The sequence below is a fragment of the Bolinopsis microptera genome, chromosome 8 (assembly GCF_026151205.1).
Source record: "Bolinopsis microptera isolate Bmic1 chromosome 8, MBARI_Bmic_1.0, whole genome shotgun sequence".
Taxonomy (NCBI): domain Eukaryota; kingdom Metazoa; phylum Ctenophora; class Tentaculata; order Lobata; family Bolinopsidae; genus Bolinopsis; species Bolinopsis microptera.
Window position 1 is genome coordinate 13119073 of NC_087079.1, and position 60948 is coordinate 13180020.

Consider the following 60948-nt stretch of genomic DNA (forward strand, 5'->3'; position numbering starts at 1 on the left):
AAAAACCCCCCTTTTTTTTTTCCCCCCCCCCCCCCCTTTTTTTTTAAAAATTTTCCCCCAAAAACCCAAAAAAAAAAAAAAATTTTTTTAAAAATTAAAATTTTTTTTTAAAAATTTTTTTTTAAAAATTTTAAAAAATTTTTTCCCCCAAAGGGCCCCTTTTTAAAATTTTCAAAAATTTTTTTTCCCCCAAATTTTTTTTAAAAAAAGGGGCCCCAAAAAAATTTTTTCCCCCTTTTTGGGGTAAAAGGGAAAAAAGGGGGGCCCCTTTTTGGCCGGAAAATTAAAAAAACCCCCCTTAAAGGGGGGTTTTTAAAACCAAATTTTGGGGAAAAAAAAAAAAAAGGGAAAAAAAAATTTTTTTCCCCCAAAAAAAAGGGGGGGGTTTTTTTCCCCCCCCCAAAAAAAAAAAACCCCCTTTAAAAAAAAAAAAAAAAAAATTTTTTTTTTTTAAAAAAGTAAAAAAAAAATTCCCCCTTAAATTTTTTAAAAACCCCCCAAAATTTCCCAAAAGGGGGGCCCAAAAAAAAAACCCAAAAATTTAAAAAAAAAAAAACAAAAAAAAAAAACCCCCCTTTTTTCCGGGGGAAATTTTCCCCTTTTTAAAAAATTAAAGTCAAAAAAAAATTAAAAAATTTTTTTTCCCCAAAAAAACAATTTCCCCCTTTTTCCCCCCCCCCCCCTTTTTTTAAAAAAAAAAATTTTTTTTAAAGGGCAAAAAAAAAATTTTTTTTTCCCCCCCTTTTTAAAGGGGGTTAAATTTTTTTTTTAAAAAAAAAAAAGGAAAAAAGGGGTTTTGGGGTTTTTTTTAAAAATTTCCCCCCGGGGAAAAAGGGGGGGTTTTTAAAAAAATTTTTTTTAAAAAAAAAATTTTTGGGGAAACGGCCAAAATTCTTTTAAAAGGGCCCCCGGGGGGGGGCCCCCCCTTTTTAAAAAAAAAACCCCCCCCCGGAAAAAAAAAAAAACCCGGGAAAATAAAAAAAATTTTTTTAAAAACAAAAAAAAAATTCTTTTTGGGGGGAAAAAGCCCCCTTTTTAAAAACCCCCGGCCTTGGGTTTCAAAATTTTTTTAAAAAAAAAAATTTGGGTTTTTGGGGGGCCCCCCCCGGGGTTTCCCCAAAAGGTGTTTCTTTAAAAATTTAAAAAACCCCCCTCGCCCCGGGCCCCCGGGGGTTTTGGGGCCCCAAAAAAATTTTTTAAAAATTTTTTTTTGGGGTTTTTTTTTTTTGGGGAAAAAAAAAATTTTAAAACCCCAAAAAAAAAAAATTTTTTCCCCCTTTTTTTTTTTTTAAAAAAAATTTTTCCAAAAAAAAAAAAAAATTTTTTTCTTTTTTTTTAAAAAAACCCCTTAAAAAAAAACCCCAAAAAAAAACCCCAAAAAAAAAATTTTTTAAAAAAAAAAAAAAAAAAATTTTAAAATTTAAAGGTTTTTTCCCCCTTTAAAACCCGGTTTTTTTTGGGGGGGAAAAAAAAAAAAAAAAAAAATTTTTTTTTTTAAAAACCCCTTCCTTTTTGGGGGTTCCTTTTTTAAAAAAAAAGGGTTTTTTTTTTAAAAACCCCCCCCAAACCGGGTTTTTAAACCCCCTTCCCGGGGGGGGGCCCCCAAAAAAAAAACCCCAAAAAAAGGGGGGGTTTTTTTCCCCCGGTTTTTTTTTTTAAAAAATTTTTTTTAAAAAAAAAAAAGGGGGAAAATTAAAAAAAAAAAAAAAACCCCCCTTTTTTTTCCCGGGGGGTTTTTAAAAGGGGTTTTCCCCCAAATTTTTAAAAAAAAAAAAAATTTTTTTTTAAAGGAAATTTAAAAAAAAGCCCCCCCCCGGGGTTTTTTTGGGGGGCCCCCTCCCTTAAAAAAAGGGGCCCAAATTTAAAACCCCCCCTCCAAAACCTCCCCCTTTTAAAAACCCCCTTCCCCCAAAAGGCCCCAAAAAAAACCCCCGGTTTTTAAAAAAAAATTTTTTTTTTTTGGGTTGGGGGAAAAAAATTTTTTTTTTTTTAAAATTTGTTTTTTTCCCCCCCAAACCCCTTTTCCCTTTTTTTTGGGGGGGGCCCCGGGCCCCGGGCCCTTCCGGGGGGAAAAAAAAAAAACCCCCCCCGGGGGGGGGGAAAAAGCCCTTTTTTTTTGGGGGTTTGGGGCCCCCAAAATTTAAAAAAAAGGGAAAAAACCCCCCCCGGGGGGGGGGGAAAAAACCCCCGGTTTTTTCCCCCCCCAAAATTTTTTTAAAAAATTTTTTTTCCCTTTAAGGGGGGGCCCCCAAAATTTTTTTTAAATTTTTTTTTTTTTTTTTTTTAAAAAATTTAAATTTTAATTTTTTTTAAAAAATTTTTTCCCCGGGAAAAAAAAAAATTTTAAAAGGGAAAAAAAAAAAGGGTTTTTTTTTGGGGAAAAATTTTTGGGGTTTTTTAACTTGGGGAAAAAAGAAGGGGAAAATTTTTTTTTAAAAAACCCAAAGTTTATTTAAACCCCCCCCGGGAAAAAAAATTTTCTTAAAAAAAAATTTTTGGGAAAAACCCCAAAAAAAAAAAAAACCCCGGGAAAATTTAAAAAAAGGGGGAAAAAAAAATTTTTTAAAAAATTTTTTTGGGGGGTTTTTTTTTTTTCCCCCTTTTTTTTTGGGGGTTTTTTTTAAGGGGGTCCCTTTTTTAAAAAAAACCCCTTTTTTAAAAAAAACCCTTTTTTAAAAAAAGGGGATTTTTTTTTTCCCCCAAAGGGGGGGGCCCAAAACCCCAAAACCCCCCCCCGGGGGGGGGAAAAAAATTTTGGGGGTTTTTTTTTCCCCCTTCCCCCCCCCCCTTTTTTTGGGGTTTTTTTTTCCCCCCCCCCCTTTTTTTTTCCCCCAGAACCCCCCAAATTTTGTTTTTTAAACCTTGGGTTTCCAAAAAAAAATTACCCCCCCCCCCCCCCCCTTTTTTTTTAAAGGGGCCCCCAAAAAAAAATTTTTTTTAAAAATTTTTTCTTTTTTAAATTTTAAAAAACCTTTTTTTTGGGAAATTTTTAAAAAAAAAAAAAGGGGGAAAAAAAAATTTTTTTTTTCCCCCCAAAAAATTTTAATTTTAAAAATTAAATTTTTTTTAAAAAAAAAAAAACCCCCCAATTAAAAAACCCAAAAAGGGGGGGTTTTTGGGAAAAAAAAAAAAAAAAAAATTTTTTTTTTTTTAAAAAAATTTTCCCCTTTTTTTTTTTTTTTTTTAAAAAAAAAATAAAAAAAAAAAAATTTTTAAAAATTTTTCAAAATTCCCCCCCTTTTTTTGGGGAAAAACCCCCTTTTTTTTTCCCGTTTTTTTCCCCCCCCCCCCGGGGCCCCCCCAAAAACCCCCCTTTACCCCCCCCCCCCAAAAAAACCCCCCCCCCCAAAACCCCGGGGCCCCCAAAAAATTTTCCCTTTTTTTTTTTTGGCCCTTTAAACTTTGGGAAAAGGGTTAAAAGGGGGTTTTTTTTTTTTTGGGGGGGCCCCCAAACCCTTTTTTTTAAAAAAGGGCCCCCGGTTTTCCCCCCAAATTTTTCCCGGCTTTTAAATTTTTTTTATTTTCCCCTTTTTTTTTTTTCCCCCCCCCCTTTTCCCCCCCTTAAATTTTTTTCCCCGGGGGGGGGGGTTTTTTCCCCCCCCCCCCAAAATTAAAAGGGGAAAAAATTTTTTTGGTTAAAAAATTTAAAAATTTTTTTTTTTTTTGGGAAAAAAAAAAATTTTTTTTTTTTTTTAAAAAATTTTTTTTTTTTTTTGGGTATTTTAAAATTTAAAATTTTTAAAAGGGAATTAGGGGGGTTTCCAATTTTTTTTTTGGGGGAAAAAATTTTTTTAAAATTTTTGGGGAAAAAAGGGTTTTCCCCCCCAAAAACCCCCCCCTTTTTTTTAAAAAACCCCTTTTTTTTAAAAACCCCCCAAAAAAAAAAGGTTTTTTTAAACCCCCTTTTTTGGGGGGGGAAGGGGTTTTTTGGGGGGGGAAATTTTTTTTTTTTAAAAAAACCCCCCCCCCAAAAAAAAAAAAGGGGGTTTTTTTAAAAATTTTTCCCCCTTTTTTAAAATTTGTTTAATACAAAATTCCAATTTTTTTGGGGGGGGCCCCCTTTAATTTTTTTTTTTTTATAATTCCAAAATTAAAAGGGGGGGAAAAAAATTTTTAAAGGTTTTTTTTCCCCCTTAAAGGGGAAAAAATTTTTTTTTTAAAAAATTGTTTTTTTTTAAATTTTTTTTCCCCCTTTTTAAAAATTTTTTTGGGGGGTTTTTTTTTTGGGTTAAAAAAAAAAAAATTTTTTTTTTTTAAAAAATTTTTTGTTGGGGAAAAAAAAAAAATTTTTTTAAAAAAAATTTTAAAAAAAAAAAAACCCAAAAAAGGTTTTTTTTTCCCAAAAATTTTTTTAAAAAAAAAAACCCCCCCAAAAGGGAAAAAAAAACCCCCTTTTTTTAAAAAAAAAAAAGGGAAAAAAAAAAAGAAAAAAAAAGGGAGGGAAATTTTCCCCCCCCAAAAAAAAATTGGGAAAAAAAATTTGGCCCCCTTTTAGGAAAAGGCTAAAAAAAAGGAAAAATTTTTTTTTTGGTTTTTTGGGGGAAAAATTTTGGAAAAAAAATTTTTAAAACCCCAAAAAAAAAAAACCCCCTGGGGTTTTTTTTTTTCCCGGTTTTAATTTTTTTTTTTTAAAAAAAAACCAAAGGGGAAAAAAAATTTTTTCCGGGAAAAAAAAAAAAAAAAATTTTTTTTAAAAAAAAAAAAAAATTTTTTTAAATTTAAAAAGGCCCCCCCGGGGGGAAAAAAAACCCCAAAAAAAATTTTCCCCCCATTTTGGGAAAGGGGGGAAAAAAAAAATTTAAAAAAAAACCAAAAAAAAAAACCAAAACCCCCCGGGGGGAAAAAAGGAATTTTCTTTTTTTGGGGGCCCCCCCCAAAAACCAAACCCAAAACCAGGGGGGGGAAAAAACCCAAAAAAAAAATTTTAAAATTTTTCCCCCCTTTTTTTAATTTTTTAAAAAAAACCCCCCCCAAAAAAATTTAAATTAATTAAAAAAATTTTTCCCGGGGGGGGAAAAAAAAAAATTTTTTAAATTTTGGGGGTTTAAGGGGCCCCATTTTTCCCCTTAATTTTTTCCCCTTTTTTAAAAAAAAATTTTTTTTTGGGGGAAAAAATTTTTTAAAAAAACCCCCCCTTTTAAAAACCAAAAAAGGGAAAAAAACCCCAAACCCCGGGGGGGGAAAAAAAATTTAAATTTTTAAAAAAAATTTTTCCCCCCTTTTTAAAATTTAGGGGCCCCTTTTTTTTAAAAAAAGGGGGCCCCAAAAAAAAAAAAAAAAAAATTTTTTTAAAAGGGGGTTTGAAAAAAAAAAATTTTTTTTAAAAAAAACCCCCCCAAAAAAATTTTTGGGGGGTTTTAAAAGGGCCCCAAAAAAAATTTTTGGGCCCAAAAAGGGGGAAAGGGGCCCCCTTTTAAAAAAAAAAAAAAATTTTTCCCCCTTTTTAAAAATTAAAAAAAAAAAAAAAAAAAAACCCAAAAAAAAAAAAAAAAAACCCCTTTGTTTTTTTGGGGGGGTTTTTTTTTTTAAAATTTTTTCCCCTTTTAATTTTTTTTTCCCCTTTTTTTTTTTTTTTAAAAAAAAAACCTTTTTTTTGGGGGTTTTTTTTTTCCCCCTTTTTTTTTTGGGGGAAAAACGGGGGAAAAAAAACCCCTTTTTTTTAAAAAAAGTTTTTTAAAATTTAAAGGGGGTTTTTTGGCCCTTTTAAAAAAAAATTTGTTTTTTTTTTAAAATTTGGGCCCTTTTTTAAAATTTTTTTAAAAAAAAAAAGGGTTTTTAAAATTCCCTAAAATTTAAAAAAGGGGGTTTTTTTTTTTTTTAAAAAAAAAGGGGGCCGGGGAAAAGGGAAAAAAACCCCGGGTTTAATAAAAAATTTCCGGGTTTTTAAAAAATTTTTTTAAAATTTTAAAATTAAAATTAAAAAAACCCAAAATTTTTTTTTTTTTAAAAATTTGGGGTTTGGGGTTTTTTCCCGGGGGTTTTTTTTTTTTTTGGGGGGGTTCCTTTGGTTTAAAACCCCCCTTTTTTTTTTAAAAAAAAAACCCCCCAAAATTTTTCCCCTTTTTTTTTCCCCTTTTTTAAAAGGGGGGGGGAAAAAAAATTTTTTTCCCCCCCCTTTTTTTTTAAAAAAAAAAAGGGAAAAATTTTTAAAAAAAAAAATAAAAAAAAAAACCCCGGAAAAAACCCCCCAATTTTCCCAAAAAAAAAAGGGGTTTTTTTGGGGGGGGCCCCCCCCGGGGCCCTTCCCCCAAATTTTTTTTTTTAAATTAAAAAATTTTAAAAATATAAAAAGGGGAAAAAAAAAAAAAAAGGGGCCCCAAATTTTACCCCCTTTTTTTTCCTTTTACCGGGGCCCCTTTTAAAAAAAAATTTTTTTAAAAAAAAACCCAAAGCTTTTTTGGGGGCCCGGGGGCCCCCCAAAAAAAAGGAAAAAAAAATTTTTCCCCCCCCCCCAAAAAAAAATTTTATTTTTTTTGAAAAAAACGGTTTTTTTTTTTAAAAAAAAAAAAATTTTTTTTTTTTTCCCCCCTTGCCAAAAATTTTTAAAAAAAACCCCCCCAAAAGGAAAGGAAAAAACCCAAATTTTTTTTTTAAAAAAAATCCCAATTTTTTTTAAAAAAAGGGTTTTAAAAAAAGGGGGGGAAAAAAAATTTTTTTAAAAAAATTTTTTTTTTGGGGGAAAAAAACAAAAAAAACCCAAAATTTCCCCCAAAAAAAATTTTTTTAAAAAAAACCCCCCCCCCGGGGGGGGAAAAAAAAGGTTTTTTTTTTTAAAAAATTTTTTTAAAAAAAAAAAAAAAAAAAAAAACCCCCCCCAAAAAAAAAATTTTTTTTGGGGAAAATTTTTAAATTTTTGGGGGGGGGTTTTTTTTTTTTAAAATTTTTGGGGGGTTTTTTAAAAAAATTTTTTTTTTGGGTTTTAAAAAGGAAAAAAAAAACCCCGGGTAAAAAAAAAAAAAAAAAAAGGGAACCAAAATTTTTAAAAAATTTTAAAAAAAAAATTTTTTTGGGGGTTTGGGGAAAAGGGGGGGCCCCCCCCCCCCCGGGGGGAATTTTTTTGGAAAAAAAAAGGGGGGTTTTTGGGGGGGGGGGTTTTTAAAAAGGGGGGGGGGGGAAAAAATTTTTTTTTTTTGGGGGGGGGGGGGGGGGTGGGGGGGAAAAAAAAATTAAAAATTTAAAAAAAAAAATTTTTTTTTTTAAAAATTTTTTTTTAAATTTTTTTTGGGGTTTTTTTGGGGGGGGGGGGGGAAAAAGTTTTTTTTTAAAAATTAAGGGGGGGGGGGTTTTTTTTTTAAAATTTGAAAGGGGGGGTTTTTGAAAAAATTTTTTTTTTTGGGAAAAAAAAGGGGTTTTTAAAAAAAGGGGGGGGGTTTTTTTGGGGTTTGGAAAAAAATTTTTTTTTTGGGGGGGGGGGTTTTTTTGGGGGGGTTTTTTTTGGGGAAAATTTTTAAAAAAAAATTTTTTTTTTTAAAAAAAAAGGGGAAAAAAAGGGGGATTTTTAGGGTTTAAAAGGGGGGGAAAAAAAATTTTTTTAAAAAAAAAAAGGGGAAAAATTTTTGGGGGAAAAAAGGGTTTTTTAAAAAAAAATTTTTTTTTTAAAAAAAAAAATTTTAAAAAAGGGGGGGTTTTTGGGGGGGAAAATTTTTTTTTTTTTGGGGGGGGGGGTTTTTGGGTTTGTGAAAAACCCCCCAAAGGAAAAAATTTAAATTAAAAAAAATTTTTTGAAAAAAAATTTTTAAAGGGTTTTTTAAAAAAATTTTTTAAAAGGGGGGGCCGATTTAGTAGGAGCGGTTTTAAGTAAATGCCGTGAATAAAGGGGGCTTTTGGGGATTTTGAATTTTCATTGGGGTAAGGAGACAAAATTCCTATAAGAGGGGATTTGGAAATTTTTTTTCATTGAAAAATGATTTTTCAAATTCCAAAAAAATTTCTGGAGCGGGATTCAATTTCTCATTTCATTGGTTTACGATGTCAAACCTTCGATCTCCCCCCACTGCCTACGTCGCATACCCGATTTGTGGGTTTCGAGAAAAAATTATTTTTAAGGGCGGGGGGCGACCCAGTAGGAGTGGGGAAACGCGCTAAAAACCCTTTTCAATAAGTGCAAATTTTAGAAAGATTTTTAAAAAATTTCGACCCCTGTTTAAAGTTTTGAGTACAACTTCGCAAGTCACTACATAAAAAAAAACCCGAAAAATGGTTAAAATCGGGCTCTGTTCCGAAGGGGATAAATCCCCGAGGCCCGACTTTTTTATGGCCAAAAAATACCCAAGCCCATTAATTTTTGCTCACGAGGGTTTTTTGGGTTTTGGGGGTAAACTTCAATCTTTCATACGTTTTTATGACCCCCCCGCCCCGCACGAATGTATGACCCGCCGCGCACGAGTGCGCGGCTCCCCCTGTATCGTTTCACCATAGTGAAACGACCGTGGGGGTCACAACGTGATACAAGGAGTATCTGCCCTTTTCAATTCGGAGATCATGTGCGCTGATTGTAAGTTTAGTGGTGCTATAACGAATAGAGAAGCCCTTTTCCATAGTATAGGTATAACTTATAAGTAGGGCTCTCGGTTGAAGGTGTGTGTTTGATCGAGTAATAGAATGAGAGTTTAGAAGTAGTAGACTATTGTAATTGATACACACTACGGTCTGCCACTCAATTATCGATATATTAGAATGCGCATGAGGGGCAGAGAAGTTTTGGTTGTTAATTTATCAGATAATTCGAATGGATTTTGTAAAAGAAGTAAAAGACATTTATAGAAATTACACAATAATTACAAATAAAAATAAGAAAATCAGAAAGCAAAGTTATCATGAACTTTAAAACTTCAGTCTTAAAATAAGAACAACAAATCAAACAAAACATAAAATTGTATAACTATAATCGTATCTCAATAATAATTGTCCATAACTCCATAACGTTAATACTGCTGAATCGTCTTGGCTACATCAAAGGGGTTGATGTAAGGTTTAACAACTAGTGAACAGAGATTACAGATGCGTCTTTGATTCTCACTCGTCTTGTCGCTGTTCGCTAAATTTCCTGAAATAAGTGGGGTCATGAGAACTTTTGAACCTGCTCATCCATTGTAATTGTAGGATGTTTAGTAATTGCTGATAAAATGCATCTTTTAAATTAGTTATTTTCGACACCAAAAGAATCATCTTGAGAAATGGCATGCCATTATCAGTGTATTCAAGATTATTCTTTGGGTGCTACAAGTGACAGCCAACGATAAAGATTAAATATACCTACGGTTTTTACTAAAAAAGCTAAAAAGCAATTATAAAATTCATCTTAATATCTCGCTCCTCTACAAAATGAACACTAACCCAACACAAGTAACATTTGTACAACACTACGTGGTATTTCATAACTTGACTCCTTCTGCCCCACAATGCCCTCAATGACAGTCTCGATCTCAGTACACAACACTACATCATCTCTGAACTGCTCCAGGGTTATCCGCTCCACGCTATCGCCCTTTGCATTCAGGTGCTTTATATTCGCGAATATCAGCTGAAAAAGAGATACGGTCAGGTCATTGAGAATCTAGTCTGTACAGCGAAACTTCAAATTTTAAATTCGCATTTGTAATTGTATCGGATCAATTTATTATCGGACCAATAAATTTCTTATCGCGTGATGTAATATTATTCAATATAGTGTAAAATACGATTGTAGCGACCAGACCAGTCCTTTCGGGGCGTACCAATGGTAAACTAAATATGAACAAGCATTGCGCCCGTTTTTTTCGCTGTGGCGGACGCTAAATTTCCGTTCACTACAACATACAAGCTCTGATCAGTTAGCTTCATAATAATTATGCTTTAAATACGGGGTCGGAAATACTTGTGATCCAATTGCCCGTAGAACGTAACTTTTATCTGTAATTTGAGAAATTGGAAGCAAAAAGTGGATTTTACTCATGTCTTCTACACTGCACGTGTCACGTACAGGGCCAGCGTGTAAAATGTCTTTTACTACATCACACGTATCGGGTTTAAAATAAGTCAAAAACAAAATAGCAGTTTTTTGGTTGGCGGATACTACTTATTAGCCCTTGGCGCCATTAGTCCTATCTGAGTGCGCACGTGCGGTTTGACACTGCACGCGCGTCGCGCACGTATACCTTTAGTTTTACACTCATTTATAATTTACCGTTTTTAGTTCGCTGTGGCTTGTGTGTAAAGCGCAACAAATGTGGATGTGTTCGTCTGATATGCTTGGTATAATATTTTGTGCTGTAATAGTTGCAAATCTGGCTTACGTTAGAATAGTGTCTCATAACGAGTTAGAACTCAAAAGCTTGCTGCTTGGTGCTTGTCCAACTGGAATAAAGACATGCATTTCATACCTACCCGATCCATTTTTATTAGGACCGTGTTGTGTTGATATGACATGTTGATATATCAACTGTGGTACAATATAGGGAGTTGCTAGGTGTTACGTTGGTAGCTATAAATATACATAATTTACATGCCTTTCTGTGTGACTTCAATCTTATTTCAGGTGTAACTCCCCTGAGTAATATGAACTATAACAACGTCGGACAATTTCCATGTCAATTGTCAACACGATTTACCGTAATATCTAGAGGCTGGAACAAGTTTGTCATGTTGGCGGGGACTAGCTCATGAACTATGTTGTTGAGTGCCATTAAATAATAATTTCGTTGACTTTTTCCGCCAAGTGACCCTTGAAAACATCATATAGTACTAGTGAATTTTTCTGTGCCTCCGGCAGACCAAGGAGAACCCTTCCTCATAGTCATATTCTGGACAAAAAGTTGGAAGTGCAAAAATGTTTGAAAAAAATCAACGGACTTTAACTTGGACGGACCTTAAATGAACGGACTTTATTTGAAACGGACATTAAGATGAACGTTAGTGGCTCCAGCGTTCATTTAATGTCCGTCCAAATAAAGTTCGATAAGGTAGACTTTAAAGTGTAGACGGTTAGTTATAACAGCGGAAACAATTCAAACGACAATTTGGCACCAACCACCCCCACCCACCCCCATTAAGTTGCCTGAAAGATGTTTATGAATTTAGTTGTTTTTCTAGAATGACGGTAATCTCCTTCAGATCCCAAGGACGATGGAAGTGGCAAAGAAATTGACGAAGATGATACAAATAGCGAGGATGACGATACGATGACCAATAATGAAGATAATCACAACTTTTCAGATGCTGGATATAGCATGACGATCAGTACAATTCTATTTGGTACTTTGCTATTTGCAATAAACATGATTTACTAAAAGTCACGTTGAAAATGTTTGAACACCGTAATTATAAAACAAATAAAGATGAATATGGATGAATATGGACGGATATGGATTATGGCCAAAATGCATGCATGCTGCATGATCCAATCTATCATTATATAATTATAGCCATACTAGAGCTCTAGATTTAAACATTAAATGTGTAGCTTTCAGTTTCCTAATAAAACTGTATTGGAAAATTTATGGAATTTAAAATATCAATAATTTTAAACGAAAAACATTTTATTTTAAATGTTTTTAAGATCCATACCACATCTTATTGTGGCTTAATATTTGGTACATTTGTATTCTACAGTATATATGGGTATTGGGCATATACTACTACAGTATATATGAATTAATTATACTTATAGCGTTTCTGTTCATGTTTACTGCCCAGCTATTTTTTTTACAATTAAATAAGACATTAGTGCGACACCAGAAGCTACAATTACAGGTATTTCACTGAAAGCTTTGTTTTCAGCATGATTTGTGCTTGGGCCTGGGTAGATCGTGTTATTTTAGTTATTTTTTATATCATATCATCTTTTGTAGCCATTTTCCTTACGTGTTCACATGTCATAATCATGTATTTTAGTGACTATAATATTTTCTAACACGCATTAACAATCTACTTTCAGCATCTTTTCACCTCACAAGCATAATCATTGTCACGTAGATTGCATTGCACTTTTAATTAGTCCTTTCACGTGCCACATCACAACTGCAAAACATCCAATCATTTAATAAGCTTCATACCTCATATTTGTAATTTATTTGTCACGTGCCTTTACATTTATATAGCTATATAGGAAAGTTTAGAATCACCTGGCAGTTCATTTTTAATCCTTCTCTTTTAAGTTATCGAGTATACAATTCCTTTCTCGTAAATACTCTATTTCTCTTATTCCAAAGAGTTTCAATTCTAAGAAGTTCCCTAAAACATGAACAGTTCGAAAATTTCTGGCGCGACCCTATCACATACCCCTTTAGGTTTAATGGTTATCAATTAATTGACGATTGTAAGGAACCTCGAAATTCTATATTAATTTCAATCTTCCTTTAAAGATAGTTAAATGACTTAGGCTTATAGTTAATAACCATTTCCATAGAAGATAGATAGTAAATTTGTTAACGATAGAAGTATACCAGAAATGGAATATACGTTGACGTTTAATTAACAAAAGGACACTTTCTGTGAGAAAACTAACAAATAATTCGACACACTTGATGAGTTACCACGGACTTATGGAGGGGTTAATGAGGAGCACCAGACCAGCATATCACAAGACGAAGCGTGACGAGGAATGATTAGCAGTGGAGTTTAAACAATGAGGAGCAATCTCGATCTTGATGAACAATTCCATTCCATTTATCTTAGATAAATTATCCTTCATAATTGCCTATCGTTCTGCCATCTCAAATCCTCTAAAGAGTAATTTGCACGATTCTTTGATTATTTTCTATCCAAGGTTTCCGGGTAGAAGTAAGCTAACGACGATAAGATTCCCGATCTCCCTCTCACTTGAAGGACCATTATACGGATTGAAGTTGTTCTCGAGGTAAAATCCTTTTCCATTAGTTTTTACATAAGTAGGTTTAAGAATAAAGTTGGTAATCGTAGTTCCGTGCTCTCAAAATTATATACTTTGTACAAAATTACGTTTCCGTTCCCAGGTAGAGAGACACGAACATTCCTGCTCATACCGTGCTGCCTTTGCATACACTAGACCAGAAATAGCTGAATAATAATATATTGTCATCTTTATTACTGATTATACATTTAAATAATAATTTCAAGTTTTTTTTAACGCGCCTTTGTGCGAATGGTTCGCTCAACCTGAGTTGTTATTTATGAAGGAATAATTCCGTATTATTATATAAGGAGGGGCGCACTAGAAGACAGTCACATTATTCAACATTCAACCACAAAAACTAAGTTGTTCTTGTCGAGGATCGACTAATCTTTAGGTTCGGTTTTTTTAATGACAATGGTTGATGTTTTTTCCATTTCAAAACGGTCAACCACAGCTCGGGGTTTACCCGAATTTTTAACAAGTTAATATTCACTTAAGGACTTTTCGGGGGAGTTCTAATAGTGTCCACAAACATTTTTACTGTGACACTAAGAATTGTTTAATTTCAAATCAATCTGTTATTTTTTGAGTCGACAAATATCGCAACTAGTCGCAACTATCTACTTATAGGAATAATGACCCAATCTACTGCAGACAGAATGTTTAAATTTGTGGTTTGTCTCACTGTGCTCTCCGCTCTGTTGCTCAGTACAAGTGCTGGAAGTGATTGCGAAGTAGGAACAGCAGCTGTAACTGGAACATGTTCACTGTTCAGTTGCATCTGCAGCTGCTGGTCTTCTTGGCGTATTATTCTGTGTTGGTACTCTTGGTGCGGGATGCGCAGCTTTAGCAGCGGGGGGGGGGGGCCGGCGCTGTCGCTGGCCTTTGTGGCGCTATTACGGGTGAAGTTGACTGCGGCGGCGGTGGCCTGGACCCAGGTCAGCCCAATTATAAATTAAAACAGATATATCGCAATTCGAAACGAAGGGAAACACACAATGTTAGGCTCGAATCCTTCGTAAATAAACTACATCTTTAGAGCTTGTAAAACATTTTAGAAAAGCACTCTATCAAGAAAAATTCAAATAATCATCTTGTAGCGCGATGCGTTACTGTGCCGTGCCGAGCTGCCATGAATTGACATCGTCAATTAAATAATCATCATAATTTATTAACTTAAACAGATATATTTAATTGATATATTTTAATTTAACTGACAGTTTTTTTCCAGTTTTCTTGCTTCTACTGTCACTGATAAAGAGCAGTTTCTTGGTTTCTACAATCTTAATTATAATTCGAAAGATTATCTTTGTCTGTCTGTCTGTACTCTGTATATATATAGTTATACGACCGCCCACGTGTAAAGTTGATGAGAAAGAGGAAGTTACATAGTAACCATGGTAACTACGGTAACTTGTGACGGACATTTTTTGATGCGATAAAAACTGACTACCAACGAATACTATTACCTTCCTCCCAGGGGCTTTCTAGTATATAATATATAAAATAGTAAAAACACCTCTTTACATCCCTTGTACAGCTGCATGTGTCCCATTTAGAAACCGACCAGTTTGGGGTTTTGGCTGCCAGACCGGAGACGTCTGGATATCAATCTATTTTCCGGTTTGCCGGTTTATGCCGGACCAGAACCAGGTGTTTAGAAGAAAAAATTTTAGGCTGCCGGATCTTCGACCTTGATAAAATGTCAGAGTATTCAAGGGGGCAGCGATAAATCCGGCTAGAAACAATATTTTTCGATGGGATCAATTTTTGACAAAATTTAACATCAAAAATTTTTTTTGAAACCGCAAAATGTGCCGTATTCCACGTATTTCTTACCCCCCAGTTCCAAAGCGGATATTATGCCAAATTATTAGACGGAGATCGTCAACTAATATTTCTTCGGATATTTCTCCGGTTTGCAGTTCCACAACCTTATCCGGAGACCATCTACCGTAATTTTGTTGATTCTCACAGTTGGGGCAAAGTGCAAAGAAACTGCCACAAACTGCTACAATCTCCGAGAAATTCCCGGAGAGCTTCATTTCCGTCTAATACAGTAGACGGAGCCGGAGAATCATCACCGTAGAAATGGACCTCCGTCTAATAATTTGGCATAATATCCGCTATGGAACTGGGGGGTTAGAATTTTGACAAACGGCGTATTTTCGACCGGTTTTTCGGCGTACTTAACAACGATGACAGGATCTGGCGTTGCACTACAGTACGCTACCTGGACTGTAGTGCGACACGAACTCAAGTGCGAAAGAGGGAGGTCTTGTCGAACTTCAGGTGTCGCACTACAAGTACAGAACGTTTACCGCTTTCCACTTATCTCTTGTTGTTCAGTTATGTGTGATGTAATCTTAATTGAAGCGATATTCATCACTATAAGTGTTATTATGTTTAGCTGCCCTGTGCAGATCGGGTTCCACCCGAATTTTTAACAAGTTGATTTTCACTTAGGGACTTTTCGGGGGCGTTCTAATAGTGTCCACAAACATTTTTACTGTGAAACTAAGAATTGTTTAATTTCAAATCAATCTGGTATTTTTTCGTGTGAATGTAATCTTAATTGGAGTGATAATAATCCCTATAAGTTTTATTATGTTTAGCTGCCCTGTAACAGTGTAACTCCATTGTAAGTTAGCACAATGAGAGAGACTTTGCGGAGAAACGAGGGGCTTTCATGGCGCCCCAGTAACTCGTACTCCGTTTTATAGATGAAGATCTATACATTAGTCCCTGTGATCCTATACTAAAGACCCGGTGGCCGGTATATAGACTTTTTAACCGTATCAGATCTCGAGACATACTTTTAGGTCTCAAGATCAGACTGTTACCTGAAATTCCCAGATGAATTTTTTTTAAATACAATTTGTTTGAAAAATCTTGAAATTTCCAGTTGATATGCGGCCACGCAACCTAAACCAGACCGGAACCGTATATTAAGCCGTATATCTGGAAGGAACCGGATTCATATTCGATACTAGGGCCGGGTTAAAATGGTGAAAAACTGTCTCGGTTACGTGATATGACCGTATAAGGAAGTTGGTATAATTTTTCGTTAGGGTTAGGGTTTCAGTAAATGCTTTTGTTAGAGATTGGGTTAGACTTAGGGTTAGGGTTTGGATCAGATTAGAGGGCTAGGGTTTCGAAGAGTCGTTCAGGGCAAGCTAGAGAACGGGTTAAATCCGTCTATTCTGATTCATGACTTAATATAATAGACGGAAAACTTGCTAGATAATTTACGGGAAGATTTGAATATCTGACATCTGGGGGTTGAATAATCTTATAATATTTGCAAAACTCTCTCCTGCAGATTGCAAATCTTATTTTCCAGGTAACAACCATTCCAACTGCTCTCTACATAATAAAAAACAACGTACTAAAAAGCATAACTTTCCTGGTCTTCCGTAAAGGTTGCAATCACCTTCAGATTGCAGGTTGCATGTCTAGGTTTTTTCTTTTATGTCGAAGCGGAAAAGGTGCAGGAGACCACCTACTCCACGATGGCATCTGATAAAATACAATGCGATACAAAGGTACTTTTTAGTGACAAACGGATTTGAGTCATTCTCAAAGTAGGCTTTGACAATAGCATGTTTGAAGAGCCTGAAAGTAATAGTTATACTTATACTATACATTGCTATTAGGGATGAGATCATTCCAAATTTTGGTAGAGGTGTACAGAAAGTTATGTTGGGAGATATCTAATCTCAGTAATGGGATCAAACGAAGTTTTTCATTTTTAGGGCAGAACTTGAAAAGATCTTTAATGGACTGAGGGACATCAAATTTAAGGATTTTGAATAGTTTCATAAATGTATGTAATAATGTTACATGTACAGATTCTCCGGATTCATAATTTTCTGCTCAGTGAACAGCGGTTTAGTGTGTTCAAGACAGTAGTTCTTGCTAGCCATAATATGTTTATTATAAGTTCTCGAACGTGCACATGTTAAGTAGTATTCTCTATGATCAAAATCGGGAATGTTACCAAATAGCAGTCTTATAGTTATACATCGCTTTGCGATTGCACCAATTTTATCCTGCCTGTGTTTTGGGATTTCGATTCCACCCCAACAACTTATACATACAATAGTCAATACAAGCTAAACATAAAGATAAGGTGACGTTCTCTTGTGTAAAGTGCTGTTCTCTATGCGGTTCGGCTTTGTATTAGAGATTTCTTAAGGCACGCTGATCGATTAATAGACGACTTCAAGTCTCCGTCGTACTCCGTTTTATTGATTCGCATATACCTGGATATAATAGCTTATAGTTATAATGTTAGTAATACGTACATAACTAGTTATATGTACAGGCCACAGGGTGTTCACGATACATCGGAACGGTAGACTAGATTAATTCATGAAGGAGTAACCAGCTACCTTACGAGACATATTTATCATTATGTTCGACATAATTCCGGTGACCTAAATTGTAAATGATTTGGGAACGAAAATATGGGAATTTTTACCGAAAACCGATTTTTTTTCATTTCCACCATACATTCGCTGGTAGAAAACAAATGTCTACCATTAGTTTATATTTTGACTGGTGATAAGAAAGGAGACACCTATAGTTGTCTTCTTTTGATTGGTCGGCGTCGACTGTAAGCCTTCCTTGCAGTGGCTTTCACAACGCGTCCCCATTCTCCAACTCCTGCTGCTAGAGAGAGAGACTCCCAAATTATATACCATAAATATATTATACATAGATATCGACAACAGACTCCGAGAGTCTTGAAGTTCTGTTACCACCGCCCCTGGTGCAACCCCTTACGGGTTAACGATGGGGAGACAGGGACTTCCAGGGACGGTCACCTATAGTTGTATTCTGAAGTATTATATTTAATCGATTTAACATTTTATAACCAACCAATACATCTTAACAGAAGATATTTCCCCAAAAGTTACCCAGGTGGTTCTTAGTTGTGCATAGGCTAACTGATCGGTTCCCCAATGTGAGCTTCTCTAATTTCCCACGGTGCTTCAAGCTTGCATGTTAATGACTTGATGACGTATATGGTGGATCATATCACTCCGGCCCCAAAGTCTGGCAGCCCTATCATCAGTGCGAATGGAACAATTGACAAAGAACTATCAGCTCGAATTCAAAAGGCCTCTGGGGCATTCTATCAGCTTAGCAGTATATGGTACAGTCGCAACATCAAGACACCAACTAAAATCAGGATAAACAAAGCGGCTGTCCTCACTATACTGCTTTATGGAAGTGAAGTATGGAATACCACACAGACGCAGATGAAAAGATTTGAGGTGTTCCATCATAGATATCTGAGAAGAATCCTGAAAATCAAATGGTTTTATCACGTATCTAATGCTGACGTACTTAAGCGGGCTAACATTGCCCCTGTTGATACTTTCGTACGAGCAGCTAGGCTCCGATGGTTTGGCCATGTGGTGAGGATGCCAGAAGAAAGAATACCCAACTATCTTCTGCACTGGATCCCAAAGCATGGTAAAAGGTCAAGAGGTAGACCTCGGAAAAACTGGTTGTCCTGTGTCCGGGAGGATGCAGCAATCTTCACATGTTTCGATAACATCACGATAGAAGATGCAGAACAACAAGCAACATTGGAGAGGTCTAATACACCGGCGAAAGGAGGTACTATGTGGTGCAGGCCACTCCAACGACTAGGAGGAGACCTGTTCAAGTACAAGTAAGTAAGTACAGCCGAATGTACTGTGTCTAGACTGGAAAAATTATTGACTGGTTTACTTTATCCTACAACAACAATAACTGCGGGCTAACGATTTAACCTTGTAGATACAAGATACAAGATACAAGGGCAGGTCTCTCCCGAACGTTGGGATGGCCTGAGGTGCTTATCTCCTTTTCAGTAACCCTAAGCCACTCTGTGCCGAGGCACTATACTAGCTGTAGGGGGGTTAGTCCTACGAGCCATAGAGTGTGTATCACTATCACCAGCCGAAGCTGTACCAAATCACAGCTTGGTAACTGGCCGACTTGCATCCGACCGGATTCGAACCCGGGTCATCTGCTTGGGAGGCGATCGTGTTACCACTACACCACCCGGCCGACCTTAGAAGAAGAGTAAAAAACTTCTTTTGTTTTCAATAAATTTTAAGCCCGAAGCAATTATTATTGTTAAAACAATTTAACCAATTATAAGTCGTTGTTCTAGTTTAGTTGCAGTCACCAGTACCGCTATTCACTTAATCCTGGTCTTAAGAATATTACTGTATATACTGTTTGTTGTCGGGAAAGTTTTAATTAGAGAAAATTTTTAGCTGCTCCAGCCTCCAGGAAGTTCCACATCTTAACGGGTGATACTCGTAAAATATCTGTTCCATATATTGGACCGTCGACGAGTCCAACTCGGCGCGCGTCAGCTGGTAGGTTGTAAACCTACAATCCACATCTTGATGGTATAGAGGTCTAATATTATTTAATTGTGAAAGTAACGATTTTTTTCTCTCGAAATTGTCACATTTTAGTGCTAGCCCCTTATATATAAACTAAATGCGCGACACTCGACAGGTTTCATTCGATCAACCTGGGAAGAATAGTATTTCAAAGTAAAGAATAATTATAGATCCATCGACTGGTTCTTAAGCTATTTTGTGAAAATAATACCATGCAAGTTCGCACATCAAAAATCAAACCCTAAAACATATCGATTTAAAACTTTTAGAGTTACATTTAAAACAAATCCTGAAATATAACATTCCAAATTATTGACCATTATTCAACCATATTATACATAGAGGTACCAGCTACATACAGGCCCAAGATAAGATAATCAAGTTTGTTCTAAGACAATTTAACACAAATACTGTCCAGTTTCCGCTGAGTCCTCGCTGCTCAATCCCTTATCTATCTAAAGAGTGGACTCTGTTTCTACACGAGAAGAGAACACTCCCGGCCACTTAGCTGCCAGACTTTTTATACCCTGGCATCTCATGGACACTACCAGTGGGTTGTACACAGCAAGAAGAAGGGGCATGTAGGTTCCTACAAAGTAGTAGAAATAGTACACTTCGTACTGTCCTGTCTTGAGATATTTTAGCATGGTATCTTTACCGAAAGGGAGATACTGGGTTGCTGAAAAGAGAAGAACGAGGTAGATAATGAGACCTAAATTCATTAGGATTACAGTAACACTTCCTCTAGAGTGAGCGGCCCTGGTCCAGTCCGATCCAATACTCGCAAGAGAACCTTCTCCCTGCCTGGAATACAAACAGAGTACAAATCAATCTTAGACCGAGTCAACGATGGAGAATCTCTTGCAGCAGCTCTAAACGCAGTGGGATTATCAAGAACTCACTTCACCAGAAAACGCTGCATATCTGAGGCTGCTATGGTGGACGAGCCTGCCCTTCAGCAAGCAATGCTGCTTCTACGGTAGATAACGCTCCAGACCCTCTACCCCGCTGCTAAGGATATCTGCAACCGCAAGCTTGATGCCCTGAGAACTCTCCACTCCCAAGGAGAAGTCCTGCCTCCTAAAGGCAGATACTGAAGACTGCAGAATAATTATCAAAGTTCATTTTATCAGATTTAATGATTATGTTATGTTATAATTATATTTTGAATTTTCCGATCAACTTGAAATGATTGCTACAATTTAACTGTGCGTTAACCGTGCCTCAAGTGACCGTGCCTCAACCGTGCCTTATGTAACCCTTGTTCCCTAGCTGTGCCTTAACCGTGCCTTAGTTAACCACTTGTATGTTTGTATGTTAGATTTCCCCAACCGTGCATTAACCGTGTGTTAACTTTGCCTTAAGCGACCATTATGGTTGCTTTTGGGCAGTTTGTGCCTTAACCGTGCCTTAACCGTGTGTTAACCGTGTGTTAACCGTGCCTTACGAACCGTGCCTTTTGTAACCCTTGTGCCTTAACCGTGCCTTAACCGTGCCTTAACCGTGCCTTAACCGTGCCTTAACCGTGCCTTAACCGTGCCTTAACCGTGCCTTAACCGTGCCACACTACCGAATTATTAATGGTACGGATTCATCCATATATATTGTCTCGCTTTATATTATGATTAATTGAATTTTCAAATTAAAAAAATTGATTGAATAATTGATAATAAATTTAACATTTGTTTTATTAACTTTTGTTTTTATATTTGATACTAAAGTGGTCAGATAAGCACGGCTAATTTTAATGATCCAGTAATTTTTAATCGGTAATAATATTTGGGACATTTGTATACGTTACGGTTAATTAAGCACGAGCGTGCTAAATTGATTATCAATCTACAGTCGATCTTGGAGATTGTTCTAAAAGGGCCCCCGACAGTTATGAATTTGAAACCAAGCTCAATTGATGTATTACGGACGCTGATTCCGAATCACCCCCATGACAAAGGGTTAAAATGCTTTCCTGACGAGATATTGACGAAAAACCGTCTCGATCACGTGATATAACCGTATAAGGAAGTCTAATTTCTTGTTAGGGTTCCGGTTAGGGTTTTAGCATATGCTTTTGTTAAGGATTGGGTTATGTTTAGGGTTGGTATCAAATTTTGACATACGTTGCATGCCACTTTTCGCGCGCGAAGCGCGCGCCGCCGAAGGTATTGGGATACGAAACATGTATCAAATCAAATTAGAGGGTTAGGGTTTCGAGTAGTCGTTCAGGGCCGGCCAGAGAACGGGTTGAAAAAAACGGGTTTAAAAGTCACGTGACAGTCGGGTGTAGAGTGATTAATCATCATCTAATCAAGCACATTCCCTGCTTAATGTGTAGGTTCATTTAACTATTTAATTAGTTGAGTGTGTTCCATGCACTTCTTTTAATGTTATTGGTTCTACTAGTACTCACTAGGGCCAGTTTCTTGTCTTGATTGACATGTCATTGTACTACCTTTGATTAAATAAATAAAATACCAGCCCCAGGGCCCAGACCACATTCACTTCACCATGTTAACCATTTGGCGCAACTAAGAACTAAGGAGCAGCTTCCTTGTCCCTTAAAATTAAAGTTTCTGTTCACTTAGCGTCAAAAATAGAAGCCGTTGGTAAAGTGTTGGGATTCACTGTTCATATAACAAGTATTATATTCAAGTAAACATTGAAAACGATTTTTATCGTGCACCAAAATAAAATTTATATTACGTGAAATTACAGTTAATGGGAAAATATCTTTCATCTATCTACCAGAAAAGACTGCGACTTGAATTAAAATAACTTTTTTTTAAATAAGTTGTTGATTTTGGTTGACTATAGTTTAAATCGGAAATCCCATTAAATCTGCGCTTTTAATTTCAAGACGCCCAAAATTTCTACTGAAAGTAAAATAAAATAAAACTATCGTATTTAATTTAAAAGATTAACCCGTTCTGTTTCTACCGATTGAGTACTGCACACATACACGTTAATATGACCTATGACCAAATGTCCTCGCAGCATTGAAACTCCACGCCGTTAAGGGCTGTGTCGTCACACGAGTCATTCCAGCAGGTACCCTGGTCCCCCTGCAGCCTGGTCTTCAGTCCGCAGACCACCGCGTCAGCGCGACAATTCTGCTGTCCAAACCAATATCCAGAATTCTTCCCGTTTTTCGTTTGGAACGTCTTCGACGCGTTGTCATTGCAGATAAGCCGAAGATCGGTAGCAGCTGAGTCGTCTTTGCCACCTTGTTCGAATTCACTTTTGAGCGCGGCGGCGCGAAAGCCCTCTTTGCAAGTATCCTTATCGTCATCGTTCTTTGCAGTTGCACGGTTTCCCCAGTTTCCAAATTTTCCTTTGCTGCTGCAAATTTCTTCCCCGTGGCTACATCCAAGACAGATGGAGTTTAGACCTGTGTCGTCATAACTACCCTGATCACCTTCCACCCTCAGCTTGAACGAGGTTACATATCCTCCGGGGGAACAATACTCAACCTCCCCCCAATCTCCCCAGTACCCGGGGAAAGGAAGTTTGGAGTCGTCCTGATAATTGTAAATATCATTAGTATATTAATTTCTGGTATTAGAACAAAATTTACCAGCTTTAAGTTTTTTAAATACAATTTTTCAATAATTTTCCGGTTAATCAAAATATTCACGGGTACTTTATAAAATGTATACTATAAGTATACCCCTGAATAGCGAGGTAGATTCGAGTTATCTATTTTTTGGTAGTATGCGCAAGCCGATTTAAATTCTTTCAAATTATCTTCAAGTCGTGTCGTGAGTTGGTCTTTGTCCGCCTGATGAACTCCATCACCCTCCCGCATCTCCATGGCGACGAACGCAGTAGTAGTTCCCTCTATAATCAGGTTTGTCATGAAATTGAAAAGGTCTTCAGTGCATATGTCTAAATCCCATGCTAGCTCATACACTGATGGTGAGCGTGTGATGCCTTGTCTGCCTGATATCATGATTCATGCCATCAATGACGGTAAGGGCTCCCCGGACGTCGTATGCTCCGTCACCAAGAATATCATCGACGTACTCTTTTATCATCACGTTGTTTCCGTACCTAGCTGTCTTGTCACCTATTGTCTTCAATACGATATCCTGCTGATATCTACCCGTCGAGGATCTGCGATTAATTCTAATTTATTATTTTAGGTTTCTATCTCATCCCAAAAAGTGGAAATGGTTTGGAACCTTGTCGTTATTATGGATTAATTAAATTCAAATGGTTGTATTTCTTTGCCACAGTGAACATTGGGCCAGAATAACTATAGGTTTTTTGTGATATGTGATATGTATGTAACTAACATAATATTCTTGATGTAGCTATGGTTACCTACATGATATTGTTGATGTAGCTATTATATGGTTACCTACATGATCTTGTTGTTGTTGCTATGATTACCTATACGATCTTCTTGATGTAGCTATGGTTCAAATAATGGAGTAGTTCGCTGTTTATTAGTCTCATGATTGATATACTGATATACTTTCCCTAATAAGAGCATTTTTACTTGTCGCAACAACCGGGATAAAGATAATTTTACACAGAATACATTACAACAATGCGACTCATAAATAATACTCCAATCCGGATTTTACATGATATACTGATAGTTGGATAATATCTGGTTGGAAGAGACAAGGACAAATGAAACAGGAAGTTAAGAATGTAGGCAAATGTTCGGCGTCAAGGCCATCTTCAGACTAAAATTGGTATAAATACCTATGGTTACCTACATGATATTGTTGATGTAGCTAAGGTTGCCTACATGATCTAATTTTTGATGTTGCTATGATTACGTACATGATCTTGTTGATGGAGCTATCGTATTTGTTCTCGTAACACTCTGTTTCCCAAATCGCGGACATCCTTTTGAATGTCCTCTAAGTAGCTTGTTATTATTTGTTGATTGTCTGCGGTATGTTAACTATGACATCATTAATTGGCTATAAAATTAAGTCGAGAAGCTATGTAAACATGTTCTAGTGTTAAGACTAAAAAAGCAACAAACTAAATATAATAAATAATGATAACAAATATATCTGTTATAACTTATAATTAATGATTATCTCACCTGGGGACATTTCATCGCCACCACACTTAATAGTTCCCGCAACAGCACTACAAAGAGCAGTCACAGCACCTCCTGCCACTAAAGCTCCACACCCTATACCAGCAGAACCCACACAAACTAGTATACCAAGAACACCAGCAGCTGCGGATGCAACTGCACATGTTGCTGATGCTGTTGATGTTGCTGCATCACAGTCGATAGCACTTGTACCGAGCAACAGGCTGGAGAGCACAATGAGAGAAACTAGAAGTTTGCACATTCTGTCTGCAGTTTATTGGGTCATGGATTACGTAAATAGAGCAAAGATAAATAACTCAATAACTCAATAACTATAAGAGACGTAAACTACTCGGTCAAGATGCTCTGTCGATCGCTTGAACATGATTATACATTTTGATGGGTTTCAATCCGAAAATTAAACTCATATTTGCGGATTCATATTTGCAAGCTCACAATTATTATTAAAATAAAGCGTTAAATTTAACGGTAGGAAAACAAATCAATCAGTTAACTCCAAATAAGTGCCTCTGTGTAACTGCTATAAACTGAGAATGCAATATGTTTCCTCCTTACTCACTTGGTGGCATAAGAATTTTAGGTTGCAAATAAAATAAATTATATATCGATTAACATCAGCGCAAAATTATCACAGGACCGTTAGCCCGTGAAGCGTATTCTTTGCGATTATTTAGGCCAAAAATCGCGGCGCCGCGACAAACTAAGCGAAAATCGCAGCGAAAGATAATGTATTTGGGGTCGTTCACATATTACGTACGCGTAATCAATATTTTAGCAATTTTTACCCCCTCCCCCACCGCAATCAGCCGTAATCAAGACGGCTGATTTAAGTGCAGATAGGCCAAGAGAATATATTGTATTGTATCAGATGCCATCGTGGAGTAGGTGGTCTCCTGCACTTTTTCCGCCTCGACATAAAATTAAAAACCTTGACATGCAACCTACATTAATCCGAAGGTGATTGCAGCCCTATACAGGGTGTTTCAAAAATAATGTCCTGATTTTAACAAACAATAAAATTTTTTATAAAGGAGCAAAATGCCCATTATCGGTTGGCATTAGTTCATAAAGCTTACAAATTTAATGTTTGAAGCTCATTTGTTCCAGCGATTCAACTTTGTTAATTTTGTTGGCTCTGTTCCAAAAAGTCGAATTTTGAGAAAAATGGGGTTCACAAAAAAAAACAAAGCTTGATATTGTGAGGACTTATTGGATTTGTGGAGGCAGAGTGACAAGTGCTAGGCGTTTGCTACAGCAAACTTGATGATAGGACAATACGACGTCTTGTAAAGAAGCTAGAAACTGAATTTACTGATTGTACCCTGATAATGGGCATTTTGCTCCTTTATAAAAAAATGTATTGGTTTTTAAAATCAGGACAATATTTTTTAAACACCCTGTATATATTAAAATAAACTAAAGGCGTAATATAATATACAACTGGAAATATATAGCCTGACATTAGGCGAAACCTAGTTTAATTTTATCATGCACCTCCAACTACTGAGATTGAGAAGACTTGGGAAATGAATGTTCTATGGATGGTGTCCCAGGGGTTATACTCCGATCAGCTAGCACGTGCGTTCTCTCTAAACTGCCTCGTTTCAAGCACGGTATACTTGAAACTATACTATACATGATTTCAACTTATCTCGTGTTGTTTAGTTGTGTGCTCTTAATAGGAGCTGGAGCAGATCGCGAGGCTTTCATGGCGCCCTGGCAACTCGTACTCCGTTTTATAGATCTAAATTATGCAGTACGTTAGGTATAATTATATATTATGTAGTTAGTGTAATAATAATTAATAATGGACAAGCGCGAACGGGCATTCTCTCTAAACTGCCTCGTTTCGTAAGTATTAAACCTCGTGTTGTTTAGTTGTGTGCTATTAATGGGAGCAGATCTCGAGGCTTTCATGGCGCCCTGGCAACTCGTACTCCGTTTTATAGATCTAAATTATGCAGTACGTTAGGTATAATTATATATTATGTAGTTAGTGTAATAATAATTAATAATGGACAAGCGCGAACGGGCATTCTCTCTAAACTGCCTCGTTTCGTAAGTATTAAACCTCGTGTTGTTTAGTTGTGTGCTATTAATGGGAGCAGATCTCGAGGCTTTCATGGCGTCCTGGCAACTCGTACTCCGTTTTATAGATCTAAATTATGCAGTACGCTATATATCATGTAGTCAGTGTAATAACTAATAAGGGACAAGCGCGAGAACAGAATTTTTTCTCCGATTCTGATAAATTTGCCTTTGGTACCAAAGGTTGCCTCTAAGTGTGAAAAATGCAAATTCACCGTGTAGCACAATCACGTTAACGTCGAGCTGTATGTGGGCCTCAGCTGTGCAATGCAAAAGTGTAAAAAGGACAAAAACAGGTAATTTCTTACTGGGTCGCGCTCAGCCTGTCATTCCGCCTAATCTCTATTAGTATTAGTAATAGTATTTATGAACATGATACAGGTAAGTAATTTCTTATTTAAACTCGACTCCTAAAATTTTTTTTTTAAATGCTGTGCTCGCGCTTGTCCCTATTGGTATTACACTGACTACAGACTAATAGTAATGGTCAACAGGAAATCGCGGCACAAGCGGAATCGCGATTTTTCCCACTCTCCGCAACAAATCGCAATTTTTGACGTTCGCCGCAAAAAATCGCGATTTTCTCAGATTTTTACGACAGATCGCGATTTTTCAGTTTTCCTTGACCATTGTTAATGATCAGGCCCGGCACACGCTACTTCGTAGCACTTGCCATCGGGCCATAAATATTCTATACAAAATCTCAATGTGCCTTCTTGGATATTTTTACAGTAAAACCCCGTTTAAGGGGAGATACACCAAAAACGTTTTTGCTCCGAACATCGATTTTATTTTATATTATGGTCAAATAGACAAAAAGAATAAGATTGCACACCTTCAAAATTTTCTAAAAATATTCCCTCATCGAGAAAAAAATATTTTTCTTTTTCGAAAATTTTTAAAATTTTGAGACGTCTGTCACTGTAATACCGATAGTTGGGCCATTTTAAAAGTTTTTTGGCTGATTTTTTACTGAACATTACTTACAATCCGTACAAGAAGCTATTGAAAGGATTATATAATTGAGCGATAAATGACGAAGTTACAGACAGAAGTTTTGGAGTAGGATTTCTCTCAGATTTGAGTTTTAAGCTATGCAATGTGGCCTCAAACGACTTAGTAAAATTCATCGTAAAAAAGGGCAAAAAAAGGCAGATTTAAGGCTTAAAATGCCTATAACTCAAAAAGTGTCAGTTTTTTTTGAAATAATTTTTACAGAATCGTAATCAGCTTGGTAAGACGAATCTTTTAGTACCAAATAGGTGCTTTTAGAAGACAAATTGTCTTAAATAATTTTCTAGCTCGAACACAAGGGTCCCCCCTTGTATAAATTTTGTACAAATTGTACACATTTTTTTACAAATTTTGTGTCTTTAAATATTATAAATGTCGTACTAAAAGATTCGTCTTACCAAACTGATTACGATCCTGTAAAAATTATTTCAAAAAAACTGATACTTTTTGAGTTATAGGCATTTTAAGCCTTAAATCTGCCTTTTTTGCCCTTTTTTACGATGAATTTTACTAAGTCGTTTGAGGCCACATTGCATAGCTTAACACTCAAATCTGAGAGAAATCCTACTCCAAAAAGTTTGATATGATCATCAGCTACACTCACAAGAATTTTTGAAGCGATATCTGCTGACCCGGCCCGGGTGATTGGTGAAATGTACAACTTTAGAAGTGGGAAAAATTTCAATTTTTATTTTTTCGACCTTGTTTGGTCTGTAACTTCGTCATTTATCGTTCAATTATAAAATCCTTTCAATGGCTTCTTGTACGGATTGTAAGTAATGTTCAGTAAAAAAATCAGCCAAATACTTTCAAAATGGCCGAACTATCGGTATTACAGTGACAGACTTCTCAAAATTTTAAAAGTTTTCGAAAAAGAAAAATATTTTTTTTCTCGATGAGGGAATATTTTTTAAAATTTTGAAGGTGTGCAATTTTTTTTTTTGTCTATTTAACCATAGTATAAAATAAAATCGATGTTCGGAGCAAAAACGTTTTTGGTGTTTCTCCCCTTGACTACAATGTTTAATCACTCTACACTCGCATGTCACGGGCCTTTTTAACCCGTTCTCTAGCTGGCCCTGAATGACTCTTCGAAACCCTAGCCCTCTAATTAAATCTGATCCAAACCCTAGCCCTAAGTCTAACCCAATCCCTATCAAAAGAATATACTGAAACCCTATAACCCTAATTATACCAACTTCCTTCACATAGCCATGTGTAATTGTATACGTGGGCGCGCTACTGCAAGTGAGAGGGCTCTGGTTAGAGCAACCAACTTCCTTATACGGTCATATCACGTAACCGAGACAGTTTTTCACCATTTTAACCCTCGAATATGTATCCGGTTCCTTCCAAATATACGGCTTAATTTACGGTTCCGGTCTGGTTTAGGTTGACGGATGTTACTCGTCTAAATTTCTTCGAAGTAGCGCGCGCGCCGCTTTCTTCTCGAAATATTATGGCCCGATGGCAAAAGCTACGAAGTAGCGCGCGCCGGGACAAACCATTAACAATGGTTAAGGTTTAGGTTGCGTGGCCGCATATCAACTGGAAATTTCAAGATGTTTCAGACAAATTGTATTTAAAAAACTTCATTTGGGAATTTCAGGTAACAGTCTGATCTTGAGACCTAAAATAAAGCATGTCTCGAGATCTGATCCGGTTAAAAAGTCTATATGCCGGGTCTTTAGTATAGGATCACAGGGACTAATGTATAGATCTATAAAACTAGGTAGTGCGCCATCGACAATGAGCCGCGCGTGCCGACTGTAGGATGGTTTTTTAGCGCTAATTTCGGCCAGCACAATTTTCTTCAAACAAATAGATATTAAGTATGCTTTCCGACCTCCGATTGCAACAAAAATTGGTAAGCTTACTCATAGACTTACAAGGACAGTGTCCGAAAAGTTTAAAGCATATCCAACCATCAAACATTATGTTACAGCTAAAAGCAGCGTATTTTGCCCCATTTTGATCACTATATCAACTCCGATATCCACCAAATTTTTCGGACAGTTGTGAAAGCCCTATTGGAAGGTCGTCGCCAATTTTCAGAATGATCTCATTCAAGGAACTGAAGATAAATCCAAATAATACGACAAAAATCAACGAATTTGGTCAAATTTGGTCAAATTACGCGACTTTTACAGCTAATTTTGCTCCAAAAGCCGCGCACCATCAAATATGGCACCTAGGCGAAACTCACTGATCTTTCCAAAAAGGTATGACAAATTTGGTATTGTGAAAATTCTCACAGTCTCTAGAAAACAATGGTACAAAAATTTTTAAAGTCCTAGCAAGTTTATTTTTATGGTGCACCCCCTAATAAAACGGAGTACGAGTTACTGGGGCGCCATGTAATTAAAGCCCCTCGTTTCTCCGCAAAGTATCTCTCGTTGTGCTAACTTACAATGGAGTTGCACTGTTACAGGGCAGCTAAACATAATAAAACTTGTATGGATGAATATCGCTCCAATTAAGATTACATTAACACATAACTGAACAACACGAGATAAGTGGAAAACGGTAAACCGAAACGTTCTGTAAGTGTAGTGCGTCACTAAATCCTGTCATCGTTGTTAAGTACGCCGAAAAATAGGTTGGTCATCAAATTTCGCAAAAAAATCATGGTGAACCTGGGTCCAGGCCACCACCCGCGCCGCCGCAGTCAACAGTACCACTATCCGTAATACTAATAGCATTAGCGCCACAAAGGCCAGCGACAGCGCCCCCCGCTGCTAAAGCTGCGCATCCCGTACCAAGACTACCATCACAGAAGAATACGCCAAGAATACCAGCAGCTACTAATGCAACTGAACATGTTCCAGTTACAGCTGCTGTTCCTACTTCGCAATCACTTCCAGCACTTGTACATTTCTCTTTCTTACCTTGGTACATCAAAACAAAACTACCAAATGAAACGATGTTAAGCTTTTTCAATTACAACCCAAATTCAACGGCCATAATAAAATAAATTACAAACGAAGATTTTGTTGATGGAGAAATTTGCAGTCTTAATTTGCTCCCATATGTTATATACTAAATATTTTCAGGAAGACCCGAAGAAGAGAAAGCGAAGAGACAGGACTGGGAAGAACGAGGCTAAGGAGGCTTTCTATTCAAAGCTCAGGAGGAACTTGGGGGACAAAGTTTGAAACTTCATTGTCGCAAAGTTAAACAATTCAAACTTCGTAGACAATAGAAAGGGCAATTTCAGTCGCGAGTTACGGTTAATTTATGTAATTGTTTATGAAATAGTTTAATTTATGTAATTTGTGTTTCAGAATCGTTGTTTCAAGCGATAGAAATGAGACAGGAAGAAAGAGGTAAAAACATGGAATCATTTTTCGATCAGTTGGAAGCAAAGTATGCTCAACCCACTGAGAAAAGGAAAACAGGAAAAGCCAAAAAGAAGTGATTATTTATGAAAATGGTAACTTTGTTTTATCAGTGTTTGCTATGTTTTCATACACAAAAAGAAATGTTTTTAGCGCAGTGATATTTTTATGTTTTTAACGAAACACCTGTTTAACAAAGTGTATGAGTACCGTATTTCAAATTTTAATCGAATTTATTATATTCACTACAATTGACACACCTTGTTCTGTAATTACTATTTGAATATTTATAAATCACATTGAAAGAAGCAATATTATTTTGTTTGACTTTTAAGAATTAAAAATCTTTCTTTTTTCACATTATTCGGACAGGCGCTGGTTGTTAACGAACAGAATCACTAATATATTATAATTTTATTACGAGATAATATATTATAACTGATAACAGCATTAAGTCCTGAGCTTAAGGCTTCTCTCAACTTTCATAATTGAATAAAAGCAGTATTTTATACCATGATCAATAAGTTCAGCCTCAGATTAATTACTCTGATTTAGAAAACACCCTCTTATAAATAAACCTGATTACTAGTATTGTCAGGATAGGAATAAAGATAATATCCAGATAATAATACTGGTACCAAGGCTGGTACCCTGGCAAGAAACTATGTCCATTCACCACCGCATCCACATACCCTAACACTTGCAAGTCCGTCACTCTAGTTAACAGTAATTGACGCTTAACATCCGCCATTTTCTCGTAGTAACCACCACTTCCTGTTATCTGATATATTTTAGATCTTATTTCCGGAGCAGTTGTGTTGTCAAGGTCAGGTATCTGCTCACCCAGCCCCAGAGAAGCAATTCTCTCGGCGGTGTAATACTGATCTGATGCAAATTTAGGTACCACAAGTTGGGGAACACCTGAACATATGGCCTCCATTTTACTGGCATACCCGCCGTGTGTTATGAAGAGTTTTATATTCGGGTGCTGGAGCAGTGCCATCTGAGCTACCCAAGGGAACACTCTGATATTATCTGGGAGGTTCTCTACTTGTTTGCTTTGCTTCCAGACTACTTTGTAGGGGAGATCTTCAAAGGTTTCAATCCATTTGGCCTGTTCTTCAGGCGGGCTATCCTTCTGGACAGACCCAAATGAAATGTAGATGAAACCCTCGGAAGCAGAGTCAACATACTCCATTAAATGTGCCGCTATGTCAGCAGGGTTGTAAGCTTTACAGAGGGAGCCCCCCAGTGTCAACACTCCTGGTCCGTACGGTGTTGGACCGTCTACCTGAGGGTGGGGGTGGGACCGCATTGTTACTAGTTTCACTGACTTGTAAGCCCTGTTATATCCTTGGTAATCCGGGACGTGTTGTTTAATCACTGGTTCAATATACCAGTTAGTTAAGGTGGTGTACAACAGACCAAACACCACACGCTTCAGCAGATTCTTAGCTCGAGCAGTTATTGAGCTCTTGACAAGTTCGCTGTCTCGTATCAAGATATCGTTGATGTCTACGCTGGAGCTGTAGAGAGGCAGACCCAGCATTTGGATGTGATTGGGCATCAGAGCTGGAAATGAGCTGTGGATTATCGTGTTGTTTATTCCCAGGTGACTTGCAAGTCCAAGTGAACATGTGTCAAACAAACCAAAAGTTATCATAACATCGTATTTTTTATTTGATCTTAGGATTTCTTGAACATTGGGCTCATCGTACCATCTTTCACAAGAACGCAACAGACTATCAATCGCACCCAACACTTTTTTCACGCCAGCGACCAGTCCCTCATTTTCTCCACCTCCACTATTCCTTGGATCGTTCTGATTCATAGCCTTGGTACAAGTCGGCAGCTCCCTTTTATCCACCCCCTCCCGTAAGTAACCTGGAATATTAGTTGAAACATACGTCACCGAGTGTCCGCGATCGATCAGCAAGTTTGTGAGATAAGCTGATACGGTTTGGTGAGATCCTGTACTGAGAACATTAGCCACCAGGACCTCCCAGCCTCGGGAGGCCTGCAAGAGTAACGCTACAACTAAAAACACACGCATAACAAAATATAAGCTGGCAGATAATGAAATCTGTGGTCATATTCAGTATTCACATGAGGTAACCTAATCTGGCTGAGTGTACTGAGGAAATGGTAATACAATAGTACCTTATTAGTGCGGTCCCAACAAATCACTCGCCAAGGATTTAAAAAATTTGTACGAAAGGGCCCTGCGGGTATGAAAGTAACTTCATTCGATGTATTTTAGAAAGCTGATTCCAAATCAACCCCCATCACATAGGGTCAAACGCTTCCTGGAGAGTTAAAGGCAAAACACTATTTAGGGCCTTAGAGTTAGGGGGCTCGTAATTAGAGACACACTGCACACCATACTTACATCCACATTCACAAGCATATGTTCTCACCTGGTCAAATAAGCGCGGGAAACGGGGCAGACTTGTAGCGCGATGCACTACTGGGTCGCGCGCGCGCATCCAATAATGCTTCTCGCAACCACAGATGCAGATCGGCGAGATGCGAAGGATTGACATCGTGAATCAAGGGGCAGACCTAATCAACTGTTTTTTACACATAGCTATTGTGTCAAAATTACACTAGCGTAATCATTTGGAAACTCACCCCCCTCCCCTTAGTGTAATTTTGTGTCAAAATTACACTAGCGTAATCATTTTGAAACCCCCCTCCCCCTCGGCTGATTACGTAATATGTGAACAACCCTAGGCCTAAGTGCACACACAAATGATGAATTGACAGCATAGGAACGCCTTTCTTGAAATTGAATATACTGTTCAAAGGGCCTTTTCACAAGAATTTTCTTAAAATTTAAGGGCGAGCGATTTAGTAGGAGCGGTTGAATATCCAATATACTGCAGTGAATATGGAGGCTCTGGTGATTTTGAGGATTTACAGTTGAGTAAGGAGACAACATTCCTATAAGATGGTATTTGAGATTTGTTTCATTGATAATGATATTCAAATTCAATATTGCTGGAGTCGGTGATTTCAATGCTCATTTCATTGATTCACGATGTCAATCCTTCGCATCTCGCCGATCTGCATACGATCTGCATACGCCGATTTGTGGTTGCGAGAAGAATTATTTGAAGGGCGGCGCGACCCAGTAGTGCATCGCGCTACAACTCATTTCAATAAGTGGCATTTGAGAAAGATGTTTTACTAATTTCGACCTCTGTTTCATGTTTTGAGTACAACTACTGCAAGTCACATACATAAAGAACCTGAACATGTGACTCGTCTCTGTGTCTGATAGTGATAGTCTCGAGGCCCAGACTTGTTTGGCAAATGGTACCAAGCACATTAATTCTGCTCACGAGGGGTGTTGGATGTTGGAGTATCTTCAATCTTGTCATACGTTGTATGACCCGCCGCGCACGAATGTATGACCCGCCGCGCACGAGTGCGCGCCTCCCCCTGTTTCACCATAGTGAAACGACCGTGGGGGTCACAACGTGATACAAGGAGTATCTGCCCTTTTCACTTCGGAGATCATGTGCGCTGATTGTAAGTTTAGTGGTGCTATAACGAATAGAGAAGCCCTTTTCATAGTATAGGTATAACTTATAAGTAGGGCTCTCGGTTGAAGGTGTGTGTTTGATCGAGTAATAGAATGAGAGTTTAGAAGTAGTAGACTATTGTAATTGATACACACTACGGTCTGCCACTCAATTATCGATATATTAGAATTGCGCATGAGGGGCAGAGAAGTTTTGGTTGTTAATTTATCAGATAATTCGAATGGATTTTGTAAAAGAAGTAAAAGACATTTTATAGAAATTACACAATAATTACAAATAAAAATAAGAAAATCAGAAAGCAAAGTTATCATGAACTTTAAAACTTCAGTCTTAAAATAAGAACAACAAATCAAACAAAACATAAAATTGTATAACTATAATCGTATCTCAATAATAATTGTCCATAACTCCATAACGTTAATACTGCTGAATCGTCTTGGCTACATCAAAGGGGTTGATGTAAGGTTTAACAACTAGTGAACAGAGATTACAGATGCGTCTTTGATTCTCACTCGTCTTGTCGCTGTTCGCTAAATTTCCTGAAATAAGTGGGTCATGAGAACTTTTGTAGGATGTTTAGTAATTGCTGGATAAAATGCACCTTTTAAATTAGTTATTTTCGACACCAAAAGAATCATCTTGAGAAATTGCATGCCATTATCAGTTTATTCAAGATTATTCTTTGGGTGCTACAAGTAAAGTGACAGCCAACGATAAAGATTAAATATACCTACGGTTTTTACTAAAAAATCTAAAAAGCAATTATTAAATCATCTTAATATCTCGCTCCTCTACAAAATGAATACTAACCCAACACAAGTAACATTTGTACAACACTACGTGGTATTTCATAACTTGACTCCTTCTGCCCCACAATGCCCTCAATGACAGTCTCGATCTCAGTACACAACACTACATCATCTCTGAACTGCTCCAGGGTTATCCGCTCCACGCTATCGCCCTTCGCATTCAGGTGCTTTATATTCGCGAATATCAGCTGAAAAAGAGATACGGTCAGGTCATTGAGAATCTAGTCTGTACAGCGAAACTTCAAATTTTAAATTCGCATTTGTAATTGTATCGGATCAATTTATTATCGGACCAATAAATTTCTTATCGCGTGATGTAATATTATTCAATATAGTGTAAAATACGATGTAGCGACCAGACCAGTCCTTTCGGGGCGTACCAATGGTTAACTAAATATGAACAAGCATTGCGCCCGTTTTTTTTCGCTGTGACGGACGCTAAATTTCCGTTCACTACAACATACAAGCTCTGATCAGTTAGCTTCATAATAATTATGCTTTAAATACGGGGTCGGAAATACTTGTGATCCAATTGCCGTAGAACGTAACTTTTATCTGTAATTTGAGAAATTGGAAGCAAAAAGTGGATTTTACTCATGTCTTCTAGTTCTACACTGCACGTGTCACGTACAGGGCCAGCGTGTAAAATGTCTTTTACTACATCACACGTATCGGGTTAAAAATAAGTCAAAACAAAATAGCAGTTTTTTGGTTGGCGGATACTACTTATTAGCCCTTGGCGCCATTAGTCCTATCTGAGTGCGCACGTGCGGTTTGACACTGCACGCGCGTCGCGCACGTCTACCTTTAGTTTTACACTCATTTATAATTTACCGTTTTTAGTTCGCTGTGGCTTGTGTGTAAAGCGCAACAAATGTGGATGTGTTCGTCTGATATGCTTGGTATAATATTTTGTGCTGTAATAGTTGCAAATCTGGCTTACGTTAGAAATAGTGTCTCATAACGAGTTAGAACTCAAAAGCTTGCTGCTTGGTGCTTGTCCAACTGGAATAAAGACATGCATTTCATACCTACCCTATCCATTTTTATTAGGACCGTGTTGTGTTGATATGACATGTTGATATATCAACTGTGGTACAATATAGGGAGTTGCTAGGTGTTACGTTGGTAGCTATAAATATACATAATTTACATGCCTTTCTGTGTGACTTCAATCTTATTTCAGGTGTAACTCGGCTAATGGTTATCGTAGGCTAATAATTCTTTATTCAACCGGTCATAAAAAGTTTCCTCTCCATTGGTTATAGGTTAGCTAGTATTGTAAATATATTCTTAATTAGCAATTTAGTCGGCCCGTACGCTCATTTTACCTGTATATCTTTAGTGAGACTTTAGTGACGTCACAGCCCAAAATTGTCAGCAGTCAATAGGAGTGCGGCGTGGTATTGCGCGAATTATCTATTACACAGTCCAGTGTATTTTTTGATTGCACACACTTTCGCAGGACTTAAACGCGAATATTTGGAAGTAAATTCTAAGGTCCCCTCATCCTTTAAGATTATAGTCAAGACCGGACCTTTCTAACTGCTTCCTATCCCGAGATATAGGGAGTAAGGGAGATCTAATTATGCTCCCCACCGAGCTAGTGACGTCACACCTGCTGTTCTCCACTTTGCTTGGTTAAAATAACACTGCTCCTACTACTATACAGCTATAATAAGGTTGTTTCTGTGTGTGTTTGCTCGTTTGTTTAGTGTTACGAAGGATGAAGTTTTTTATTTAACATCCACAGCACAGTCTAGAGAAACGAATTGAGCTATATAATGTTTGTTTTAATTGATAATACAATTGTTAAATCATGCAATAGAGGCAATACATTATACAGATGCTCATATTTATGACATTCTGGTGAGCAGCGTCTGTGTATGTTTCGATCGTCGACAGCAAACATTCATCGTCGCTTTCTGTGTCAGATTCTGTTCTACTACCAGTACTATCATCTTCAGATTGGCAAATCAGTGCCATTCTGCTCGTATACAGTGTACGTAATTTTATAATGTAATTTGTATTTAAACAATGAAGAGGTCACATTTTAATAGTTAAATCAACCTCCAACAGAATAAGCGAAACTCGTATTATATGGTGTTATGGTGAACTGTGCCGTCCAGTGGTGTAAAAACTCAAGCAAAGGGAAAAGCACGTCGAAGTTAGAAGGCCGAACTTTTTTACGCTTCCATACTCTGCCAAAGAACTCTGCCATGTCAAAAAAATGGAAGGTGAGAATGGGACGTAGACCAAAGGACATAACGGCAACCATGGCCGTTTGCTCCGATCATTTCAACGACTCTGATTACAAGGACATCCTCCGCACACAGCTGATGTCCTATAAAGGCATGCAAATCATCCTAAAAGCCAATGCTGTGCCGAATACTGACCAGGATACCGGCGAAATGAGATCACAGGCTGATAGTCCGTGTGTAACTGGTCGATCAAGGAAGAGAGTTCGGAGGGATGCCACGTCTGTTGATGCCTTCATAGCAGAGCAAGAGGCGATACTGGGAATAGACCAGACATCAGCAGCCCCTGATGTTGTGGACGACCAGCTTCCAGGCCCTGATGTTGTGGACGACCAGCTTCCAGGCCCTGATGTTGAAGACGACCAGCTTCCAGGCCCTGATGTTGTAGACGACCAGCTTCCAGGCCCTGATGTTGTAGACGACCAGCTTCCAGGCCCTGATGTTGTAGACGACCAGCTTCCAGGCCCTGATGTTGAAGACGACCAGCTTCCAGGCCCTGATGCTGTAGACGACCAGCTTCCAGGCCCCGATGTTGTAGACGACCAGCTTCCAGGCCCTGGACCTGACGCAGACGAGCCCGATCAACCTGTACCTCATATCTGCATTTGCAACACCCAGAGAAGAGCAGCTAGCACCCAGACTGAGCTTAGGTAATATTATTCAACACCAGCTGTACCTTTTTTAAATCACCGTTTTTTGGTATCTAGGTTATTGCGATATATTGACCTTTCTTTCACAATAACTTATCTATCATCAGCTACCCCGAGTTACGACCTGAATGTGGCTACTATTCGGATGATGATGATAAAGACGGTGAACTGGGATGCAGATGATCAAGCCTCAAGGGCGGGTGAGTCACTACCCCGTCAATATTATATGTCATATCTGCAGTGGCCAGAAACTGAATAATTGTTTTTATTTCTTACCTATGACCTAGTACTGCATAGTGCATATCATACTGATAACTACAGTCGTGTTGCATTGACTTTTTAATCTTCATTCTTACAAATTTCCAGATAACCTGTAAAACAAAGACACTCGGAGTTCGTGGCAACTTCGCTACAGAGAGAACGACTCCTATCAGCTGGGTTCTCGTTAGCGTGCCGCTCCAACTGCAGTTGTTTATAGCCTGTCAAGAATGTGGCAGCCGAATACTAAGTCGTTCTGCCAGGTTCAAGGAAACTTGTGTGGTATCCGTTGGATTGGGAAACATCGGAGGTATGCATTACCAGCCTGTGTAATCGGGGAAATAAGAAGACTGTACCCTTCAGCTTCAGGTCAATACACAGCCTTTAAGGAGTCTCAATTTTTCTCCCGTCCAGATTTTCTCAATTTTTCTCCCGTCTAGAATAGGCTGCATATTCCTTGAAACTGTTTTCACGATTGTAAAATTTAAGAATACAATTTGATTTTTAGTTATGTTATAACTTTATAAGCATGAAGTATTGAAGTTTACATTGAGTACACAGCTGATTCTGAACTGTTGCAATAAAAAGTAACTACATATAGCTAAGTCAAAACACCACAAATAAAGGAAGTGGGAACACAAAGTGCCCTAGTACTGTGTTATTTTAACCAAGCATGTCACGGAGTAGGCAGGGTGGACGTCACATGAAATTAGTGGTATGGGGCTGTAACTTGGTAATTGAATCAGTTGAAATTCCGTTCTTTCACACAGTGATTGCATTTTATATTATAAATACTATGTCTATCACTATTGAACAAATATTTTTTGATACCAAATCTCCAGCGTCATGACCCTTTAACATGGTAACGGACGGAATGACGACATACCCAAGCCTACTTAGGTAGTGCCTAGTGGGCCACAGTTAATATTAGGGGATTCAACCGATGAACGGCTCCTGTGATGACATTAAATCTGAGAATGATTATTTAAATATTATAGGAATGCACGGGTAATTGAAATACAGAGCCTGACTTGACAATAAAACAGTGGTTGATAATTTAAGTAAAGCCTTCGAGAAAGAATTTTAACTTAAATTCTTCGGTAGATTTTCATGCTCTTGGAAATCGATTGAATCTACCGTTTCGCATTTGAATCAATCAATTAGGGAATAAAGAACCGATGTCAAAAAATATACACTGGATCGACTAGCTAAGTTGAGCTAGCTAGCTACAGTACATATTATATTCTCGGACCAAAAATAAAAAGATAAGAACGAATCGAATTAACATACGTACGTACGTGCGCGCTACGGTAATTAAGAAAATATACCACCGCGTTACTGAAAACACTTTGAAAAAGTGTGACCGTCCCACTCGGCAATTCCGGGACCACGTGAAACCGGAAAACTAGGTCAAAGTCCACAAACCTGCAAAGTTGGAATGATTTCCCTCATAAACTCAGACCACAGTTCACCCAGATTATACAGCAAGTCAAAGTTTTCCCCACAGCGCCTTTTTTCGTCGTTTAAATTGTCAAGTAAACATTTCATTCCACGTTTCATAAGAGTGTTCTTATACTCTGAGGGGTAAAACTGGGATGACTCATCGACAACATGTTGTGTTATTCAGCAATGTGCAATAGAAGAATAGGAAGAATAATAACAATGCAATGAAACGTCGACCAATGTTACCAATCATGAAAGTAGCTAGATGGAATCGTTTGCATAATCTTTTATCTTCGTGGATTCTGGTGGGGAGGTGAGACATACATTTTTGACACGTGACAGCAATTAATCAATAAGCGTCAACAATTGACTTATCAAAGACCAGAATCACAGTCACGTGTCAAAACAATTGTCTCACCTCCAGAATCAGCTCATATTTACCGAGGGATAAAGTAATGTCGTTCTCGTGTCCCACTAGTTCCATTAAACATTTGCTTATCTTACTTAGTTGCAGTTCTTTAAGCTTCTTATCCTTGAAGAGCTGGTGTACTCTGAATGTAATCTTAGTTTGAGTCAACACTTTGAGTCTCACATAACCGCATATTATATAGCATAATAATTCGCATAAACATCATAATTCCAAGAGTAATTTTAATATCAGTCTAGACTGGAGATAATGTGGATTGAAGTAATGACAGGTTTAAACCAAACTTCAAAGAGGTTTTATTAAATTTTACCGGCGGTCCACTGAGATACTCACTTCTGGGTTATAAATGACCAGTTGCTGTCCGATTTGTACAACGAATCATGGTTGTTGGTGTAGAATGACATGAGAAATCTAAACATGTTGATGTAAGTTTTATACAACAAAATATAATTGGTTGTAAAAGATATTAATTCTAGTATTTATATTGGACCGTCATTAAACTTTAATAGAGATGTTTACAAAAATATTACAATAATCAATATGTTGAGATGGACATTCAATTGAGTAATAGAGTAAAACTATTTGAGGGATGCAATTTATTCTAAGACACATATTGATATAAACATGAATATGTTGATGTAAAAAACATATAATTGACATGTCCGCCAATTTCGGTGTCTTTTTTGGACATGTTTTTTGGGACATTATCAGAAATTTACGGATATTAGCGGACATTAAAGCGGACAAAACTTTTTCGCACATATTTTGGGCATAAGGGAGGGTCGTCAGGGTCTTGGATGTCTAGGTATCACATGGCCTCGCCCTCCCGACCACCCGCGAGGCTTCTCCTTTGCACTGTGTAGGGAGATTCCTAAAAACTTGAAATGTCATTTTGAAATTCGGTCCGGGGGGTGTCTGGCAAATACTAACTTAATAAGAGAAAGTGTCGCTTAATACGGACAGTTGTTGACGGAGGGGGGCCAAGAGGGATGAAAATTGCCAAAAACTTGGTGTTAAGTAATAAGTGAACTTCCCTGAATAGAAAATCATGTATCAATTTGAAGATAATAAATGTGAATCATTAAAATAGATCATAAATAGATATTGGCAAAGGAACGGAGCAAGGACACCCCCTATCGCCAGACCTCTTTAAAATCTACATTAATGACTTTTCATCTCTCCTGAAATCTGTTGGTGACTATCCAGTTCTTGCTGACGTTCTGATATCACATCTGCTGTGGGCTGACGATCTTGTCCTTCTTGCTCTAAGTCCCGAGGCCTTGCAAGTCAATATCAACATTCTATTTGATTTCTGTAACTCCATGGGCCTTGAAGTAAATATTAAGAAAACTAAGATTGTAATATTCAGCCCTCCCAAACGAAAGCAGTCCTATGAAACATTCACATTGGGAGGTCAGCCCATCCAGCACACCGATAAATACTGCTATCTTGGCATAATATTCCACAGAAATGGATCGTTTACAGCAGCAAATACTGAGCTGAGGGCCAAGGCTCTCCGTGCTCTCTATGGCCTCAAAGGCAAAATAGTTAAGGATGCCCTCTCACACCGTGCCCTTAATATTCTATTTGACTCCTTAATAAAACCAATCCTGCTTTTTGGCTGTCAAGTCTTATGCCCCCACTCAAAAACCATGAGATACCTTTCAAAAATAGATGACAAAGCCAACCCCCAGCATACCTTGAAGTACATTGCACAAGACCACTATGAAAAATTCCACCTAAAGTTTATCAAGTGGTCTTTGTCTGTACATTCAAAAGCATCAAATATAGGTTGCTGGGGCGAAAGCGGGCGCCACCCTCTATTCTTTGAAGCCTGCAAACTTGCAATAGATTACTATAGTCGCCTTGAAAACACTGAAAACGAACTACTCTGTGCTGCATTTCACGAACAAATCATGTTGGGACTTCCTTGGTATACCAACATCTCAAAGCTTCTCACCAAATACAACTTCACCCCCTCATCTTCCTCAAAATCTAAGCTCTCCACCCAAATCAGTCATAACATGAGGGAAGAATTCGTGAATACCTGGAAAGCTGCCAAGGCCTCCTCGCCAAAACTAGAATTCTATAACTTAATTAAACATGATTTCGAACCAGAGGCATACCTACGAATTATCAAAATACCGGATGTTCGAAAAAGTCTGACAAGGTTTCGTATCAGCTGCCACAACCTCTACATCGAAAGGGGCAGATACGAAACCCCCCTTGTACCAAGAGAAGAACGTTGGTGCACCTACTGCTTTTTCAGCAAAGGGCTCAAGCCTATTGAGGACGAAAGTCACGTATTGATTGACTGTTTGCTCTACTCCTCAGTTAGGGAAAAATTCAATTTCCATCCCCTAAACATTACTGACCTAGTCGGTTTGCTCTCCAACAAAACTCTAGATCCTACCACACTCACTGCCACAGCAAGAGCAATCCATTCAATTCTCTCTGTGAACGAAAATTATACAGCCTACTATAAGAGCCCAGATTTCCAATCAAATACTGGCAAGTGCATAATGCTATAGGACCTTAAAATAAGATTGAACCATACAAACTCGATTTATCTATTTTTCTAAAACTAGCATTATATAACATTTCTAAATTATCCCTACACACTTGTAAATAATTAGAATTGTGTAACTTAAATTATTTCAGAATTACAACTATTGTGTACTCAATAAAGTAATTATCACTTTTGTATCCTTGTATCCTTGTATCCTTGTACTAATTATTATCAAATAAAAGTTCAAAGGAAGAGAGAGTAAAAAACAACGCCCAAGTCTAATCATTTCCTGAAAAATTGAAAAATCAGATTCAATAACTAAGATACATTAATATAGGAATATACCATGGGATGAGAAAATCCGAAATAGAGTTTACCTTACCGAAACTAATCAACCAGGTGGCGAATTCCAATAAATAAACTTCGACTGACGATTTATCTGATATGTCTGTACCAAAGAGATCGAAAAATAAAAGTATCCTATATATTGGTACCCAAACTAAGAACACATATGTTAGCAATGCATAAATTAACGCATAACAAAGCGGCAACCAAATTTTGTTTAAAATATTACCAGACTTCCACATCTTAGCATACTGTCTTCCACGTCTTCTAATGGCGTCAAGAGGTGCAGTGACTACTGCTTCTACGATTATGACAACAGATGACAATTGGAGAATAGTAAAATCTAAAAATGTTTTAAATATTTGCACGTTGTTCAAAAACAAAAGAGTAGATGAAACCGAAATTACTATATATGCGACATATTTATAATGATATGACTCAGTTTTTTTGCTCTCCTTAAATAAATTGTATAGCTCGTAGATGAAAACAGTACCGAGCAACAAATTTAATAAAATAACTCCGCCATTTCTAAATAATGTCAATGGGCTCACAAAATCAGTAGGTGTTGTGAAATCCCAAGTATGATCGATCGCAAATTTATCAAAAATTTCTTTTGAAAAATGTTGACAGTTTTTATCGATGATGTCGTATTTAATTGACTTCAGTAAATGTCTTAGACGGCGAAAAATGTCACTGACCAACATAGTTGACTCATCTTTGACAAGCATGAGTATTGGTTTAGGACGAGGTTTGTACTGAAAGTAAGATAGAACCGAATCATGGTTGGTTCCTCGACTAACATATATACCATCGGTCATTTTATCCAGTGCCCACCACGTTCCATCACTTGTTTCAAAAACCACAAAAGCGTGAAAGTCCACAGGGAGGTATTGTCGCTGTAGGTAATCACGAACAGACGGTGTAGAACTAGAGAATGGACCACTCAAAGGACTACTGTAGACACCAATCGATTTTAGAGTAAGGCCTTCAGAGTTTATAAATACCCGATTGAGATTCAATACGTTGATCCTGGCACAGCTAGCAGGTTGTACGTTGTTTTCCGAAGAAAGATTAACAAGCGTACCATGATTCTTAGAATGAAAATCCTTCCACATCGCAGGATCACTAATCATCATACTGAGCCACACCAGGTTGTACAGTGAGAGAACAACAACTTCCAGGAACCTACGACCTCTTGATGGCATGACAATGGAATGGTTTTCATCTTGTACACTCATCCTCTGTGAGCAATGACTCAGTCACTCAGTCACTCAGTCACTCAGTCACTCAGTCACTCAGTCACTCAGTCACTCACATACATCCTGGGATAATTTTAATTAGATTTAAATAGTTTCTTTACATATATCTTGTATACAGTGAACTAAACGCCCTATATTGGTATTATTTAAACCAAAAATCCGGTAGAAGTGTTAATTCTAATGTGCTCTGGGAGTCAGATGATTTAAGAGGACGGTAATCCTAACATTACCATGTTGGTCAAAATAATCTGTAAATAAAATAAACTTTATCGAGTAGTTTGTAAACAACATGTACAGCTCCCATACCCCCATATTGGAGCATCATTGTACTAAAATCGAGATGTTTAAACAAATTATTTCAATAAGTCGATATAGACATTCACTTTGTCGTGGTTGATTGATAACTTTATGTAATGGTTTACGAGTAAAACTATTTGAGAGATAAAATGTATTCTAAGACACATATTAATATAAACATGGATTATCTGTACGCTTATTTAAATATTTATGGTTAAATCCTGATAAATCTCATATCTATTACTATTAATGGAAAACTTTTATTAAATCTGTTTCGTATCTGATAAACGGTGTAAATTTAATAATAATCAATTTAATTTCGAATCAAAACTTGTCATAATTTAATTTCTGGGTACCAATAATTCTAAATATTGTATTGACTACAACTAAACATTGGAGAGGTTTCATACATCGGAATAAAGAGTTGCTTCCAAGTGCAAGTAAACTGGAAATAATACTGAGCAAAAAAATAAAATGCACATTATTCGCAAATTTCAAAAGTAACGGAAGCTAAACGACCGGACCAAAAATTGAAACCCACTTTAAAAATCATTTATAATTTTATAATTTGATATACAATTTGTCACGTTATTGGTAAATCTGAAAAGCTTGAAAACTGTGGTGTATTTACAAATCAAAATTCATGCTAGGTTAATTAAACAATATTCAGATTTCATATCCATGGCCATGGAAAATATTTGACATGATATATTACTGTAAATAATGATTAAACTACAAATAGTACAGGCATATAATAATCTATATTCTATATCATGAGCAGATAGCTTAACGATATTGTTATGGTGTTAAAACACAGGAAAATGTACATAGCATTGCTAATACTATATAAATATTCAATAATCACAATCACAAAGATAAACAAACCAAGAAAAAGAAACATCTCCTCCACACTAAGCTTTCCAGTAGAGACACTGAATATGCGAGTTATCAGTACTCCACACTAAGCTTTCCAGTAGAGACACTGAATATGAGAGTTAGCGGTACTCCACACTAAGCTTTCCAGTAGAGACACTGAATATGAGAGTTAGCAGTACTCCACACTAAGCTTTCCAGCAGAGACACTGAATATGAGAGTTATCAGTACTCCACACTAAGCTTTCCAGTAGAGACACTGAATATGAGAGTTAGCGGTACTCCACACTAAGCTTTCCAGTAGAGACACTGAATATGAGAGTTAGCAGTACTCCACACTAAGCTTTCCAGTAGAGACACTGAATATGAGAGTTAGCAGTACTCCACACTAAGCTTTCCAGTAGAGACACTGAATATGAAAGTTAGCAGTACTCCACACTAAGCTTTCCAGTAGAGACACTGAATATGAGAGTTATCAGTACTCCACACTAAGCTTTCCAGTAGAGACACTGAATATGAGAGTTAGCGGTACTCCACACTAAGCTTTCCAGTAGAGACACTGAATATAAGAGTTAGCAGTACTCCACACTAAGCTTTCCAGTAGAGACACTGAATATGAGAGTTAGCGGTACTCCACACTAAGCTTTCCAGTAGAGACACTGAATATGAGAGTTATCAGTACTCCACACTAAGCTTTCCAGTAGAGACACTGAATATGAGAGTTAGCGGTACTCCACACTAAGCTTTCCAGTAGAGACACTGAATATGAGAGTTAGCGGTACTCCACACTAAGCTTTCCAGTAGAGACACTGAATATGAGAGTTATCAGTACTCCACACTAAGCTTTCCAGTAGAGACACTGAATATGAGAGTTAGCAGTACTCCACACTAAGCTTTCCAGTAGAGACACTGAATATGAGAGTTATCAGTACTCCACACTAAGCTTTCCAGTAGAGACACTGAATATGAGAGTTAGCAGTACTCCACACTAAGCTTTCCAGTAGAGACACTGAATATGAGAGTTAGCAGTACTCCACACTAAGCTTTCCAGTAGAGACACTGAATATGAAAGTTAGCAGTACTCCACACTAAGCTTTCCAGTAGAGACACTGAATATGAGAGTTATCAGTACTCCACACTAAGCTTTCCAGTAGAGACACTGAATATGAGAGTTAGCAGTACTCCACACTAAGCTTTCCAGTAGAGACATTGAATATGAGAGTTTGCAGTATCAGCCACTATAACCCTACTCATACTGTCAATAACAACACCACGTGGCAAGGTAATACTCCCCGCGTGGCTATCCACGTACAGTCCCATCAGAGTGAAGACGACCACACGGTTGTTGCCGGTGTCACTGGTGGCAATGTAACTACCGTCACTGCTCACTGCCACACCTGAGGGCCCGTTTAACATGTAGTCTCCCTCTCCTTCTATCACTCTGAGAGGTAGGTGAGTATCAGGGGGGGGGGGGGCAATGTCATAAAATGGAGACTTTTTCGATGGAGAAAATTTAGCGCTGTACGTTAAAAATCTGAAACAGAGTCGACTCCCAAAGGTTATTGACTCTCATTTTTAGGACACCCTGTGGTGGTATAGTAATTTAAACGAGTACTTCTACTAAATCCCACATGGTATTAAGGATTAAGGAAGCTAGGGTGAACTGTCAGTAGGTACCTAATGTAATGTGGAAACTCTAATGTAGGGACAGACCTTACAAAGTCACCGTCCAAAGTGAAGACTTGTAACCGGTTGTTGCGGTTATCTGCTACAACTATGAAGTCGTCTGCTGTTACTGCTATCCCCCACGGCTCGTCCATCTGACCTGGGGGCGCGCTTATTAGTTTAGTAGATTGTCTGAAGGTTAAAAACGGTTATATTTTCAGATAAAGTAGGTTGTCTGGAGATTTAGAGCGGTTATACTTTCAAATAAAGTAGGTTGTCTGGAGATTTAGAGCGGTTATACTTTCAAATAAAGTAGATTGTCTGGAGGATAAAAACGGATTTAAGTGCAAATGCTCCTGGTGATATTTCGGCTAACATCAGAAAAGTTTTCATCAGAAATTCAATAAATGATTAACAGCAACACAGACCTGGCAAATTTCCGTTTGATCCAAACATGTGAGAAAAGTTTCCCTCAGCAGTGAAAACTTGAACTCTGTGATTTCCACGGTCTGCAACTATTATGTAATCCTCATCTGGGTTTAAGAATTAGTGTTAAATATAAAACAGCATATCATTATGTTGGCCAACAAGTGCAAACTTCATCATGATTAAACCAAACTTTTGAAGTTTTTAAATTCAAATTGATTTTAAACGAAACAATTTTAAAAACAGTTTTGATTTTGTTTTGATTATTGTGGCACATCCCAACCACCTAGAAATAAAATAAAAGGGTGGCGAGTCCCAGTCACCCGTGTGGCCGAAGCTCGCTATTTAAAATTTAAAATGTTAACAAAATCAAGATTGTTTTGAAAACGTTTTACTTTGTTTTGATGTTGACATTTCTCGTTTCAGCTTATTAAAGCATGGGAAATCGATATCATTTTGAAACTGTTAGATATTATAATACATAGTAATGAATCAGATCAAATATTTTTCTGGTTTGTAATGAGCAAAATCTGCCTAAAGATAATACCCAAATAAATAATGACGAACGTTACCAGTGCAAGTGGTTACCAGTGGTTACCACTTACCAGTGGTTACCAGTAGTTAGTTACCTGTTGAAAGAGCAACTCCACAAGGAGTGTGGAAAACGCCCTGTCCAGAACCCTGGTTGCCTAGCAACGCAGCAGAGATACCTTGACGACCTATTATTTGTACGAACTGTCCGCTGGAGTTAAACACCTAACACAGGTATAGTTTAGAGAGAATAACAGTTATTAAGGGGGTAAATCGTAATTATCCTATTTGCGTTCAAGAATGAAGTTTCTATTATCATTAATATGTAAACTGTAATTTAAATTAAACTAAGAAACATGTTAGAAGGGGGAGAAGTAACCTGCACACGATGGTTGCCGCTGTCAGCTACATAAACTTTACCCAACTCAGTGACGGCCACGTCACGAGGACAGAACAATTCGCCCTTATCTCTACCGCTCTGAGAAAATAACCTTATTTCTTTTTTAAGCTCCTCAGTAACTGTGGTTTTTATCTCATATAATTTTCCTTGTGTAATTGTCATTTTTAGCTTTTTTAGCTTTTATTTCGGCCATTTCTGATTTAAGGTAACACAATTCTGGGTTGAGAGATTTAAGATTTAGGAATTTCTTCATATTCTTAGCCTGCAAGGGTGAACAAAAACACGAAACTGGAACATTCGAATACTCCGCTCCAGGAATAAACTCATTTTACCTCAATCATTTGTATTGGTTACAACGTTTTTATTGTTTTGATTAAAACTGTTACTTATAAACAGGGAATCAGTTACTTTGAGCTTTAGAATTATAATCCATGTTTATGATATAATATTTTTTTGTTCATAATCTCCTCAAATAATCTCCAATAAATTGTCGAACGTTACGTGCAGTGTTACCGTGTAACTTACATGGTTACAGAGTAGTTGCCTGTGAAGGAACTCCACAGGAGTGTGGAAGCCTTCCTCTCTGGAAACAATTACAACATATTTAACATATTTAACATATTTAACATATTTAACATATTTAACATATTTTAGTAGTAGCGATTTAAGCATATTGCGTGCCATTAAAATACTTGGGTAAATACTATTTAATATTAGCATGGTGTTTACATATTTTATATTTTCCCCAGAATTAATAATGTCTTATAAGACAAACTTATAAATAAGTTTGTTATGGGCGGCCACTTATAAATTGTGGCTTGTATTAAGTAAATAAACTATTTAACATCAGAGCTGACCGTCGTACGCGGCAAGCAGGAGAGAAGGTGGCCGGATTTCCATAACATATTCAGCTCACATTTTGATTTGAAATTCTGCGATTCGTACATGGCCGTGAAGAAAGTTTGTGACAAGTTTGTGACAAATTTGTAACATGCGGACAAAGAGGAAGGAAAATAAACGCGGAAATTATTTCTAGTTTTTAAGTCTCTGCAGTCTGACGTGTGGTTTTTATCTCGATATACTTTTTACAGAGGCTCGTGCACAATAAAATTGTCATTTTATGGAGCGTTTGTTTGTAATAGCAAACTTTATATGATAAATCTGCTACTAGAATCTTCTGATGAGGTAAAGGTCCTAAAGCAGCAACTGATTATGAGATTTAAAGGATGAGGGGAATTTACTTCCAAATATTCGCGTTAAGTCCTGCGAAAGTGTGTGGAATCAAAAAATACACCGGACAGTAGCTGTGTAATCGATAATTCGCGCAATAAGCTTGCTGCTTGTTGCTTGTCCAACTGGAATAAAGACATGCAATTCTTACCTACCCGATCCATTTTTATTAGGACCGTGTTGTGTTGATATGACATGTTGATATATCAACTGTGGTACCATATAGGGAGTTGCTAGGTGTTACGTTGGGAGCTTTAAGTATACATAATTCACATGCCTTTCTGTGTGACTTTAATCTTATTTCAGGTGTATCTCGGCTCATGGTTATATATTCTTAATTAGTAATTTAGTCAGCCCGTACGCTCATTTTACCTGTATTTCTATATGCGCGGATCAGAGCAGGAAACTTAAGTGACGTCACAGGTTCAAATTGTTTTGGCTGGATATCTCGGCGCGCGAATAAAATACAACTTTACGGATTTCACTAATTACTTAATTCACTAAATGACTAAAGTGCTTTATACGATTAACGTAATAGAAGGATTTGCACGAGAAAAACTTTCACAAGCTCCCCTCATCCTTTAATGAGCTTACTGATTTAAAAGTTCTCGAACACAACTTATTTCAACGAACGAATATTCTAGTTGGCAATCAATCACTTACTCATCGATGATAAATAACTTGATAATGCCCTGGCAAGCGTACCTATAGTTGCCCTGGCGAGCGTACCTATAGTTGCCCTGGCGAGCGTACCTATAGTTTCCCTGGCAAGCCGCAAGCGTACCTATAGTTGCCCTGGCAAGCGTACCTATAGTTGCCCTGGCAAGCGTACCTATAGTTGCCCTGGCAAGCGTACCTATTTGGAATGACCTCAGCCCCTATGTATTCGAAATATATGATGCTAATGAAGATGGGATAATAATCCCGGGTTCTTCCAAAAATTCAGACTTATCAGCCTCGGGCCCTCGTCAGGTATTATGAAATCTAACCTTAAAAAGCACTTGCTATCCCTTCAAAATCGATATGACCCTAATACATGGTAACTAATCTATATTATATCTCAAATTCTACATCCGGTACGGCTCTGCACACATGATATCTCTCTCTGCCATGAAACATGGCTAACCTTTTAAACTATGATTTAAAACCTAAACTTTAACTAAAACTCAACTGGGCTCTCCTGTGTCACCAAACTAGACCAATAATTAATTTTAGATTATTATATTTTTCTATATTTGTATAATAAGTATATTGACGTAGTGGATGGTTGAGGGGGTTTCAAGCACAGGTCACTCTCAAATCCTAAAGATAAGCAGTGGCCTCCGGCAATTGAAACCTCTTCAAACCTCCCCTGATTTATTTATTATTGATATTGTTTGATTGTGCCGTAAAAATAAATATTTGTTTTATTAAATATTTGTTTTATTATAGTTGCCCTGGCGAGCGTACCTATAGTTCTGAGATAGTATCCAGATTGGTGGTACACCTGAACTCGTCCATTTCCCGCGTCTGCTATAAAGATGTTATCATTCCTGTCGACAGCTAACCCAAACGGATAACAGAAATCTGTTTCGTTATCTCGAGCAGTTGCGAAAAACTGAAACGTAAGAGTCTCCATCAGGCTGAGGCTGATATCTTGAGATTAGACTGAGTCAGTCTAAACGTGGGGGAACAGTGTTTTCTGAGCTGACCCTTGAGTCGTAATTATTACGAGTAAAAGCAGTGAAAAGACGATACATTTTTCTTTAATTGATAATCACGAAATTTATAAGTTTGTCAACCTTAGCTCTGTGTCCCAAATTCTTTTCTTCACACACTACGTCTTCGTGGGGGTGGTCAGCTGCAGGTAAGTTTGAAAAGTTTTTATACCCTTTACTCATTAGTCATTATCTCCTGGGTAATTACTAATTAGTCATTACATCCTGGATAATTAATTAATTGATTGATTAATTAATCAATATTTAATTTTATTTACTGGTGCCTCCTTTGTGCACAGATTATTCCATGTTATCATGGGTTTCTTAATCAATTAGTGCTTTCTGATTAATGAAATTAGTTATGACCATATTTGAATATATTACTGATTAGCAATGCTTGCCGAAAGTCTATTAATTAACCAAGAAGTATTTTATCGCTCAAGCGGTTGCTCGATTTTGTGGCAGATTTTATCACTACAAGATTAAATACTTGAAGGCTCTTTTAATGAGAAAACATTGTCATAAAATGAAAAAAAACGTAAAATATTAAATATCGTGCACATTTTTGTACAAAAACTCTGATATGAAACTCATTTAATTCGAGCTATTAATTGTCGTAAAAAATAATATTCATTCTCACCCCTGGTGCTAAAAACCGATCTAATAGCCTTCAATATTATTTTCACATGGCTTCACAATATGTGTACAATATTCGCAAAATTCAAATATTTCTAACGTAAATCCACTTTGTACATTAATTGTATTAAAACCCAAAAAATATCTTTCCGGTTGGTTGAATGCAACATATTCAAGTAATGGAAAAGGAAGGAAGATGCTAGCAATTTCTGTTTAAAGAAGTCTATCGGAGCCCTTTATTTGTTATATAATATGACCAGGTCCAGTCAATAAAGCCCCTTTCAATTAGGTGACCAGGTCAGGTGAGAATGTGTAATTAGTGTTGCCAGCACTCATGAGAGCGTGGTACCGTGTGGGTCACTGTTCTATCAAATCTTCATATCATTTACACGCACAATGATGTGTTATATAATATTTGTTGGTTATTGTACCAAATTTCCTATCAAACGCTAACAGTTGAAACATGTATCTAGTCACTATATTTGACAATTTCTTCAGAGTCTTCATGATTTCAAATTTTCTGCCAATATATGAACAACCCAAAATACACAATCAATGTAACCTTATATCTTCATTTTCAACAGCTGACTAACTCTCAATACCCCCAATAAATTAACAAATTCATCTCTTGATCCTTAAAACAAAATTTTCAGGAAATCAGGCGGACATTGTGTCGTTTTGTGTTGGTACAGCTTGCAGTGTGGGATTAGCTGATGTCAAACCGATGGCTGATTTCTTCTGCAGATGCCGCTCCATTCTGAAATTATCACAATATGAGACACCTTGATTAAGTCAAAGCCCCCCGAATACATTTCAGAAAGAATTCATTCACGATAACTTATTTACATAATATATTTTACATAAATTTATTATCAAACCAGACAACATTTTAATATTCTAGCGCAACTAAAACCGTTAATTTACAAAAGTCACGAACGTTATAATTCACAAGAATTGTACAAATAAGAAGAGACGTGAGAGTTCTGACCTGTTGTACCACTTCTCTATCTTTGTATTCTGAATAGCATCTTCCCAGCATGGCATACCGTAGAAAGCGCTGCACATTCCGTACATCTCTATATCTGCTAGGTTAGGCTGGTCCCCTCCCTGGAACTTCTTCCCTTTCATGGCTGAAGAATTTACGTTCAACGGATTGATATTTAATTGGGTAACCTCAATTTTACCACTTACTGAACCTGTTACAAACCTAGAAATTATTAATTAATCATTTTGAAAGCCTGTCTATCTGAAAAGTTAGGTTAAATATGTCGTCTTCAGAGTTCGGATATAAGATCGGGAACCGGACAATAGGGCGGTATTTTCATAGAAGGGTGGACACGAGGGCGGATCACATGACTAACTTTAACATGGATCGGGGGCCAGCTTTTGGCGTGGGATGTACCTAAATTGTAGTATGCGAAAGTAACATGACCATAATTTAATATATGTGGTACACCCTGTATATATGAATATAATCCAAACTCGAGAAGCCTATAGGTAGGCCAGAAATTAAGTGCTGCCGGGAGAGATTTATATTTCTATTACCTTATATTATATTTCTAGAACATATAATAATAATAGAACCCTATATTAATTCTAGAACCTTATATTTCTAAAACTTGGTCCAGAATTCGTTTTTTTTTTCTAAATATCAAAATGGAATGAATTGACAAATAAACGAATAAACAGATAAATTTAATCACATCTGAGCCAGTTGTTGAGACCGCTGTACAGCTCGATTCTAACATCCCTGTCAAGATTGTGGCGTTTCCTCAGACGTTTGCCGATCATGTACATAGCTCCAGCACCCACGTAACGAATGTACGATCTGAAAAGGTGGCATTAATTACACTTAGAGGTGACGCTATGACTAGGCTATCCACTCCGATAATCGTAACCGATAATTATCTCCGATAATTCGTTAAAAAAAGTTATCTGTTTATCTAGATAAAATGTATTTTTATCGGTATACAAATTCACTAGAAATTACCGAAAATACTGCCACAATACAGTGAAATTTTAAAGAAATATTAGTAGTTTTGCCTCTCTCTGTTCCCAAGTTATCCAAGAAACAGTCCCAAACGTCTTCTAGTATGATAGAAGAGGTAGTTTACCTGGATGTGAGCTTAAGAGATTTATTTACGTTTGTATACCTGTAGAACTGTATGAACTGCAGAAATCCAGAGAAGGTTATTGACATTGTTCTCTTGAGGGTGCTGGCGTTTTACCTTACAACCATTCTGGAGACGGGCACAAGCATGTTACTGTTAACAGAAGTCAAAAATATCGGCAGGGCACTCAATTGAATTCCGGACGTGTTCTGGGGGTGAAACATTGTCTTCAAGAGAAGGAATCTGTAGCTCCAAGTTATCAACAGGATAAGGAATCGGTTCACTGAATCACTTTAAATGCTTTACTGTTTTGAAGAGAACTGGTAGTACACTACTGTTCTCAGGAGAAGGAAACCGTTGGTCTACTGTTTTAAGGAAAATTGGTGCGTTACTGTTCTCAGGAGAAGGAAACCCTTTGTCTACTGTTTTGAAGAGAACTGGTACACTACTGTTCTTAGGAGAAGAAAACCGTTGGTCTACTGTTTTGAAGAGAACTGGTGCACTACTGTTCTTAGGAGAAGGAAACTAGCGCTATACTGTTTTCTGGAGAATGTTCACAACTGTTCTCAAGAAAACTGGTGCTCTAGTATTTTAAAGAGAATTGGTGCACAACTGTTCTCTGGAGAAGAAAACTGATGCTCTAGTATTTTAAAGAGAATTGGTGCACAACTGTTCGCGGAGAAGAAAACTGATGCTCTAGTTTTTTCAAAAGAAAGGAAGTGGTACTTTACCAAGATAACTGGTAAAACAGTCATAAAGCTCGACAATTAGTTTTTGTGAAATTTGGAAAACATTTTGGCTTTGGCCTTCAGCAGAAAAAATTATCGGTTTCATCGGTTTTATCTAGATAAAACCTAAATCTTTATCTGTTTATCTAGATACAACATTTCATACCGATAATGGATAGCCTCACTATGACCACCTCATAAACAGAGGCATTTAAACTATTAACCATCGTATTTAACCAGGATGAAACCATGCATATTAGGTCCTGGTTTTACGAAGTTTAACTTTGCGATGACGCAAAATACGATTATATTTTACTCTACAAGCAAGTTAAATCGCTGAACAAAACAGTTGGAACAGTTAAAATTCCTATTCTGAGAAATGAACGGTACCGAGCGATAGATCACGTGCAAACGAGAACACGTACCCAGAGTACGCGGCACTCTGAGTGCTCTGCAGCCTTCAGATCACGATCTTAAGTTTACAAACTTTTCCATGGACAATGGACATTTTAAACCCCATTGATCCTAAGCTATACCCAAAGTGTAGTTTAACTAACATACTTTTCAAAGTCAGACAAGTTGCCGTTAGTTAAAGATAAGCTACAAGTTAACATACTTTTCAAAGTCAGACAAGTTGCCGTTAGTAAAAGGTAAGCTACAAGTTAACATACTTTTCAAAGTCAGAGAAGTTGCCGTTAGTAAAAGGTAAGCTACAAGTTAACATACTTTTCAAAGTCAGACAAGTTGCCGTTAGTAAAAGGTAAGCTACAAGTTAACATACTTTTCAAAGTCAGAGAAGTTGCCGTTAGTAAAGGGTAAGCTACAAGTTAACATACTTTTCAAAGTCAGAGAAGTTGCCGTTGGTAGTGAAGTAGTCGAATGCAGTGAGGGCCTCCTTCCAAGTTCTGTACACGTTTGGGGAGATCAAGTGAACAAAATGGGTGTCTATCCACCTCCTCCATTTAGCTTCGTTTAACATCAACTGTAAGGTTATCATCATTACAATTTGCTGTCTTTTCAAAACAAGAAACATCAACTGTAAGGTTATCATCATTACAATTTGCTGTCTTTTCAAAACAAGAAACATCAACTGTAAGGTTATCATCATTACAATTTGCTGTCTTTTCAAAAAGTCAAAACAAGAAACATCAACTGTAAGGTTATCATCATTCCAATTTGCTGTCTTTTCAAAACAAGAAACATCAACTGTAAGGTTATCATCATTACAATTTGCTGTCTTTTCAAAACAAGAAACATCAACTGTAAGGTTATCATCATTCCAATTTGCTGTCTTTTCAAAACAAGAAACATCAACTGTAAGGTTATCATCATTCCAATTTGCTGTCTTTTCAAAACAAGAAACATCAACTGTAAGGTTATCATCATTCCAATTTGCTGTCTTTTCAAAACAATTATGACGTATTGTAATTAAATTTGAGATACCGTGCGCAGTATAATCAAACCTTTATTTCTTACCCTTTAAATAGTTGAAAACTATCAATGAAAACATGTGAAATGTATAATGTATAATGTATAATGTATAATGTGAAATGTTTTCTTGTACTCACATCATGCGCATCCTCATCGTACCCCATCACTCTGTACTTGTTAGGATACGTTATCTCTTCTTTACCTGCGACATTGCAGATAAGTCGCTCAGTTTCAGAGACAAATTGTTACTGAATCTTAAATAGATATATGATGTATCTACAGAAAAAGCTATTATGGCTGAAATAAAAAACAAAATCTGATGAATTTCATAAATTTCTATCGCAAGGAATGCAGATTGCAGCGCCAAGATAAAAACTCCACCTTTTTTGTAAGAATGCCACGCAGTGTAAAGGTTACAGTATACACCATAAATCTTATCAGTTACCGTTACCAGTTCCTCCTTTTCAGTACTCTTAATATGAACTGAGGGAACGGGGTATATATTTATATAATTATATAATTATATAATTACATAATTTTATATCATGTTGGGTTGATTTCTTTCCTCAAACTTTTACTTAGAATTTAAAATATACGCGAATAATCAATAATAATATATTCAATATTAATATATTCTCCGGGAGACTACTTAATAACCTACTTTAGATCTGATGACACGCACAGCTCAATAAAGTGTCTTGGTATTACATTTATTAGAGATGTGGGTGAATAAAACCATTTTAGGTATAAGTCATAACTCTAGAACCTTCTAAAATCTTCTAGAACCTTTAGTCCTTTAGTAATATTTCAAGAAAAGTTAGATTTTTATTGACGAGTAAGAGTATATCATTAATATTTAGAGAACCCACAATTTGTATGTTCCCACTTCCCACCAGTATACCGCACCTTTATTAGTATCCTCAATACCCTGACTGACAGCAGGGTACCACTCAATAACCTCGCTGATCGGGGTACCCTGAGTGAAGTGAGTGTGAAGAATACTCGTGATCAGAGTTGATTCCTTCAGCTGGATACCGTCCGCTACTAACAGCGGCACTTTCTTGTAGTCCGAGATGGCTTTTGTTTCTTTCTTCGTCACTGGGTTCACCTGGGATTTCCAGGACGTTTAACGTTAGCAAGATGTTTAATTTTAGAGTTATTAGACGTTTGTTAAATCAAACTTATATATGAGAATATTTCTATGGAATGAGACGATTTGAGTAAGATTAAAACTTTACAGCGATACCCATGAAATTACTATACATTGCAGGGGATTATGTTCTTGAGGAGACGTGTTCTGTTTAATATGACTAAACCATATGATAAGGAAAACCTGTTTAAATCAACACCTTTCAACTCTAATCTGAACATGTTGGAAGATAAAGCCAACAAATAGTTCGTAATTTACAGGCCAGATGGCTGGTTGCGTGAGCTCACAATAGAACAGCTAACCTCCGTCTTATCGTTTGTGCAACTCTAATTGAATAGCGGATTTGAGATGCAGTTAAAATCGGCGTGCTTTAAATAATGGTATGCTTGTCGACAACGTAATTCAAAGCATATCCCAATATTGATCAATACGATTTTACTGAAGATAATTAAACTGATTTTTATCTCTGAATCCGAGGCAATAGTTTGATGTGATGTTTGCAAAATTGCATAATTTTTCATCTGCCGCACATTTAGCCTAATTTGTCTGTTCCACATATTTTTGCATATTTTGGTCATTCCTGCAGAATTCTTGCTAAGCTGCACATTTTATTATTAGCGTGAAAAATATACTTTAATTCCTAAGATTTCGGACATGTTGGAAGACTGTTTTGAAGCAAAGACTTTGGGTACATTTCGGGAGCTAGATCTGGAAATTTCAGAAGGATCGTGTCAATGAAAGGAGTTTTCCTTAATTATTTTCGTAATTTATCAAGGTTTTCTAATATCTTATTTTCATGATTTGATTCTCACTTTTATGTTAAACATGGATTGTTTTTTTCAATTTTTGAAATTACCAGCACCTTCATCGGCTAATAGCTGCACTGATCATTTCAGACTTATTTTGCTTACCATTTTAGACGGATGAAGTACCGCATTTAATTTAACAGAAATAACATACCACAAATAACATTCCACAAATAACATTCCACAACATAAGCATTTACCTCAACAATCTGAAATTCTTCACCACACGAGTGAAGGTAGGCTCTAACTTTGCTGCAGAAGGGACAATTGGAGTACTGATACAGCACGAATCTGGCATCCGGTCTTTCAAGCGCCTCCTGTTGTTAAACTGTTGTTAAACTCTTTAAAATAACGATTACAGTAAAACCCCGATATACCGTGCCCCGATTTACCTCGGACTCCGATATACCATGCCCCGATTTACCGCGGACCCCGATATACCATGCCCCGATTTACCGCGGACCCCGATATACCGTTCCCGGATTTACCGCAAACCCCGATATACCATGGCCATTTCCTTTCCCCCAAATAGGGCTAAACATACATAATGTAAACCAAACAAAACCCTGATTTACCACAGACCCCGATTTACCGCGTATGTTTCCTTTCCCCCAAACTCCGCGGTAAATCAGGGTTTTACTGTACTAATTTCTGTTAATCCTGTTGTCCGCGTGATCAGTATTACTATCTGTAGATGCATAATGTTATCCGAGGATATGACCAACTGCTTGCATAAAAACAAAAGTTATTTAAATTTTTAAACTCACAGTCTATAAAAAGATACACCATGAATAGACTATTCATCAGATCTCCAACTTACTTTAGCTCGAGCACTTTTAGTGTAATACCACATGCACCAACAACCCACAGTTGCAGCCCCCATGGCTATGATAGGCCTCATGAAGGGGCCTACAAATGATCTGGGGACGTGTTCCCTCCGACCATGCGGGTTGAAATCCCTGGTAAACTGCCTGGCTGCCCTGGTGAACCGCTGAACAGCGAACATATCTGTGCTATTGAACATATGAAGTGTTACTTATGATAATGTCGCATAATGATAGCATGTATCAGCTGCATCTTTATCTCAAGACACAGTCTAGACTATTAAGGTTAACATATCATAACAGCAGATATATTATGCATATTAAAAGTAAGAGAGATATATAAGTTTTTGTTACTCTGCTTGCCCCCTGTTAAACACTCATTGACTCATCAAAAAGAACAGATAACATGTAGAATAGCTGAGCTGTGTCACCACACGTCGTTAAAAAGATGAACTTTTTTTCAATTGTCTTTAGTAAACTTGTGGTTACTTCAGCTGCAGGATAACTTTAATAATATAGTTGGTCGTGATGAGGTTTATTGCTTTGTCAACAGAGTTAGATTTTGTGGAGCGAGATTTATGATTTTGACCTCGGTTCAAGTTTTATGGCTTTGCCGCCTGATGGCATTTGATTAATCAGATATTACACAAAGAGAATGATTGTTAATTGTGTTAAAGTGTTACCATTGTTAAGTAACCACATACCACACAGTATCATAGTAAGTAAGTATCTTAAATGTGTTAACAGTAGTAAAAGTAGAAACTTTAGTAGTAGAAATAGACACATATTCCTATACTCCTACGATTTATTTGCCTGATTCTTGTTTCGTTTAGTACATTATAATTATGTTCTGGAAATCGTTTTTTGTGGAAACTACCAGCAGTTTCATCAGGTTTTAGCTGCACTGATGGCTTTGTGGCCTGATGGCACTGTATTATTCGGATATTATACAAAGAGCATGATGGCTAACCGTTTAAAAGTGTAATCATTGTTAAGTAACCACATACCACATTACCACACAATATCATTATAGTAAGTATCTTAAATGTGTTAAAGAAGAAACTTAGGTCACACATTTTCCTATACTCCTACGATTTATTTGTCTGATTCTTGTTTGATTTGGTATATATATGTTGTAACAAGTAAAATGCGTTGCAAAGGTACAGAAGATTGTCCCAACAGATGTTGTGTGCACAAGGAACACGCCTTCATCATGCAAACACAAAGCTACACAGAAACACAAGATGCATTCAAGACAGCACTCGAGAAATTCGATTTGGGCAAAACAGTGGATGGCATGGCAAATGGGTTCTCAGAGATCAACTTGCATTCGGCAGTTCTAGATGATACAGGGAAGAAGCTGCCTCCGATTAAACCAGCAGTTCGGACTGTAAAATTGAGTATAAGAGAAATGTTGAGGGATGGCTCCTTTAAATCTCCCTCTAGAGCTGTTCTGAGAAAGACGGTTAAACAAATTCAGGAGGCACAGCGGTTAAAGGAGACCGCAAGAAGGCGTGCTTTAATGGATAAATTGAAAGGGAGAACACTTGCCCAAGCTAAGCTGAACAAGATGACTAGGTTCATGGCTAATCTAGCTGCCGAGGAAAAGGAATCGATGAAAAGAAACCGGAGGTTGGAGATGGGTCTTCCTCCCGACATGAAATTTAAATCCTCTCTTGCTAAAATAAGAGTGGCAAATGTGTTTCAGACGACAACAATCTCCAGTCAACAGGAGAGTGTTGAACCGGTAAAGCTGCCAAAGATTGTTAAAACAAGTATAGAGAAATTAAAGGTCGAAGATAATATCATTGAGTCAGCTAACGATGAAGTAAAGATTTGTAGCTCTTACGGGGG

General features: G+C 37.1%; 5 protein-coding genes across 5 annotated transcripts; 1 reads left to right on the plus strand and 4 right to left on the minus strand.

Annotated features, from left to right (window-relative positions):
* Window positions 1–31055: 31055 nt before the first annotated feature.
* LOC134819246 (UDP-glucuronosyltransferase 3A1-like) lies at window positions 31056–32857 on the minus strand. The gene has a single exon (XM_063829070.1). The coding sequence runs from the start codon at window positions 32834–32836 to the stop codon at window positions 31325–31327; it is 1512 nt and encodes a 503-aa protein (XP_063685140.1). The 5' UTR covers window positions 32837–32857; the 3' UTR covers window positions 31056–31324.
* Window positions 32858–34584: 1727 nt separating this feature from the next.
* Window positions 34585–40586, minus strand: LOC134819979 (proline-rich protein 5-like). Its single transcript, XM_063830140.1, has 5 exons — window positions 40510–40586; window positions 40191–40300; window positions 39732–39883; window positions 35142–35328; window positions 34585–34870 (listed from the first exon to the last, which is right to left on the minus strand). Exons 1-5 carry the CDS (start codon window positions 40578–40580, stop codon window positions 34749–34751), a joined length of 642 nt encoding a protein of 213 aa, XP_063686210.1. The 5' UTR covers window positions 40581–40586; the 3' UTR covers window positions 34585–34748.
* Window positions 36801–38838, plus strand: LOC134819964 (uncharacterized). Its single transcript, XM_063830130.1, has 3 exons — window positions 36801–38048; window positions 38156–38248; window positions 38415–38838. The coding sequence occupies exons 1-2, from the start codon at window positions 37249–37251 to the stop codon at window positions 38229–38231; spliced, it is 876 nt and encodes a 291-aa protein (XP_063686200.1). The 5' UTR covers window positions 36801–37248; the 3' UTR covers window positions 38232–38248; window positions 38415–38838.
* Window positions 40587–45490: 4904 nt separating the features above from the next.
* LOC134820161 (E3 ubiquitin-protein ligase TRIM71-like) lies at window positions 45491–51329 on the minus strand. Its single transcript, XM_063830382.1, has 6 exons — window positions 51161–51329; window positions 48461–48600; window positions 48180–48306; window positions 47553–47657; window positions 47173–47284; window positions 45491–46900 (listed from the first exon to the last, which is right to left on the minus strand). Exons 1-6 carry the CDS (start codon window positions 51327–51329, stop codon window positions 46648–46650), a joined length of 906 nt encoding a protein of 301 aa, XP_063686452.1. The 3' UTR covers window positions 45491–46647.
* LOC134819449 (prostaglandin E synthase 2-like) lies at window positions 51166–59279 on the minus strand. Its single transcript, XM_063829405.1, has 10 exons — window positions 59091–59279; window positions 58471–58587; window positions 57221–57422; window positions 56696–56797; window positions 56452–56516; window positions 55720–55865; window positions 53748–53872; window positions 53033–53174; window positions 51493–52801; window positions 51166–51308 (listed from the first exon to the last, which is right to left on the minus strand). Exons 1-9 carry the CDS (start codon window positions 59274–59276, stop codon window positions 52702–52704), a joined length of 1185 nt encoding a protein of 394 aa, XP_063685475.1. The 5' UTR covers window positions 59277–59279; the 3' UTR covers window positions 51166–51308; window positions 51493–52701.
* Between the last annotated feature and the right edge of the window lie 1669 nt (window positions 59280–60948).

Bases quoted from the DNA above. Each gene is read 5' to 3' on its own strand.
- LOC134819964 (XM_063830130.1), top strand. From the start codon at position 37,249: ATGGTGAACTGTGCCGTCCAGTGGTGTAAAAACTCAAGCAAAGGGAAA. The intron at 38,049-38,155 runs GTAATATTATTC...ATCTATCATCAG, and splicing joins AGCACCCAGACTGAGCTTAG to CTACCCCGAGTTACGACCTG.
- LOC134820161 (XM_063830382.1), bottom strand. From the start codon at position 51,329: ATGGAGACTCTTACGTTTCAGTTTTTCGCAACTGCTCGAGATAACGAA. The intron at 48,601-51,160 runs GTACGCTCGCCA...TAAAAACCACAG, and splicing joins ATACTATCTCAGAACTATAG to TTACTGAGGAGCTTAAAAAA. The intron at 48,307-48,460 runs GTTACTTCTCCC...TACCTGTGTTAG, and splicing joins GCGGCAACCATCGTGTGCAG to GTGTTTAACTCCAGCGGACA.
- LOC134819979 (XM_063830140.1), bottom strand. From the start codon at position 40,580: ATGTCATTCTACACCAACAACCATGATTCGTTGTACAAATCGGACAGC. The intron at 39,884-40,190 runs GTAAATATGAGC...TTTACCCCTCAG, and splicing joins CGACATTACTTTATCCCTCG to AGTATAAGAACACTCTTATG. The intron at 34,871-35,141 runs GTTAGTATTCAT...CACTTATTTCAG, and splicing joins ACAAATGTTACTTGTGTTGG to GAAATTTAGCGAACAGCGAC.
- LOC134819449 (XM_063829405.1), bottom strand. From the start codon at position 59,276: ATGTTCGCTGTTCAGCGGTTCACCAGGGCAGCCAGGCAGTTTACCAGG. The intron at 55,866-56,451 runs GTGAGTACAAGA...ATAACCTTACAG, and splicing joins ACGATGAGGATGCGCATGAT to TTGATGTTAAACGAAGCTAA. The intron at 53,873-55,719 runs GTATGTTAACTT...CCACCTTTTCAG, and splicing joins AACTTCTCTGACTTTGAAAA to ATCGTACATTCGTTACGTGG.
- LOC134819246 (XM_063829070.1), bottom strand. From the start codon at position 32,836: ATGCGTGTGTTTTTAGTTGTAGCGTTACTCTTGCAGGCCTCCCGAGGC.